The following is a 72,089-nucleotide window of genomic DNA, read 5'->3' as shown; positions in this document are numbered from 1 at the left end:
TAATCAAAATAAGACAAATACGAAAGACAAACACTGATCATCGGCCAACTCCAACTCCCAATCATAACAAGCAGCGGTGGGGGACCGTAGCCACACCCACCATGGTCCCGCTAATCAACGAGCAATATTTCATGTCCCTTAATGTGCACATCCTTTCCCGTGCTGAGTTCCACGGAGGGCGAACTAGGGTGTGAAGCCACTCCCGCAAGTGACTCCATCACAATCATCACAATTCCGAAATCAACATCATACCATCACCAACACCAACACCAACACCATCACCATCACCATCACCATCACCATCACCGTCACCAACACCAACACCAACACCAACACCACCGATTATCACAATATCAATCACACAACAATTACCACATAAGCCTTAATTCAATTAAACAGTAAAATTGAGTAGGAAACCCTACCTTAGCGCAACTACAAGAGACACAAGCAATGCAATCTAGAACGACTCCTCTATGAAGTCCTCACCTAACAACAATCACATAAACTCCAATTACCATATGTAAAACCCCTTTTCCCCAATTCACAATTCAAGCCAAACCCTAAAATATTAATCAAAGGACTAAGGAAATCAAGGACTTACCGACACCGACGATATGATTGTGTAAACCCAAGAGCTTGGGTGGACTCGACTTTAGGGACTTTCATGACTTTAATTTGGCACTTTTGGGGAAGCAGGCATGGCGCCTCCTTGTAAACCGAGATAGTCTCATGTCTCGGGTTATAGAAGGGAAGTATTTTCCGAATGGATCCTTTATGAAAGCAAGGTTGGGCAACAATCCAAGCTACACCTGGCGTGGTTTTTGGGAGGCAAAGACGGTTCTAAACTTGGGGATACGACAGAGAATAAGTAATGGGCTGAGCACTGAAGTTTGGAATGATCCTTGGATAGCTGGCACTCAATCAAGGAAGGTGATCTCACCAAGACAGACAAATGACCAACAGATGGTGGTGGCCGAATTATTTAATGCGGATGGGAGGAATTGGAATACACAAAAAGTTCATAATTTATTTCTTCCTTTTGAGCAGGATAGAATCCTACAAATGCGCATCCTGATGAATAAAGATGAAGATATGGTGTTGGGACCTCGAGAAGGATGGCTTGTACTCGGTAAAATCTGCTTATAAGGCGCTTGTAGGGGACTATGGAGAGGAGGATGGTCAGTCGGAAAGAGTAGCGGAGAAGAAATTATGGAACCGTATCTGGAGTGCAAGGGTATGGCCGAGAATTAAGACTTTCTTTTGGCAATTTAGCAATAACGCGTTGGCTACGAAAAACAATCTAGATGGACGTGTTCGCTCGATGAACTGGGACTGCCCTGTTTGTTATGGAGGAAGGGAGAATTGTCTTCATTTTGCCATAGGCTGCGGGTGGGTGGAAGAGGTCTGGGATGGGTTGGGAGTGGAGGTGAGGTCAGGGAGGGGATATGAGAGGGTGAGGGAGTGGGTGGAGGATGTGTGGGAGGACTTCGATAGGAGGGAAATGTACTGCTTCATGGTTGGATGCTGGGCCATTTGGGAGGTGCGCAACAAGTTGATTTTTGAAGGTGTTGTTGTTTGCTGCGAGAAGGTGGTGATGAGAGTGAACGGCATTTTGAGGGAGATGAAAGCAGAGGATGAGGTGGTGAGAGGAAGCAAGGGAGAGAGGGAGGGCGGGGTTCAAAACAAGGGAGAGAGAGAGAGAGAGAGAGAGAGAGAGAGAGAGAGGCACTGATGGAGGGCCACGAAGAGGGTGTCAACAGAACGGGAGTACAGTGATTAGTATAGATGTCGGGGTAAAGGAGGGGCAAGGTGTAGGACTTGGGGTGATCTGTCGAAACCGGGAAAGGGAGGTTTTGTGGGGGAATGATAGAGAGAAGGAGAGGCGTTATGACACCACGGATGGCAGAAGCAGAGGCGGCGTTGCTAGGCATCCAAGAGGCGATTAGGCGAGGACAGCTGGAGGTACTGGTTGAGAGTGATTGCAAGGAGTTGATCGAAGCACTTTAAGGCTTTAAGACGGGGAGAAGCGACTTTTATTTGATTGTTGATGATATCCGTACGAGTTGTAGCAATCTTATCTCGGTCTCTTGATCCCATGTGAGTAGGAAGGTAAACCGAATAACGCATGAACTTGCACACAAGTGTACCATCGGTTCATCGTGTCAATTCTCGAGTTCGTCAATTCCATCTTGTATCGAACATTTGGTTTCAGGCGATAATAATATAATGTAATCTCTCTCTGAGATTACCTTCAAAAAAAAAAAATTAAAATTTAATTTTTTTCGTCAAAACTTAAATTTACCTAAGGTTATATGTAACTTTTTTTAGTTTTATTGTAGTTTTTTATGCTTAATGTTTAATTGAATGAACTCAAAAACTTTATAGTAAAACTCATAATTTTTAAAACAAAACTCAAAAACTTTATTACAATGCTCAGGAACTATAGAATTGGTGGTAGTACATCGGATGTATAATCCACTTACTGTTCAGAAAAAAAGCTACTTTTGTAAAATAACTATATTTATTGCTCTAATAAATGGGTTGTCTTCTTACACAATAGGCTTATCTGACAATACTAGACCATCTCACACATAATTATTTCATTATAATAAACAGTGGGAAAATGAAGATTGGCAAAGCAAAATAAAAATAAAATCAAGAATATTTAAATGTAATGGATCGGGCATAGAATTTTGGGGCTTTATTTTTCCATGGCCCCTGTTCTAAGAACTGAATTGCACCATAATGGGCCTACAATTATTGTCCAAAATTTAAAATAAATGTTCCTGGAATTCTTGTACATACATGTACGATCAGCCTAATTTGCTTCAATTAATCTTACTTTAAACGAATGTATTCGTCTAAAATATAAACGGGTCAAATAAGTGAGAATTTGTGAATTTGCTTATATTCGATCAACTCTAGCTGTTAGGCTATCAAGAGGACGAGGCTCTGATACCAATTGTGGAGTCTATTGATCGAATACGAAAGGGGGGGGGTGAATTGAGTATTAAAAACGATGACCGCTTTTTCGAAATATATGATATAAATTAATTACTTGATTTTATTGGTTAAAATCAACTAATTAAATTACTAACAATAAATGCAAAATCGAAATAACAATAATAAAGAGAGAGAGAGAGAGAAAGAGAGACACACAGGATTTTGAAGTGGTTCAGTTTCACAAGTCGAAACCTACGTCCACTATTCTCGATTAATAATTTTTAGTACCTTTCTCCGGATTACAAAAATTATCAATCCACTCGTATAATCAACTATATGATTATAACTCAGATTGAGTATCGCTAAATACTCTAGGTTGCTCTTACGTTAATAAGAAAAATACAACGATAAATACTAATCTCACGTTATGCGAGTGAGTATAATACCCTTGTGTATTTAGTATCCTATAACGATTTTTCTTCGAGTGATTGACAAATTTGATGCGTAATTTTTGTATAAGCAAATTTGGAAAATAAGAATTAAAGCTCAAATGATTTTGCTTAAAATATTTCTCTCTTGAAATTTGTAGATGTGTGTGTCAACAATTAATGTTGAATGAATGAGAGTATTTATAGTAGAGTGAATTAGGGTTTGGAATGTTCTGGAATTAGGGCATAGGAATATTCTGGAAGAATAAATCCTAACAACTTGATGAACAAGTAAGAAGCAAAAGGAAGGACGAGTTTGACCTCCCTAGGGTTTCGGCCTCCCTAGGGTTCGGCCCACCTAGGGTTCGGCCACCTAGGGTTTGGCCGGCCTCTAGGGCTCCTTCGGTCCACTACTTGCTTCTACAACCCGCAACAAATCGAGATAGAATTTAGTTAAAGCCCTAGGTTGCATGATGATATAAATATCGTGTTACAAACCAATAGTTTATTTAACTTAAATTCTAATTAATTAATTCCAAATAAAATAAATACTCTCTTATTTTTATAAACCATTAAAAATATATTTTCCAAAAATTAACGCATCATTTTTGTCTAGCAATGAAGTTATGTCTATTAGGTCATAACTTCATTAACCTTTAAATCAAACAAAGTAAAACCATTACCGAATGACGACCTATACTAACTAATCTTCAGTAGATCTTCAGTAAATGAATCGTCTCTTCACAAGTCTCTCATCTTGAGTCTCGTGGTTGATTTCCAATCTTGATCTCGCTTGAAAACATCGATCAAGTATATTTGAAGTTGTACCTTCTTGGTCCAAACTTCAAGCTTGCGTCATTGTAATTGTTCCTTTCTAAATTAAAACTTAAGCACACAATTATACGCATATGTTTATATATTAAGTCCACATACAAATCATTACTGTCATTATCAAAACAATTAATAAGGACTAAAGGTCCAACAAACGTGTACCTTAATTTCCCATGACACCTCTTTGTTTTGTCATACTTTTTTATGATACCCCTACTTTTAAAAATTGACCCATCCCCATGATAATTTTGAGGTTCTATTTTTGTGTCCATAATATCTCTTAATGTAACGGCCGTTAAGAAGTCGTTAAGTTTTGACGACATGATAAGGATTAGTGATGAATTAACTTTTGGAGAGAAAATCAAATTAATATATACATCTTATGTTGAAAAAATTAAAATTTTGAACATATCTCATTGTACCACTGTGTTTTATACTCCCTCCTATTCTAAATAACTCTCCTTATTTCCTTTTTCGTCTATTCACAATACTCTCCCTATTTCCTTATTTGATAAACTTTTATACTTATTTTAATCACTCTACCCCACAACAATACTCCACAACAATACTATTTTAATCACCTTACCCCACAATAATACTTATTTTAATCACACAATACCTTCCCTCTCTCCAATCTCATACCCCACTACAATACTTTATCATATAATACTCCCCTCCCTTAGTTCTCGTGCCCTCCATGAAAGGGGGGGGGGGGTTATTAAGAATAGGAGGGAGTATATATTTTTCCCCAAATATCACTAAAAGTGTAACAATTTTCCAATGGTACACACCTAACTTTATACAATTCCCACTTTGGCAAAATATTTCAGGTACCTGATTTGACCAAGTAACCTGATTTGACTAATATTTCAGGTAGTTGTTTTACTTAGTGCTGTTTGGTAAAGTCATTTCAGGTACCTGAAATGAAAAGCTACTCCAGGTATCTTTTTAAAGTTCCAGGTAGCTGAAATGTTCTACTTAACATATTTACCTTTTATTTAAATTAATTTGGTATAATTATTAATGTCCTTTTATGTCATTTTACAAAAAATCAGTTACCTTTTCAGTTAGTTTTTACAAACACTTTACAATTAATCAGCTACCTTATCAGTTTCCAATTTTCAGCTAGCTTTTCAGGTACCTTTTTAATTTAAGTCACCTTATCAGGTTTCAGACACCTGTTCAGGTTTCAGGTACCTTTTCAGTCAGTTTTACCAAACAGAGCCTACACCTCCTCTGATTGGAGTAGTGCAACAATTTTTGCTTTTTTAGACCATCCCCAAGCAAAAGGTCGACGTAATCGGGTCAATCAGAATTTTTACTCTTAATCACCCCTTATTAACTTGACCCATTTCACCCTCCCAAGCAGAAGGTCACGGCCTGGGTCAATTAATCCAATTATTTTTCACTTTCATCATTTCCCACATTCTCTACCTCACTAAAACTTTTCTCTTACTTTTTCCATTATTATTTACTAACTAAATATACAACCAGTAATGAGGGTCATGACTTTTACTCCGTATTTTCTTATTCCTTTATTTCTTGGCGTTAAAATTATTTGATTGGTCACCAATATGATTAATAAAGATAGTCTAATTTAGAAATAAAACTGACTCGGCTCCACTAACCCAACCTAAATAAACTGTCCCGTCAGGACTCGACTCCCGAGCTTTACCTGAAATCCAAACTGAACAGACCTGAATATTTATTGTTGCAAAATGATTATTATTCATTAATAACTTGACAATTTTGACTTGAAAATGACATTCCGAAATAACTCAGCTCGACTTAAACCTTACCCCAAGCCCAACAAACCTGAAACGAACTCAATCCAAACTGGCCTAATCCGAACACGAACTGGTTTAGCCATTTGCTAGATCAAGCCGAGCAAGGTGAACCTAACTGGTATGTCTTTTTACTCCGTCAGCGGTACAAGCCATAGGTCTGTTCAATTCACATTATTTAAGGTGTATAATAATAAATAATGTGATAAACCGAATAATATGTACCTAAAAAAATCTCTTTTTATTCAAAGTTCAAATTATAACTTCTCAAAAGAAACCGATATTATAACTTTACAGGTCCTAAACCCTTCACCCCTTATACAACCCCGTGCAAATTGCAATACAACCCTTCACCCCTTATACTTACCACTTACAATACACATAAACAAAAAACTCAACTTCACCTTTCATCCACAATACCCAACCGTTATCTTCATTCGACAAACTAACCCAATTTTATTTCCCTAAAAATAATGAACCATCCTAAACTCCCGTTCTTTGCACTGCTGTTTAGTTTTCTAGTTCTCACATTTTCGCCGAGTCTTCCTCCACCCTATATTTGATAAGATATTATGACACATATATTAATTTATACCCCGTCTTATTCTACATAACTGTCTCATTGTCCATTTTTGTCTATTCACAATAATGTCTCATTGTCTATTTTTGGTAAACTTTTATACTTATTTTAATTACTTCAACCCACAACAATACCCCACCTCACCCCATAAAAATACTTATTTTAATCACTTCACTCACAATAATACCCCACAATACCTTCACTCTCCAATTACCTCACTACATCATAATAATTTACATTATTTAACTCATCTCCTTAATTCTCGTGTCATCTACACAATGGGGTACTTAACTACTTATCTAGAATATGAAGGAGTATATATTATATATTGATTATATATTAGGCCCAACATATTTCAATATACTCAAAGAAAACAAATGTTTTCTTTTCAACAGATGGTAAGTGGATTATACATCTGATGTACTATATCAGATTGTATAGTTTTCGAGCATTAAGATAAAGTTTTTGAGTTTTATTTTAAAAATTATGAGTTTTATTAGAAAGTTTTTGAGTTCATTCTTTTCAACATAAAATTAAAAAAAATTACAATATAACTAAGAAAAATTATATATAAGCTCAGAAAAATTGAGTTTTGACGTAAAAAAACTAACATGTAACTTTTTAACTTTATAAAACTCGAAAAATACACAAAAACTCGAATATAAATGGAGTTTAATGTAATACATCCGATGTATAATCCTTTTTCTCATGATTGGTGCACAAGATAATGACCCTAAATGGTTGATAAAACAAAGGAAGAAAGAGTTGGACATAATGACCAGATGGATCAACCCAACTAGTGGAGGTTCTATGTTGAGTGATTCGAGTTGGCTCAGTTTGTTAATAATTGGGTCTTGTTTTGCACTATCTATTCCTTTGTTGGATCATGCATATAAACCAGTTTATGTCCGTTGTAATAGTGTTTTGCTTTTTCACGTTGTCAACGAGTATGACAACGACGATAGATAATGACACCGTAATATTCATGTATTATTCCCTAAATAATGTGACAATTTTTTTTCCAAATGAAGTAATAAAGAAAAATGGCCATTAATGACCTGTGTCAAAATTTAGCAAAGTGTCTTAATGATAAAGATAGTGATAGGGCGTCAACCATTCTTAATTGAAGGGGTTTCTACTCACCCCATATGAAAGGGTGACTTTCAAAATGAGTGTCACCCGGTATTATTTAAAGTTTATTTTTGAAACGATTACAAAGAACTGTATCATAAATGTTTATTTTTGAAACGGTTTAAGTGTATAACAAAATTTAAGAACTGAACAAGTGACAAACCCACTCTAAACTTAAAATTAAAATAGACTTGTCAGTTGTCACCATTGAATATGGTAACACACTAACACATTGGGGTGGACAAACTGTTAGAAATAGGGACTTTTTATGCCATGTATATTTTTCTAATTGTCCCACATTGGTGAGGAAAAGAGTGTTTGTTGTATTTATATATGACCACACTCCTTACCATATCACTAGTGGGTTATGGGAGGCTTTTGTGGAAGCTTTGCAAGGTGCTTAATTCAACTCGCACACGCGCGCGTGCCCGGCCCGGATTCGGGATCTAGGATTTGGCAATCGCTTGCGGCGGGTTGTGCCTATCTTTTTGGGCCAGAGCTGCGTCGCTGATTAATTCTCCCTTAATTGCGATCTTTGACTGCTGCATTTCTGGAAGCGTTTTGGCTCATCAGCTGACTATTTTCGTGTATAAATAGTTCAGCTATTCTTATTCCAAAATACACATCTCACAGTTCTATGTTCTTCTCTTCTCATTCTCTCTATAATTTCTGGGTAAAGAAAATTCAGTCGTTCCAATGCTCTCAGTCTCGAGTGGACGAGTGGGCGTGCCTGAGTGCAGTAGTGTAAATCCTTGGGGAACTACCGGTCATCTGCTGATCGCCACCACGGTCTTACCGGAAATATAGTTTTCAAGGCAGTGGCTCTCTTACCACGTCACTACAAATCGGTTATCTCTATTCTTTTTCATTGTTACTGCAATTTTAGTCTAACAATTTGAAAACTATATTATTGTTGATGTAACAATGTCGATCATGTCTAAGAATGCTCCTGATTTGTCAAAAGTCGAACCCTTAGATGGACAGAATTATAAGCGTTGGTCTCAAATATTACTGATATATTTTGAGCACTTTGAAATTGATTACATTTTATTTTTTGACCCGCCTACGCCTGTAACCGAAATTGCTGCATCATCTGTTGAGACCACGCCTCCTGCAATTTCTGTTGTCAAGTCAAATGAAGAGGCTATTAAAAAACATGATAAGGATAATAAAACAGTTAGGTTTTACCTCCTTAATCTTATGACTAATACCCTATTTGACTTGTTTATGGTTCACAAATCTGCTAAAATCATATGGGAATTACTAGAGAAAAAATATGGGGCTGATGATGCGGGTAAAAAGAAATGTCGTTGGGAAATGGCTGGGGTTCCAGATGGTAGATGACAAACCTATAATGGAACAAGTTCATGTCTATGAGAATTTCTGTGCTGACGTAGTTAATGAAGGGATGAAACTAGATGAGATTTTTCTAGCAAATGTGTTACTGAAAAAATCCCCCCCTTCCTGGTCTGACTATAGAAACCATCTGAAACATAAGAAAAAAGACCTTTCCCTCCAAGAATTAGTGAGTCACATGAGGATCGAGGAGGCAAATCGTCTCAAAGACAAAACCATTAGTGTGTCTGTAAATGCTTCTGTCAAGACTAATCTGGTTGAGTCGAGTGGTCCGTCCAATGTTGAGAAATTCAAGGGTAAGGGTAAGGCCAAGGTTGGTCAGGGGAAGAACCAGGGTCCTGCTAAGAAAAATGGTCCAGGGAAGCATACCAAACCAGTTGCTAAGATTCAGAATCCAAAGGGGCCAATTGTTTGCTATGTCTGTGGAAAAGCTGGTCACAAAGCCTACCAATGCTCCGAAAAGAAATCTGCTGAAGCCAATACTGTGACTGATGACATCATTGCTGCTGTCGTTGTGGAAGCTAATGTGGTGGGTAATGTTGCTGAATGGGTCTTGAAATGGCGCTTCTAGACACCTCTGTCTTTGATAAGGGGTTATTTGCTGAGTTCGAGGAGGTAGCTGATGGGGAATGCGTTTTCATGGGTAACTCTTCATCCGCACCGATCAAAGGCAAAGGCAAGATCTTTCTCAAACTCACCTCGGGGAAAACACTTGCTCTAAATAATGTTTTGTATGTACCCTCGTTACGTCGAAACCTTGTGTCTGGTGCCTTATTAAACAAAGCTGGGTTGAAACTTGTTTTTGAGGCTGACAAGGTGGTAATGTCGCGTAATGAGGAATTTATGGGCAAGGGTTATCTTTCTGGGGGTCTTTTTGTATTGAACACTGATTCAGTTTCTAATAATATTGCATCTACTTCTACTTATATCGCTGAGTCTATTGATGTTTGGCATGATAGATTAGGTCATGTGAATGTTGACTACATTAAAAAACATAGAACTATGAGTTTAATTCCAAGTTTGTCGAGTCAAGAATTCTCTAAATGTGCTAGCTGTGTTGAAGCTAAATTCACAAAGAAACCTAGAAAGCCAGTTACCACTAGGAAAACGAGTCTTCTTGAGCTAATTCACACCGACCTAGCTGACTTCAAAAATGTTGCAAGTAGAGGTGGTAAAAATTATTATGTCACTTTTATAGACGAATGTTCAAGGTACACCCGTGTTTTTTTGCTTAAGACAAAAGATGAAGCAGAACATTCGTTTATAAGTTTTAAGAATGAGGTCGAAAACCAACTTGACAGAAAAATCAAAAGGGTAAGGTCTGACAGAGGAGGCGAGTATAAATCAAACTATTTAGCCGAGTTTTGTGACAAAAACGGTCTAATACATGAGACTAGTCCACCTTACTTACCTCAATCCAATGGAGTAGCTGAACGAAAAAATAGAACTTTAAAAGAAATGATGAATGCTATGCTTTTAAGTTCTGGCCTATCTGACGATATGTGGGGGGAAGCAATTCTATCGGCTTGTCATATTCTTAACCGTGTACCTCATAAGAAACTAGATAAGACACCCTACGAGATTTGGAAGGGCTATCCTCCTAACCTGAGCTTCCTTAGGGTATGGGGGTGTTTGGCTAAAGTGGGTTTGCCTGACTTTAGAAGACCTACAGTTGGACCTAAAACCTATGATTATGTTTTTATAGGTTATGCTCAAAATAGTTCTGCATATAGATTCATGTCTTTGAGTGATCGTTCTATATCTGAAGCTAGAGATGCTGTGTTTTTTGAGCATGTTTTTCCATTACAGAAGAATGTTGATTCATCTCCTAGTTTGTCTGTTATATCTATTAATATCTCTTCACATGCAAGTAGTAGCACTTCTATTGATCATGTTGTTGAACCTAGAAGGACTAAGAGACCTAGATGTCCTAAAAACTTTGGACCTGATTTTGTTTCAACATTGCTGTCTGAACATGGTTACTCTGTTTGTGCTAGTAATGAGTTTGTTTCAGCTTTTTTAATAGAAGATGATCCGAAAACATACAATGAGGCTATGAAATCCATTGATGCTAATTTTTGGAAAGATGCTATTAAAAGTGAGCTTGATTCTATTGTGTCTAATCAGACGTGGGAGTTGACTGATTTACTAAAGGTAGTAAACCCATTATGAGTAAATGAATTTTCAAAAAGAAAATGAAACCTGACGGTACAATAGAAAGATTTAAAGCTAGACTTGTGGTTAGAAGTTTTACACAAAAGAAAGATATTGATTATTTTGATACTTATTCACCCGTGACCAAAATATCGACTATTAGAACTCTTGTCATCTTAGCTGATATTCATAACCTTTTTATACATCAGATGGATGTCAAAACTGCTTTTTTGAATGGTGAGCTAAGGGAAGAGATTTATATGTCGCAACCTGAAGGGTTTGTGGTAGAGGGTCAAGAGAATAAGGTGTGTAAACTGAATAAATCACTATATGGTCTGAAACAAGCACCTAAACAGTGGTATGAGAAATTTAACAACACTTTGGTAAGTAATTAATGGCTTTATGGTAAACAATTCTGATTCATGTGTTTATTCAAAGTAATAGAATCTGATTGTGTGCTTATATGCCTTTATGTTGATGACATGTTAATACTTGGTAATAATTTGGAGATAATAATTAAAACCAAAGAATTTTTGTCATCACAATTTGAGATGAAGGACTTAGGAGAAGCTGATGTAATCCTAGGAGTTAAGGTTGTTCGAAACTCTAAAAGAATTTCTTTAAGTCAATCTCATTATGTGGAAAAAGTGTTGAAAAAGTTTAACTGCTTTGATGTTGTGCCTGCTAGGACACCCTACGATGCTAGTATACACTTATGTAAGATTTTGGGTAAGAGTGTATCCCAAGAAGAGTATGCTAAAATCCTAGGTAGTGTGATGTTTCTTATGAACTGTACTCGACCAGATATTGCCTATGCAGTTAGTAGACTGAGTCGTTACACACATAATCCTAGTAGTGAGCATTGGAATGTTCTTCGTCGTTTACTAAAATACCTAAAAGGAACAGTTGACCTTTGCTTGCATTATAGTAAATTTCTTGCTGTGTTAGAAGGATATTGTGATGCAAATTGGGTTTCAGGTAATGATGAGATCTGTTCTACTAGTGGTTATGTCTTCACCATGGGTGGAGGTGCTATATCGTGGAAGTCTATTAAACAAACTTGTATTGCACGCTCTACCATGGAGTCGGAGTTCATAGCTCTTGAGTTGGCAGGACAAGAGGTTGATTGGTTGAAAAACCTATTGACAGATGTACCAGTGGGGGGGGGGACAAAATATTCTGGTCTCCTTACACTGTGACTCACAAGCATCTATTGGTGCTGCTAAGAATAGTGTCTATAATGCGAAAAAAAGACACATTCGAATCAGGCACGCTGCAGTTAGACAACTCCTTGATAATGGAGTAATCGCTTTAGACTATGTGAAGTCCGAAAGTAATCTGGCTGATCCTTTTACTAAGGGATTGACTAAGAGACTAGTCGTTGAAACGTCGAGGGGAATGGGACTTAAGTCCTTAAGTCAAGAGTGACTAGGCCTAAAGTTTCTATTCCTATGACGTTATATGATTCATAGCCTTAAATGGTGGTGCTTTTGAGACGCACTTGATGAATCATACATAAGGTTGGACTTATGTCCTTAATGGCTCATGCAAGAAGTGCTATTGAGAAGCACTTGAGCCACCTACGTAGGTGTGTTGATTATAAAGACTATGAGAAGTCTTCTGAACACATCTATTAGTACCGAGGTAAACGCAATGCTCTAAAAAGAGCGCGTTGCACTTTGAAATCGCGGAACGATCACAATTCTGAAGGTATGATATGTGTTGTGGGGGGGGTATCGACTGAATCTCAGCTAGGAATTCAAATCGCAAGATATTCTCTCGCTGTAAGTAAGTTGTTTCCTCATCTCACTAAAGTGTCAATTCAAATCGAAAGATATTGATACATAAGTATCCAATCCTTCCTTTACCCAAGAATTCTGTTTTTTTGTCTCTGGCGCCCCTAGTGGGGCATTGTTGGAAATAGGGGATTTTTATGCCATGTATATTTTTCCAATTGTCCCACATTGGTGAGGAAAAGAGTGTTTGTTGTATTTATATATGACCACACTCCTTAACATATCACTAGTGGGTCATGGGAGGCTTTTGTGGAAACTTTGCGAGTTGTTTAATTCAGCTCGGACAAGCGCGCGCGCGTGCCCGAGCCCGACCCGGCCCGGATCCGGATTCGGGATTCTTTTTGGGCCAGAGCTGCGTGTTTTTGGAGTGTCCAGATGCGAGGTGCGAAATGTCCAGGTTCATAGTCAAATGCAATTAAATGGTGATTAATGCGCTGATTAATTCTCCCTTAATTGCGATCTTTGACTGCTGCATTTCTGGAAGCGTTTTGGCTCCTCAGCTGACTATTTTCGTGTATAAATAGTTCAGCTATTCTCATTCCAAAATACACATCTCACAGTTCTATGTTCTTCTCTTCTCATTCTCTCTATAATTTCTGGGTAAAGAAAATTCAGTCGTTCCAATGCTCTCAGTCTCGAGTGGGCGAGTGGGCGTGCCTGAGTGCAGCAGTGTAAATCCTTGGGGAACTACCGGTCATCTGCTGATCGCCACCACGGTCGTACCGGAAATATAGTTTTCAAGGCAGTGGCTCTCTTACCACGTCACTACAAATCGGTTATCTCTATTCTTTTTCATTGTTACTGCAATTTTAGTCTAACACAAACATAGAAGCTCACATTAATTAAGGGGTATAATAATGTATGCGGATTTTCTAACATGTGCCCTTATAGTAAATGTAAGTTTGTACATGTACTTTTCATGATTTATTCTCAACAAACTTTCTCTAATACACCGCATAATTTGTACCAAAGAACTTCTCTATTTATTTAAAGTTCACATTATGACTTCTAAAATAAACCGATGTCCTATTTGAGAAAGGAAAATGAAAAGCGTCACGGTGACATTTCAATTTAGGCGCCACCCTCTCACATGGGGTGAGTGGGGACCCCTTCAATTAAAAATAGCATATTAGAGGGTGGCACCCAATTTGAACGCCACCCGGTGACGCCCTATCACTATCCTTTGAGAAAACACTCACTCACTTTGTTGGCCCTCGCATCATTAACTTTTGTTTACCGCCAAGAAGTATAAATTTAGTAAATGGTAGTGCGTTACAACTTACAACTTATTGTATATCAATTTATTTTTACATAAAATAGTTGAAATCGCCATGAATTGCCAAAACCTAAATTCAAAAACATAACACCTAGGAAGTAGAATTTAGAATTCATCCCTAATTTCAGCTCATTTATACGTCATTAGTTTTAGTATGAGGCAGAATGCAAAAAGTTCATAGTTTTTTGTGAAAACATTCTGCAGTATCATTCCTTACGCCGCCATAATTAAGACGAAGATTATCGCATTCTTTAAATTCCATTAAGGACCTCTTATTTTAACACCGTCAACTTTTCCGTATGTGCTATAGAATGCATGGTTTTTTAAAAATTTATGTGGATCCCATCTCAATTGAAAGCAAATAGAGTAACATGTTTATTTCTCTAATCTTACGCATCTTTTAATTCTTTTTTTTTTTTTTTTGGTAGGACGCATCTTTTAATTCTGCCACCACCAACATCCTCCTCCTTGTTCATTTACAAAATTACAATCTATATTCCACAACAAAAACGGGTACTTCGAGCTCATCATTTTAAAAAGGGATCGATTTTGGATTCTCGTTTAAGCTACGATCCCAGTTGTACATGGCGAACCGGGAATGATATATTTATAGTGAATTAGTCCGCTTATTGGCTTGTAATGAGAGGACGGATGGGGTATGTTTATGGCTTTATGGGATCCAGCTCGGTGAATTATTACAAATGAGCTAATGACGTAAAATATAGAAAAAAAGTATGAATTCTATGTGTTGTGGCTTTTTTTTCATCACTGATTTCTTCTCTATCTCAAGTCTTAACCCATCCATTAGTAGTTTATTGCAGCATAACTAAACTTTTCAATTAGTCTTGGTATAATCGTTGTAAATTATAATGAATGATGTATCATCCTATCACCCAAAAAAATGGTGTTGGTTGGGATGGATTTATACCTCCGTTGTAAATTATTCTTGTTTACAACGGTTAAACAAGAATTTGTGAAAAAAAATTATTGAACTAGTTGTAAGGATAATTGAAATCAAGGCTGATAAATTTATTTTCAAAAATCAATGGTTTTAATTAAATTTCTTTATAAAACCCACTGAAATTTGGAGGACAAAATCAGTGATACAATTAGAGGAAACCAATATGAAGAAGTTTGGGGAGAGACAGTAATAGAACAACTCACGAAACAAAATTAATGGGGAAAGATGAAAATAATTTTTTAATTGTTTACTTATACTTTTACATAAATGCCAATTTGACGGCAAGAATAACGGAAAGCCTTTTAGAGGTCCTTGATGGAACAAAATGAAAGTTGATATCCTTAACGGAAAAATAATTGAAAGTTGAGGTCCTTATCTTAGAATTTTTTTCAAAAATGGTGCCTAAAACAAAAAAAAATTATCAAAATAGGGCGGAGTTGAAACTTATTACCGAAAATGGGTCCACATAGGATTGAGAGTTGGGAAAAATCATATGTTGCTGGGAGGATTCGAACCCTGATAACTCGCACAACATATTTCCCCTCCTATCCACTACACCAATTGTAATGGGTTGATAATTTGGCGCGTTAAAAGTTTAATATTAAGTACGAAAAGCTGCGCTCAGAATCTAGTTCTCAATATAACAATTTAGCGCCTCATTTGACTATTGTGTTTCACTTGGCATAGTGGTTAGGAGTACTGACAAGGTCTTCTCAAAGGTTCAATTTTTTTTATTTTTTTTGATAAAAATACTATAGTTGGGCTCAAGTCGCTGGCCCCCAGAGCGACTTAGGATGAAATTTGTAAGCACAACATTTATATTCACACGGGATGTAGTCGCTTAGAGGGGAAGCGACTTGAATACGAGCCTAGCTTCGGGTATGACGTAGACCCATTTTGGGTAATAAGTTTCAACAAAGACCCATTTTGTTAATTTCTTTAGTGTTAAACCCTATTTTAGAAAAAAAAAACTCCTTATCTTAGGGATAACTCAATTAAATTGTGAGTGTAACTTAGAAAAAAAAAAGGATAGAAGGGCACTTCCCAACTAACAGTAAAGATAGTAAAAATGAATAACTAGTGACGATTTAATGATAAATAATGTCCATTTATTTTAAAATTTGACCACTTTAAAAAGTAACCATCTTTATAGGAAATGGATTATAATATAAGGTAGTCAATTTTACTATAAAATGGTTATTTTATGAGTGGTCGTAGGTCTAAAACTATAATCCGTGTACTGGACAAAGTATGTTTGTTAATAAAAAAAACACCCCTCACTGGATTTGAACCTCGTCTCAACAATCTGCAAATCCCAATGACTCCATGAGTCATTGAATAAGCACGGTTTTGTAATTAAATATGCAGAAATTATTTTCCGGCGGTCCTGCGCACCCCGTCCGATTTTCCCACGTCGAATGCCATTTTTGGTACATAGATAAAGTATGAGACGATTTTTGACGATTTAATATTTGAATATTCACGTGGCGATTAAAAATTTTATGGCCCGTGCATGATCACATTTAAATATAATAACCTAAACTTGTTTATTTTGTCAGCATCGCTTCTATGATAAATCCATACCTTATGGATCCATAGAATTAGCAATGAATGACGTTGCGGCAAGAGATTGTTTGACGTCGACGCAAGCTTTAGCCGATTTTGCTGATGTCATGAAGAGCCTAAAGAAGAACCTATCGAGTGAAGAATCTCCCGTCATTGTTCACTAATTTCTATTTTTTTTTTTTTACCAGTGTTAGCGGCTTGGTTTAGGCTCAAGTACCCGCATATCGCGGTTGGAGCCCTCGCCTCTTCCGCCCCTATTATCAGTTTCCTTGAGCTTCCTGTTGAAAAACAGTATTGCACAATTGTGTCAAAAGATTTCAAGGTAGGGCAGAGTACGGATCGGGTATTTGATCCAAAGTGCTAGTTCGGATCGGATATCCATATTAAAAATCCTGAGCTTAGATATCCAATATCCAAACTAAATGTTTGAAAGGGGTACAAAAATTTACTTCACTCATTTATTTAATCATCAAATTCTTGAAAAAAAAAATCTAAAAAAATAATTTGAAAGGGGTAGCTCAATCGCTAATTCAACAAAAGTCTTAAGACTCCTTTGGGTCAAGTTGGGCTTCGTCATTAAACTCTAATGTAAGACTTGACGGGCCCACTAGGCCCTGGACTACAAATTATTCGTCCATCACCAACAGATCTGACGTAAATGTGTACAACCTGTTCAATGGAATAGGCCTTTTAAAGTTTTGGGCCCAAAATTCTGATTGTGCGGCCCAAATAAACCGTGTTACCTGGGCTGTAAGCAGGGGTGGACAACAGTGCGGGATAACCCGGACCACAGTGGCCTGGCCTGGTCAACCGGGCCAATTGCCTCCGGCTTGCTGGCCGCTACCCCAGCACGCCCAACCTGCTTTCCCAACCAGGACGGGGCCGGGCTCACAGCCTACTCCTCCTAGGCAGCATTACTCAAGTCAACTGTTGCATGGCTGCCCCCATTTTTGCCCAACTGGGTCGGCAGAGAGCCATCACACCCCCAGCCTGGCCCAACACTAGCCCGCACACACCCAGCCCGTCGTGTGGGGTCGGACGCCGCCAACCCAGTATGGCCCCGGCCAGCACCAACCCGTCTAATTTTATAATTTGGGAATCGTTTTAACTTAAATCTGATTCTTGGGTAGGGAAACTAAAGGGATGTCAATTGTTGATTGTCAAGTTAATATATTTTTTTTAAAATTCTTGCATGTAAATTCCAATGCATTACGGAAACAAAAATATTTTTGTAAATTGGTTTTACCCAAATTTATCGTAAAAAAAGATTCTTTATTAACCACTTTACTTATTAATAGTGCTATATTTGAATCCGTTTTACAATTATACTAGTGTAAAGGTGCAACACCTTCTCACACTGGTCAGGACTTACTCTATGAAAGTTTTTAAGATCAAGCATGTTAGTTAAACGAAAACTAAAATGCTTGCTACAGAAATTGACTTAAAAAACCGAACTCAAAAAGATTTATCTTAGTTTTATTAGACCAATTTCCATTACTTCATCTAATTAGTGGGTATCGATTTGTAGGAAACAAATCAGAGATGCTTTGATCACATATCAAAGTCGCGGGCTTTGATCGATCATATAGCTAGCCAACCAGGCGGTCTCAAAATTCTCGATCGGACATTTAAGACTTGCAGGTAATACGGATAATTAAATTTCTTATTTCCAAAATGAATAAATTTTATTTTAAATATCAGAATTTCAAATTTTTTTTGTTTTGGATTTCTCTGAAGTATCAGAATTAATCTTTTAAAGGCATCATTCTTAAGCTAGCTATACAATCATCTTTAAAATTTCATATCGAGGTACTGACCTCTTGGTTTTAAATCATACCACCAAATGAATTGGCGCCTAAAAACCTATTAACAGACTATACAAATATACAATCGATGTACTAGGCAAGTTTAATTAAAAAAGTGTCATTGTAATGACAAAATTGCCCTTACCAAAGTAGTAAACCTGAAAAAAAAAATTAATTCGAGACTCAGCGTTAGTAACTTTTTTGATAAAATAGAGCGGCTTTGTCATCTTTGCTAAATTACTTCAATCTTCTTTTCTCCCTATAGCCTCGTAAAATCACAGAATAATACCGAGTAATATATTAAGAAGTCAAATTTATCCCAACTAATATAAAGTTGATTTTTTAATGAATCCGTGGCGGAATTAGTGTTTGTAGTTACGAAGTCTACCGTTTTTGACATACTGTTAAGTCGCTTAAGTGTTAATGGATTCAAACTTCTTTTCACCTTAAATTATTCCTTTCAATTATGTTATTTTTCACGGTAGTAACTAACATTTTTTTTTTTTTAGCCCTTTGGTTGCAGTTGATCAGATCAAGAATTATCTTGTAGAGACGTTTCTACTTGTTGCACAATATAATGGTAGGTTAGATCGCATGAGCCAAGTATGCGATATCATTGCAAGTGCCTCAGATGATAATATTCTGGAAGGGATTTCACAAGCAGCATTCGTATCCAACAACCAACAAGCCTGCAACAACGTTATTTGGAATGCTCCGGATGCGATTTTGGATGTTGATTTTCAAATAGCTTGGAATTGGCGGGTATTATTAAGTTAATTAATTATTTTAATTATTTTAATAAAAATAACCCAACATTTAATTTAACTTGTTTTCTAAAAAATCCCAACCTGGCCTCTCTATATCAACAAGAATTTTGCTTTTGGCGATTGTTTTGTTACTTAAGAGCAAGTCATATGCATGTTTAAAATGCGGGTCAACCCCATATCTCGCCGGACACTGCTCCGTGTACTCAGATAACTTGAAGGGATGCGGTTCGAACATGAAATTATTGCTACAAGTATATGGAGCAGCTACGATTTCACTGCACATCTGACGATTTTAAAATGAACTTAGAAAAATACAAATATAATGAAAAGTTGTGATATTTGATAAGATATTGTGACACATATATTAATTTATACTCCCTCTTATTCTACATAACTGTCCCATTTTCCATTTTCGTCTATTCATAATAATGTCCCATTGTCTATTTTTGGTAAACTTTTATACTTATTTTAATCACTTTAACCCACAACAATATAACCTCACCCCACAACAATATTTATTTTAATCACTCCACTCACAATAATACTCCACAATACCTTTAGTTTCTCCAATTACCTCACTACATCATAATACTTTACATTATTTAACTCCTCTCCTTAATTCTTGTGCCATCCACACAATGGGACACTTATCTAGAATAGAAGAGAGTATACACTATATATTGATTATATATTAGGCCCAATATATTTCAATATACTTAAAGAAAACAAATGTTTTCTTTTCAACAGATGGTAAGTGGATTATACATTTGATGTACTATATCAGATTGTATAGTTTTTTAGCATTAAAATAAAGTTTTTGAGTTTTATTTTAAAAATTATGAGTCTTATTAAAAAGTTTTTGAGTTCATCTTTTCAACATAAAATTAAAAAAATTACAATATAACTCAAAAAAAATTACATATAAGCTCAGAAAAATTTGAGTTTTGACGTAAAAAAAACTAACATGTAACTTTTAATCTTTATAAAGCTCGAAAAAAATACACAAAAACTCAAATATATATAGAGTTTGATGTAATACATCTGATGTATAATCTTTTTTCTCATTATTGGTGCACAAGATGATAACCCTAAATGGTTGATAAAACAAAGAAGAAAGAGTTGGACATAATGACTAGATGGATCAACCCAACTAGTGGAGGTTCTATGTTGAGTGATTCGAGTTGGCTCAGTTTGTTAACAATTAGTATTGTTTTGCATTGTCTATTCCTTTGTTAGACTTGTCTGTAGTATTAGATAATTAAGACGATTTCGACAAATTGTAAATTATTTGTAGGAAGTATATTAGATTGTAGACGTCTTATTTTTAAAGAATGGTAGAATATCGTCAAGGTCTCGAACATCCAAATTGGTTGTCTAAATTTTTATTACCGATGTATATACATATGAAAGAAAAATCAGTCGGTTTTTTAAAAATAAATTTGCAAGTGTTATATTCAGTCTTTTATTTGTAGCTACTAGCCTACTAGAAGGGTGGTAGTCTATACTTTTCTCTTGACAATCTTGAACGTGTGTGATGTCAATTGACACAAATGTGAAAAGTAGAAGTAGGTTTGATCATTTGTACTTTGATTGATTGATTGTTTTAAACTAATTAGACCAAATGACAACCTACTTTGAAATGAGTCAAATGACCCACCCAAAGCAAGGTAAAATGATTTGATCCACTCAACCATCCAGCCCAAAACAACTCAGGTTTGAATCAACCCAAGCCCATTTCAGTTGGTAATAATGTACTAAAATTATGAGAGGGCCATTATCAATGTAATAACCTAAACGAAGCATTAAGACTTAAGAATGATACTCCAGGATTACCAGGTTAGCAACATAGGGTATTTTTGATATTCTTATGAAACAAATATTCATTCTAAAAATTCATTAGGTACATGATTGTAGAATCCATTTTTGAAATAATGGTCAAAAATAAAATATTTGTCGTTTTGGGTCGGTTTTGAAAATATTTGTCAAAATGGTGTCCACGTAGGCTCGGGATTTCTTGACCTAAAACACGCCACTACAAATGGCGTGTTTATAATGAGTAGGGAAAGAAACTTCTTTAAAAAATGGACTAAAACAAACACGCCATTGGGAATGGCGGGTTTCGGAGGGGAAACACGCCATCCCCTATGGTGTGTCTTGTGTAAATTTTTTTTTTTTTTTTTTTTTTTTTTTTTTTTTTTAAAGTTTAGTCAGTGGGGTACAAAAATTGTTGTAAAGACACGCCACTACTAATGGCGTGTTTCCTTCACAAAACACGCCATTAGTAGTGGCGTGTTTCAGGTCTAGAAATCCCGAGCCTACGTGGACACCATTTTGACAAATATTTTCAAAACCGACCCAAAACGACAAATATTTTATTTTTGACCATTATTTCAAAAATGGACTCATGATTGTACAACATCATCTAAATAATACTTATTGATCAATATATTAGGTATCTGAATGCATATATATATATATATATATCCGAAAAAATCAATATTCTATTCTACCCTTAAACTAAAGTCTTAAATTTTCAATAATATACGTGTATATGAAAACTTGAAAAGGAAATAGTAATGATCAAAATGATTGCATTATTGATAAGAAAATAAAATTGTAAAATTACATTTATTGGAGTAACGTCTGTATCTCGGCAAAAAAAAAAACACAATATATATATATTTGAAGAAATCTGAGACAAAGACGCTAAATGAGATAATGACTTTATCATCCAAAAAAACTGGATCCATTAATTATTTATTAATTGAAATCCCTAATTTCTGAATTATATACACACACTTATTAAATTTCCTAACAAATTATCTTATGAGTAATTTGTTCTTTCGGGCTTAATTTTAACTCAATTTAGTTCAATTCAATTTTACCCAATTTAATTCAGTTTAGTCAAACTTCAATCAATTTATTCCAATTTCATTCAACTCATTTCAATCGAAAAGAACCGGGCCATACATAACCTACAACATCACTATCTTACCCTATGCAATATACCCTGAGAATTAAAAACACCAAAATCTACAAATCTAACTTTCCTTTATTAGCATTAACTCAAAAAAAAAAAAAAAACTTTCCTTTATTAGCAAATTATATGTAACAGAAGCAAAGTGACACATAAACTCTCTTTCATTCAATTCCATGCCCAATTTCCCCTTCTTCCTTCTTTCCTGGGAAATCACAAATCAATCATCAATCTATTACCCCTCACATTATTTTATTATCCGATTCCAATTCCAATTCCGATTCCAATTCCGTCACACCGCTATTTTTCTCCACATTTGTTACAATCCCCACATTATATTCTTCGTGTCACTTTGCACCACCCCCCACGTTTCCCACACTTTCCGTACAAAACCCATCTCACCAAAAAAATACCCATCTCAAATTAATCACAATTAAACTATATACTATACAATTTACCGTTACTAAGTTACAATTAATTGAATTTCATATACTTTTATTATGAGATTATATGTGTATGTATTAGAAGCTAAAGAATTAGCTATAAAAAGTGGTAGTAGTAGTTATGTAAAGCTCCAAGTTGGTAAATTTAAGTCGAAAACCCGGGTTGTGAAAAACGGGTCTGACCCGGTTTGGAATGAGGAGTTTGTGTTTCGGGTTCATGATATGGAGGATGAACTTCTTGTGTCTATTTATCATCATGATGATGTTGATGTTGGTGATGATAGTACTAAAGGGGGTAGTAATGCTAGATTGTTTAATGTTTCCGGGTATTTGGTTGGTCGGGTTCGGGTTTCGGTTTGGACTGTTATGGGTGAGGAGAATCAGTGTTTGCCTCCTACTTGGTTTTACCTTGAGAATTCTAAAGTTGGGAAACACACCAAAAGAAGTTGTGGTTTGTGTTCTTTTTTCCCTAATTTCATTTTGTTTTGAGTTGTTTATGTTTTGTGTACGATTTATTACTCCCTCCGTCCCAGTCATTTGTTTACATTTGATTAAAATACCCCTTGTTGTGAATTAAAAAGGTAAACAAGTGAATGAGACGGAGGTAGTAATGTCTTGATTAGAATATAGTAATAGTAATGTTGCTTAAATTTGTTTAGGATGTTGATCTTAGCTGAAAACCGGAGTAGTGAGTTGTTAGGTGTAATGTAGGTTTATAGGAGGGAAAAATCTGTAGTAAATTTAGGTTGGTAATCTTAGCTGAAAACCGGAGTAGTGAGTTGTTAGGTGTAATATAGGTTTGTAGGAGGGAAAAATCTGTAGTAGTTTTAGGTTGGTAATCTTAGCTGAAAACCGGAGTAGTGAGTTGTTGTTAGGTGTAATGTAGGTTTGTAGGAGGGAAAAATCTGTAGTAATGTCATGAATGATGAATGGCAATGTGAGTTTCAAATATGAGATTTTGAGTTTTGTATTTGATGAGGGAGTTGGCTTTTGTTTGGATCGGGGGATTTAGAGGAAAGTGAGAGTTAAGGACGGGAAGCGAGAGGATTGATGGGAAATGAAGCGGGAGGGATGTAGAGGGATCCATTAATACTTCGAACTTAAAAAAGGTCTTTGTAGAAAAATGACATTAGCTTCATTCCCGTCCCTCCCCTCCACCCCCTCTCCCCTCTTGCGCTCATTGTATCATAATTCATAACAGATGGTCTTGGCCTTCTGTGGGGAATACATTGTTGGGATTGCACCTTCGTTGGTTAAGCATTGTGTTATTCTATTTGGAACATTGTTGGTTGAATGATTACTCTAATTTAGTTATGGAAAATGTTCTCTATATCTGCAAAATGTGTTGTGAAGTTTAAAATGCCGGGTGTTGTGAAGGCGAGGTTTGTATTTGACCTGCTTGATTGAGGCGATAAAATCTCGTGGCGAATAAATTTGTATTGTAGAATTTTTTTTTTTTTTTGCAGTAAAACCTTTTTGGTTGAATTAAGGCAAACATGTAAAGGGGGGGTAAAGCTAGGGATAATGTGACAAGGAGAATGGTAGAATAAAAGAATTAGAAGAAGAAAAAAGGAAATTTCACATCACGCTAGCTGCGCCATGTGTACAAGGCACACTTTAGGCGCTGTAAGGCGTTTTGGGCCTTGGGATTAAGTGTGACCAAGCCGTGATTTTTTAAGCCAAGGTTGATTGACAAGTGTATCTTCGCTAATTTTGGCGTAGTTGTTTGTGACAGCAATGAGTCTTATTTCAATGTTAGGGTGACTTGTATGAGTTACGACTTACGGCTAGGTGATTGATGAATCATGGATCATTTCTTGATCATTGCTTTAGGTTCAAGCTATAGAGCTTTCAGCGTCACTACTTTCCAGTTATCTGGCATCTGTATATATATGTGCATTGAGTGGTTAACCCTTGTGTGATTCACAAATCATCTGCGCGTTCTAATTTTCCAGCCCATGATCACTGCAGAGATCATGCACTTCCTGTTACTTTGTTTTGCAGTGTTTTGCAATATATGTATTGAACATAATTTCGCCAAACAGCGACTAAAGAAGCTTATGCTATGGACCAAAGTTCAATTGGCTTTCATTACTGTTTACAGTTGAGACATTTACGATTGTACCTGATATTGAAGTATTTCAATCTCTCTTTTTTGCACAGGATATATAACCCTTGTGTAATGACTCTCATAAGAGGTTCATGTCTGTATTTTTTGTGCTCCAAAATGTGATGAACTTCAATACAGGGTACTTGATATGGTTGAATTAAAATTTCCTTGGGGTACAACGAGCTCTGTGTTTTATGTTTTGGGGTTTAGTCAAGCAAGTATGGTAGACTGGTTGGTGGAGCACTAGAACCTTGTTTTCTTATTGCCTTTCACTAGGTTATATAGATGTACCTATCTGTTTTCTAATGGATATACTTCACACATACAGGAAAAGTTCTTCTAACTCTTTCACTACATGGAAGAGGTGAGGATTCTACTACAGACCATCTACTATCAGAGCATAAAGATATTGGTACTACAGACGAGAAACAAAATGAAAGCCAAGATAATACATCTGCTATTATTTCTTCTCCTGCTCCTTCCGCAAAGGCCCCACAAGGGAAAAAATTGATGAAGGCGGTTGTTAAACGTTTGGAGAAGCTTTTACATAAGAATGGAGAAGCCATTAAAAGTGATGCATCTTCAGACTTGAGCTTTTCTCCTGCTGAATATGAAGATTGTATACAGGAAGACTCACCTCCATCTTGTAGCTTCGAAGAAGCTATGGATACTCTGCAATCTAGGGAAGAGGAAGTAGAAATGCCTGATAATCTACAAGGGGGAGTTCTTGTTGATCAGACATATGTGATTGCTTCAAAAGATCTAAATTCCTATCTTTTCGCTCCAAATTCCCAATTCAGGAGAGAGCTTGCAGAAATGCAAGGAATAAATGACGTGGAAGAAAGTCCTTGGACTTGGAAATCCGGAAATTCATCATCTTTGGCAAGGGCCGTCACATATACAAAGCCTGCATCTAAGTTAGTTAAAGCTTGTAAAGCTACAGAGGAGCAGGTTTATGTTAAAGCTGATGGCATGGAGTTTGCTGTATTTGTCAGTGTGGCTACACCAGATGTGCCTTTCGGAAATATGTTTAAAGTCGAGTTATTGTATAAGATATTGCCAGGGCCTGAATTGTCTTCAGGTGAAGAATCCTCCCGCCTTCTACTTTCTTGGGGTTTAAACTTTTCTCAGAATACCTTAATGAGAGGTATGATTGAAAGTGGAGCTCGACAAGGTCTGACTGAGAGCTTTAACCAATTTAGTGATTTTTTGGCTCAGAAGCTCAAAGTTTTGGATAATTCAGAATCACTCGGAAAGGATCATATAGTAGCAGGTCTTCAAAGAGAACACCAGTCAGACTGGAAGTTGGCTGTTGAGTATTTTGGAAACCTCACTGTAGTTTCTGCCACCTTTCTTACAATTTATGTTGTAGTTCATATTCTACTTTGCGAGCCTCACAAGCCTCAGGGGTTAGAAATTATTGGTATTGATTTGCCGGACAGTTTTGGGCAGCTTATTACTTGTGGGGTATTTGTACTTCTGCTAGAGCGTGTTTATAAAATGGTTTCACTTTTTGTACACGCGAGACTACACATGGGTAATCATCCAGTCCATACTGTTATTTTACTTTGGAGCGAGTCTTGTATGAGGCAGTCTCATGTGTGAGCCCAACCTAAATCCTTAAGTGTTCCTCGTTCAAATATATAGTTAATGGGGTTGGTCTCACATTTAAGACCGTCTCACACAGTTTTTATGATTCATATTAACTGTTTTGGACGTTGATCTCCATTTATCTGCAGGAAGTGATCACGGGATTAAATCACAAGGTGATGGATGGGTAGTTACTGCCGCTTTGGTAGAAGCTGTCAACTTGCCATCTCCGGAGTCGAAAAAGTTCTCTGATCCCTTTGTGGTCTTAACCTGCAATGGTAAAACAAGAACTAGCTCAGTCCAGCTTCAAACACGTGATCCACAATGGAATGGTACCCTTCATTTAGAAATCGAACTTGCTTCATGCTTTCTGGCTCTTTATCTCAGTCTTTTTTAACTTAAAATGAAAAATTGTGCAGAGATACTTGAGTTTGACGCCTCTGACGAGTTACCTTCGGTCCTCGATGTAGAAGTTTTTGATTTCGATGGCCCGTTTGATCAGGCTATATCACTTGGGGATGCAGAGGTTAATTTTGTAAAGCACACTGCCGCAGAGTTGGCTGACATGTGGATCCCTCTTCAAGGGAAACTGGCAGTTTCCTCTCAGTCGAAACTGCATGTAAGGATCTTTGTCGAAAACAAAAAGGGAGTAGAGGGAATCAAAGATTACCTCACAAAAATGGAAAAGGAAGTTGGCAAGAAGGTAAGATGATTTGACTATTGAAATGTTTAATTATCTATCAGCAAGTATTGTCAGTTACATCAGCTAGTACAAGTTCCGTCCTGTAGCGCAGTCAGTAATTGTCTGAACTGTTGGTTGATTGAATCTGTATTCTGTGTATTTTTATGAAAGATTTTGTGTAATTTGGCAGTTGAATCTTCGGTCTCCCCAAAAGAACTCTGCCTTCCAGAAGCTGTTTGCTTTACCGCCAGAAGAATTCCTGATCAAAGATTACTCGTGTTCTTTAAGAAGAAAGATGCATTTACAGGTACTTTTAAATTTACTTTTGTTTCACCAATTATGTGCATCTACTTGTTGCATAAGCTGATTTTTGATTTCTTCGCTACCACTTAATTGGCATTTTAGCTTATCAGGCATTATCTATTTTGTTGTGGATATGCACTTCACTAGTGCTTACATTTGGTCTCTCGTGGAAATTCCTTTACGTCTACAACCTTGATTCCCACTCAGTTGTAACACAAACTAGAAATCGTGAACTCATGAGCTACATGCAAGAACTCTTAAGACAAATAAGTTAATAAGCTACATAAGTGAAAAAAATACTACTACATTACCCTAATGTTCTAACTTCTAATGGCTCCCATGTGTGATGGGGGGTATGTGGATCAGATGTATGTAGCGTTACCCCTTTGTTAAAATCGCAGAAGCTGCTCTCGATGATCTAGAATGAAAAATGTGCCGATACTTTACTTCACAATACAAGTAAAGATTACAATTTAAATCAAGAAAGATGTTATTCTGTTTATTTGCTTCTCAAGTAGAGAGGACTGGCGAACATAGAAACCTGTGTTTGTGTTATACTAGTATCATTAATAAATCTTCAAGAGAATGATGGCGAAATTATGTGCAAAAATAAATGTGTTGGCTGTTGCTGCTGCTTTATCTAAATCATGATTTTTCCATATTATTTTCATGCAGGGCCGTCTATTTCTATCAGCAAGAATAGTCGGATTCTATGCTAATTTATTCGGTCACAAAACCAAATTTTACTTTTTGTGGGAAGATATTGATAATATTGAAGTCCAAGCACCATGCCTAGCTTCATTGGGTAGTCCTACTCTTGTCGTAATATTAAAGAAAGGAAGAGGTCTTGACGCGAGTCATGGTGCCAAAAGTCAAGATGAAGAGGGCAGACTCAAGTTCTATTTTCAGTCATTCATACCATTTGAGGTCGCTAGCAGGTAAAAGTGAAAACTCCTGTGGGTATCTGAAAGTTGGTTCAAAAGGAGTGTGTCCAATCATAGTATTTTGTTGATGACAGGACTATTATTGCTTTGTGGAGAGCAAGGACTATCAGCCCAGAGAAGAAGGCGCTGATAGCAGAAGAGCTGATGGATCAAGAAACTCCGTTAGTCCCGAATGATAACAGCACTTCTCCTTTAGATGATGAAGATTCTAATATATTGAAGATATACTCTGCTGGTCTTCCAGTTGATGTAAGTGGTCTACTTTACTTTCTCTATTTTATATGGCGTCTCTGTTAGTTATCCTTCGCGAGAATGCTGTCTTTTTCTGGAGCTACATATGCTGCTGCTTGAAGCTGTCAGGGATTTTCAATCTGTAAAATTGTTTGGGCAGTAAGAATGTAACTTCGACTAATTAAAGACTAGGTTGGCACTTGGCACCCAATAGAAAACGGTTTGAGACCGCATAGTACTCGAGTGCCCTTCTTCCCAGACTCCTAAGCATTATTATCATCTAATCGTCAACAACAATCTGTTACTTGGAGACCATGGCATTAAATCTGGGTTGTAACAATGATTAAGTCATTAAGGTTATTGAGACCGTGTTTTAATGTGGAGTCGGTCGCAATTAGTGCACAACGACCAAATAGAGAAAGTCATGATGACCTATACAAAAACTTTTGTTCAAAAAGCGTGCTGCGAGCGCAGTTAAGCCCAAGGCTTAGTAAATGACTAGCCAAAGCACCACTATTTGTGAGAGCCCGTGAGGCTCTCGATCAATGTTGTTTATTAACGGCTCTTAGCTTGACTCAGATAATAATTATTTGGGATATTCTACATGATACCCCTCAATTTGTCGACTTTGTACATGGTACCCCTACACTTTTTAAAACATACATGGTACCCCTAATTGTTTTCATTATCACTAAGTGTACCCCTAAACTTTAGTTTTCGTCAATTAAACTCAACTTTAGGCGTTAAGTGATTATTTGGACGCGTTACCAAGCTTGTCATTTATCATCCCGTGACATGAGGGATATATTAGGCTTAATATCCATCTTTGGACGTGATAATTTGGCAGGGGATCACTAAATATTCCGTCAAATTTTTTTTAGCTCATATATATCAATAAATATTAGGATCGAGATGGATATTGAGCCTAATAGAGTCTTTATGTCATGAGATAATAAATGACAAGCTTGGTTACCCGTCCAAGCACTTAACGCCTAAAACTGAATTTAATTTACGAAAAATAAGTTTAGGGGTACACTTAGTGGTAATGACAACAATTAGGGGTACCGTGTATGTTTTAAAAAGTGTAGGGGTACCATGTAGAATGTTGAAAAATTGAGGGGTACCATGTAGAATATCCCTAATTATTTTCTTGTATTTTACAAGAGTACTTCTTTTACTGTGTTTTTTCTCTAATTTGCCCACAGTATAATGACTACAAACTTTGTAGTATGCCCCGTCTTACCCTAGTGCAATATGGACATCTGTCTTACAAGTTACAAATATAAATTGTATTGTAATTATGTTAGGTTTTTGTTGGCAATGTAATTTTATACGAGTACCAATCTTAAACGGGTCTCTGCTGAACAAACTGTCAGATCAAGTCAGTGATGAAAATGTTTGAAGGTGGAAACTTGGAGCGTAAACTGATGGCAAAATGCGGCTGTCTTAATTATGTAACGACACAGTGGCAGGCAGTGAAGCCTGATATTTACGAGAGGCAGCTTTCGTACAAATATAATCACGCTGTGTCCTTTTTTGGAGGGGAAGTGCAGTGCACACAGAGAAAATGTGCTCTAGAAGATGGATGGATAGTCAACGAGGTCATGGCTCTTCATGATATTCCTTTTGGTGACCACTTTCGGGTATGTCACGTCCTACCTTTTATGTTAGCGCTGCTAGCCCTGTTTTTTTCTATTTTTTGCATAGAAAGTTTAAAAAGAGTAGTATTGATACCGACGGATCTAAAATCCATGTCATTAGTTCGACATGTCAGCAACTTTACTACCTATGCTAGAAACTAAAGCAACAAGCACGACACGACCTTAGTTAGAGCCCATTGTGGAGAACTCCAGTCTAAGACGCACCATTTTATTTTATTTTAGTGTGAAGGGAGCCATAGAGCTAATTTTGATGCTCGGAAGTTTCTGACTTAAGAAGTCACGAGTAATGACTTCACAGATACGCTAGTTTAACATTTGTGCTTCCAGCCATGTTACCCTCTCAATGCAAAGCAAGTTAAATGAACAATTTTATGTTGACGAGCTGTAAGCCCCGTTCATGTGTGTAGCTAATCGATATCTGCTCTTTGAGCCATGTTATGTCAAATCTTTCGTAACAATGCTGTATATGACCACAGGTACATTTGCGATACCATCTTCGAAGCGTGTCATCAGTCGGTGATGCATGTAAATGTGATGTTTACTTGGAGATATTGTGGCTAAAAGAATGTAAATTTCAGCAAAGAATTGTTAGCAACATAAACCAGAAGTTTGCAATTCGATTGAAGAACATGTTCGAACTTGTAAAGAAAGAAGTCTTGTCGCAATAGCATTCGATTTCTTAAGTGTCTTTTTTGGTGCACTTTAGGGTACATAACATTAAGTTATAAAGGGTTTTAGTCCTAGAGCTTCCAGCAACCGGGTGAAGCTTATCAAAGTTGCGGATTTTTTTTTTCTTGAAATAGACGCGTAATTTTGCTTTCACTGATGTACATGATAGAATAAGAAATACTGTAGATAAATGTGTAATTGTATGTTTTATTAATTATCGTCGATCAGATTGTGTTAGATGTTCTCTCGTCTTTCATCTTTGAAGTGGCTCACGAGTCCTGACCTAGGAAGCCTTCACGGGTTCATCGTTAAATTTGGATGAACTGGAGAAAGGCACAGTTTGCACGAAGACGATGGCTATGTTAAGTATACAAGTATGAAGCTAGGAGAAATTTGGGTTTAATTAACTCATCATTTGACGAAATAATGTAACGAAATACGATCATAATTAGTGTTGACTAGGAGTATTTCCTATCCGCAGTGAGATGATCTCCTCCAGGATATTCCCTTTCGACAGTAAGATGATCTCCTCCGGGAGGATGCTGAAGATAATTTAATGATAAACTCCTCCCGAATTTGATAACTAAAAAAGTCAATAACCTAGAAAATCCCCATAAAAATAGTCCAAAAATAAATAAATCTGAGGAAATAAGATCGCAATTGGTGCTGAGACTGCTGACTAGGAGTATTCTTTAACACTCAGATAATCTCCCTTGAAATACCGAAGATAACTTAATGATAAGCTCCACCCAAATTTGATAACTGAAAAAGTCAGATAACCTTGAAATTCGTATATATCTTCTCCAAAATAAATACTCCCTCTATTTTTCTTTATATGACTTTCTCACATTTCGAGACACACTTCTCTCTTCAATATCTCTCAAATTATATGCTTAAATATAGTGATATGTATACTCATATGAAAGAGTTTTTCATAAGTAATCTAATGATATAATTTTTATAATTTTTTACCAAATATTTTGTTGTAAATATTAAAGTCAAAGACTCGCCTCGAAAAAGCAAAACGTCATATATTAAAAAGTGGGGGGAGTAAATAAATTTGACTAAATAAGATCACGATTAGTGTTGATTAACAGTATCCCTATCGACACTCAAATAATCTCTAATGGAAAATTTCACCCAAATTTGATAACTGAAAAAGTCAGATAACCTTGAAATCCGTATAAATTTTCTCCAAAAAATAAATAAATGAGTGCTTTAAAAAAGCATAAATAAGCTAAGAGAAGGGAAGATGAAATCTGAATCATAATTCTCAAAACTTGATCGTGCTACCATACACTCTCCCCTACACTTCTCCCTCAACCCGAAAATGGATCCGAACCCGAAAAACTTCCCAATCCTATCCTACATCATGACCCGTCTCCCTTCAATCGGACCACTCCGTCAACCCACTTCCCCAACCTCCGACATCGAAGCACCACCCGCAACCATCCGAACCACCCCTCCCGAACCTACCTTCCACGACACCCTCATTTCCCGTATGCCCCACTTAACCGACCCGAAAGTCATATCCGAAATGTCCGCCGCCGTCTCGGAAATCGCACAAACCCGGTCTGTCCTCCAAGCCCTCGGTCCCCGGCCCGATCACGAAACCATCGACCTCGCCCGGTCTAAATTAACCGATATCGATTCGGTTTTATCGTCGCAGCTCGACGAAATCGAGCTCTCTCCGTCTCCGCAAGGCGGAACCGGAGAGAGTGAGAAGGAGAAATTGGAGAGGGAGAAGGCGATGTATAAGGCGATTGTTCAGGTTGATGAGATGCATGATGCGTATGAGAAATTGTTGCGCGCTAATGAAGAGAAATTGCAGCGGATTTACGATTCCGCTGCTGCGGCGAAAGGTAAGGGGAAAGAGGTGGTGGAGGAGGAGGAGGAGGAAGAGGAGGTGGTTGATGAAGATGTTATTAGGGTTTTGAAAGAAGAAGGTGGAGGTGTTCAGAAGGTTGACTTGTCTGGTAAGAAATTGAGGATTTTGCCTGATGCTTTTGGGAGATTGAAGAATGTTGTTGTTCTTAATCTTTCTACTAATCAATTGCAGGTTTGATTATCGTTTTTCGATTATTTTTCGTAATTTAGGTTAATGATTTGGTGTTGATGATTTGATTTGATTTCTGTTGTTGAGGTTTGCGTGATTTTTTTAAGAATTTACAATGATATGATGATGATGATGATGATTAGTAATTACTCGTTCCGTCTCGATTATTTGTTTACGTTTGCGAAGAACAATAAAGGTAAAGAAATGATTGGACAGAGGGAGTGGAGTATGTTGTGCTGAATCTTTCTAGTAGTCAGTTGCAGGTTTGATGATCGTTTTGATTATCTTTCGTAATTAGTTTAATGATTGCGTGTTAGTTAATAATTTGATTTGAATTCTGTTGTTGAGGTATGCGTGATTTGTAAGAATTTACAATGATTTGATAATGATTCGTAATTACTCTTTTCGTCTTGATTATTTGTTTACTTTTGATTAAAATACTGCTTACGAGGAACGATAAAGGTAAAGAAATGATTGGAACGGAGGGATTGGAATATGTTGTGATTAATCTTTGTAGTAATTAATTGCAGGTTTGATTGTGTTTTTGTTGACTAGTTTAATGATGGAAGTGTTGTATGTAGTGATTTAGGGAATTAATTGTTTGACTTTTGACTGCTGTTGTTGTTGACTTGTTGTGGCTTGAATAATTCTTAAGAAATTTACAATGATATATGATATGATATGATATGATTTAATCTAACGTGGATCAGATAATAATTAGTACTCACTCCGTTCCGATCATTTGTTCGACTTTAATTAAAATAGCCCCCACAAATAATAAAAAAAGTAAACAAATGAATGGGACAGGAGTTGGGACGAATGGAGTAACTATGTTGCACTGTTATAAGTCCTGTTAACAACGACAAAATGCCTAATCCCATTCTATTCTATAATCTATGTATGATGAGGTAGAGAGGTCGGAGCTACATGCTGGTCTCATTATTCTCGTATGTAGTGTAATGAAAATTGGTTAGAAAACCGCGTGAATCTGTGATTACGATCTCAATGTAAGAAGTGAAGATGTTTCAGTTAGCCAACCTGCTTTGTTTTGTTGTACTCTACTAGCAAATCTGTATCCAATGGGTTATTATGGTATAAAATTTTAGTGATCGTATGTAGTCGGTAGTTTGAAGCGTCTTCTGTGTTGATATTTATGGCGGTTGTTTTTGGACGTGAGCTATTTATAGTATTTAAAGTTGGACACGTAAGCTTGTCATCCTTTGCCAAAAAAAATTCATGCTTGTTGATAGGGAGGGTGTTTATGGTGCGGTCTACGTATTTTGTGTTTGAACTTTGCTTTTAGAGATTTTAATGAAATATGTTTAGTTACTATTAGTCTTGTGTAAGACCGTTATTCAACTTCAATGTTATTAACTCTTTCATTCAATGGGATGTATAGCATCATAGAAGTCTGGTGTACGCATACAAAGGTCTTATAGATTTTGTGTCGTTGAGTATAATTGACATTACTATTGATTTAAATATTGACACGAGGATCTCTATTATGGGCTGTAAGGCAATGCTAATCGTGATATTAAATCTCTTTGTGATACTTATGTCATAATTGGTTATTGCGCCTGCAATGCGGCTGACACCGCCTCAAAATGTGGTTGCGGTTATTTTTTAAAAACTCGTTAACTCCGGGCATGATATGGTGTCTTAGTGAGTATTTCAGTATTTCCTACCAGGTTTCCAATGTGATTTACATTTCTCAACCTATCCACCCTCCAAATGCGACTCATTGGAGATGGCAATTTTTGTTTTCATACGATGTTGATTGGTCATATTGTACTCAAATAAGGTTTTAAATGTGTCAATCTGTAGCTGAGTTGAAGCAGAACCCAGTAGAGTAGTACACCATCAGGTAACTAGCTAGATTGACATCAAAAGAAATGCATCCAGTCTTTGTGGCTCAAAACCGAAATCAAGTACACTGGTAAAATTTCCTTGGTTCGAGGAGTAATGCATGTACTTTAGTAGTAGCTTATACCACTTTTTGGATTATTTATTTGTTGTTAGGTTGTCCATTTTTTTGATGTGAAAATATATACTGTAGAAATTTTTGCTGCGCTATTTTATCCAAGATTTACAACACCTGCATAGTGGAATACCTTTTTTTTTGGCTAGATGCTTCGCAAAAACTATTAGCTATTAGGTTTCCCTATAAGCTGAATAATATTCAGAGGAATTAGGGTGATCAATACTGTTTATTATGTTTCCGTATGTATGAAGCACTGAATTATGGATTATTATATGGGAATTTATGGCCCACTCTGGCCTATGGACGTGTTGATGACTAGTCAAGAAATAGGGCTGCTGCCTACCGGCTGCTTAATGATTGTGGGTTTTAAGAATTTTTCAGGCTAATTCTTGTGCCTTTCGTTACTATACCCATGTGAATTTCAGTCTTCGTAATACTTGGTGTCTATGATGCTCGGACTCGGATACGAGGATCCGACACGGATACGGATCCGAGTGTCCGATCCTTGAAATCTAAAAATCAAGGACTCGGGTACGAGGATCCAAAGATTAATTTGGACTCGCCAATTTTTTTTAAAATAGAAATAAATTTAAATTGTACATGAAATATCTGTATTTTCATACGTGAAGTAGACTAGTAGGAGTAAATAGTCCTAAAAAACTGTAGAGTCCCCACCTAGTTTAAATGTATATGAATGAATATTTAATATTTTATGGAAAACAGTCTGAGAAAAGTCAAAGATGCATATGACTGGTGTAAAAAAAAAGAGAGTTTTTCCAATGCACCTAGAAACTAAAGTATTAAACAAATAATATACAAAAGGACATTAAGAGGCACGACAAATAACACCACAGTGCTCCACCACGAAGACCTAACTATGCCGCTCAACTGCGCCTCTCATGCACAGAGTCCCTTTGCACCGAGCAGGATCCGACAAGGGATCTGCGTCCGAGTCGGGTCCGCTGGATCTGGGGGGTGGATAGGAGAGTCCGAGCATCAGAGCTTGGTGTAATGTTATCGTCTCTTCTCAGGGCAAAGTATCTCATAGTGTGCTCATGTCATATTTTCTTTGAAAATTTGAATTTAGAACTATCTTGTGTTTGTGGGTTCAGAATCTTTCTGTGTAAGCTTTATATTTTTCTGTGTACTTCTAAGTTCAGAATCTAACTGAATCCTAAATCTCCAAAAGGCTGCCGTGCCCAAATGCCTGAGACCTGTGGCTTTTGAGTGAATGGAAGTATGGTGAGATATAGAGAGAGCTTCAAGAATATTATACAGAAGTCTTTGTGTATTCCAATTTTTTAGGTGATCGATCGCATTTTCGCATGTGGGACTGTGAGAGTGCCAAATGTCAACATGCATGAGAAAAATAAGTGTCATTGCGTCTTTTTTTTAGCAATTTTCTTTTTAGGGTCATTTGTCATCTTTTATCACCCTGTCACAAGACTCAGAACGTAGTCTGCTGTTTCAGTATTCATGTAAGGTTGATTAAAACCTTGTTTTAGTCTTCTAATATCGCAATTCCTTTGCTTGCAGGGAATTCCTGACTCTATATCTGGAATGGAAAATCTTGAAGACTTAAATCTGTCCTCTAATACTCTGCAATCTCTCCCGGATTCCATTGGCCTGTTACTAAAATTGAGGATCCTCAATGTTGCAGGAAACAAGCTAACTGCACTTCCTGACAGCATCGCCCACTGCAAGTAAGTTTCCTTCACTTCGATCCTATCAGCATGGTTTTCAGGAACATCAAGGGAAATCCATTCTTATTGTTAGAGTAATTCTAGGTTGATACTTGATACTTACTCCCCCGTGAGACCTCATTAATTCTCTAACCCTAACACGTATATGTCCTACCACACTCTATATCCTCTTTCCCAAGGGATAATGTGTTTGTACCACCATACTCAGTTACTCACTACTCCCTCCTTTTTGTATTATTAGCCGTTTTAGTTATTTGCACAGAATTAAGAATTAAGAAGAGACTGAGTCACTGAGAGTACACCTTTAAAAATAGGAAAAGTTACTTATAACCCAATAGCATGAAAAAGGGACACTCTTAATATATAGAAGAATGCACAGGAGAGAGTAATGATGGGACATGGGTCTTTCAAGTGCTGTAGATTTTTTTTTTTTTTTGGGGAAATGCGCATTAGAAAGCATGAAACACGAGGAAGGCTAAAACAACATCTAAAATGGAAAAAAAAAAAAAGAGCTCTTCCCCTAAAACGTCTAATAAAAAACGAAGGACGGGGTATCAATATACGAGTAAATCTAAGGAGTATTATTTAAAACTCTCTTATTTCAATATTACTTTGTAAGCATTGTATGTTCGTGTGGTGGTACTGAAACTCATCACCACTTGGTCGGTCGAACTCTTCACAATTCCTTTTCCAAATCATATTTGTTCGTCTCTCTCCGACCACCCCTTTCCCAAGTTCCTGAACCACTTATAAATTGTCTGATCTTTATTTTTTACAGGTCATTGGAGGAGTTGGATGCAAGTTTTAACAACCTTGGATATTTACCCACCAACATAGGCTTTGAGTTGGTGAACTTGAGAAAACTCCTAGTCCACTACAACAAGATTCGATCTCTTCCAAGTTCAGTCGGTGAGATGAAATCTCTCCAACATCTTGACGCTCATTTCAACGAGCTTCACGGCCTTCCCCTCTCCATCGGCAAGCTGACAACTCTTGTCACCTTAAACCTCAGTGGCAACTTCAGTGACTTCAAGGAACTACCCGAGACATTTGGTGATCTAATAAGTCTCGAAGAAGTAGATCTCAGCAACAATCAAATCCACTCTCTTCCAAACTCATTTTGCAGGCTAGAGAAGTTGAGAAAACTCAACTTAGACCTAAACCCTATTGTTATTCCCCCCATGGAGGTTGTGAATGCCGGAGCTGAAGCTGTTAAGATGTTCATGGCTAAGAGGTGGGCCGATCTCCTGAGGGAGGAGGAAGAAAGGAACAGGCAAATGACACAAGACCTAGGTGAAACAGGTTGGTTAAAGCGAAGCGTGTCTAAGCTCAACAACGTTGTTTCCAGTGTTTCTGAGTATCTGGGATCTCCAAGGTCTCCACATGATCCTTGCCTCGACGAGGTACGTTAATCAGAAAGCCAATGACGTTCTTACCCTCACCAGGCCTCGAATTTGGATAAGTTCCCAAGACATTGCTGGTTATTGTAACTCCTGAAGTTTTGCAGATAAAAAACAACTTAGTTACTTGCTCTTTAAGCGAATAATCCTTTTCTGACTTGTACAGTCAGTGTCTATACATACTTGTGCTTACTATTCTCTGCGATTTTGTCTTGTTTTTCGCTTGACAGTTTAAGTTTTGTTCTGGAAACCTATACAAATTGATTGCAAAATGTTTGGTTTATTCTATCTTTGTTTCCGGTAGGTATTACTTTGAGGCCTTGGAATGTTCTCATTGATGTTTTCTTTAAATGGGCTAGTTTTATTTTCAAAATCTTTTTGGCCTCGGCCTAGGATGCCGAAAATCATCCTGTTTTTGTGTTGAATTGAGTATACAAGCATTGATCATGATTGGGAATAGATGTTGAATGTTTCGGAGCTTGAACATGGTGCTATGGAGAAGTATAGATAATATTGTAATGAAGAGAGTAGTAAAATTGATCAGATTAAAAAGATCGAAGCTGGAAGATGGTTGCAAAGAAGGTTGCTATAGGAGGAAGATGAATGTTGTTGATAATTATGAAGAGAGACGATCTTTAACTTCTGAATTAATTTTGCTATTGATTCTTGGTGTTGTGTTTCGTTTGGTGAATTTTTTGGCAAATTGGAGTTCATTAGCAAAATAATTAGGAAATTGAGGTTCATTCGAAACTATTTTGCCCCAATGGTGTCCACGTCATCACTTTCATTTTTTTTCCAATTTTTAGGCAAAGCCGCTAAGTTTCTTAGCGGCTTTGTCTCCTTGTCACTGTTCAGGTAATAAATGTCATAAGCTTATGAAAAATAGAGAAATAGGGAAGCCGCTAACTTTCTTAGCGGCTTTAGTGATTATTCATTTATAGAATAGGCTGTCATCAGTGTTTGAAGGTGACAGTTTTTGAAAAAAAAAAAAATCAATAGTAAAGCCGCTAGGTTTCTTAGCGGCTTTACTATTCACTTTTTTTTTCAAAAAAAATAAGAATTTTTAAAAAAAAAATAATATTAAGCCGCTAAGAACTGATGACGTGGACACCATTTGTCAAAATAGTTTCAAACCAACCCCAACTCTCTAATTATTTTGCTAATAAACACTAATTTGCCAAAAAAAATCTCGTTTGGTTGTAAACTTGTAACGAGCCTCATTTGTTTGTTAGCATTGTTTGATCGCAAATTCTTGTTTCAGACAGCCACTTTTCGTTCAGACAGTGCGACAATTTTATGGTTAAGTGGTTAAATGTAACCACAATGGTATAATCGATGTTACGAACATGCTAAACTTGTTTTTCAATAGCGGTCGCATTTAGCTGAAAAATGGTTACAAAATCTCGTCTTATTACTTCAGACCAAAATGAACCGTCTGAAACAAGACCAACAGTTGTTTGATATTATATTTTTTTTATCGGTTTTTCTAACCTATGCTCTTGGGTACATGATAAAGCATCTTAAATGAAAAGTGTCAAATAAATATCATGAAAAGTTGGAATACAAAATACTTTTTTAATTTCCAATGGTATTTTATGTCAAACATTTGTTTCTAAGTTACTTTAATACGGAGTAGTTGATAGAAAAACACATGTTAGAAAAGCTATTCTTTATTGAGAAAAAGGATTGTACCTCAGATATAATACATAATGCTAAATTAGCATGATAACACATACATTCGGATACCACATCACTTTAACTGAAAAACATGCATGTTGTCACGAAAGGAGTGACAACAATAACAAACACGAGTTTCAAAAATTCCACTTTTGCATATATCTACCAGTATGCGCCTACTTAAAAAATAAATATACCTTGTAGTGGTTGTTACCACTTCCTAAACAAAGTTATACTAATTCACCCAATTTAACCTTCAAGAACAAGATTTATTGCAAATAAATGGCACACATCAATAACAGTTTATAAAAGAGCGAGATCAAGGGAAAAGAGGCGATGGTTTACGATGTAAAACTTAAGTAAAATTTACCTGATAATGGTGGCGGCGAGAAGGAGGGTTGCGAGAAAGAGGGTTTGTGTGGGTTATTAGAAATAGTTGAGTTGAAGGAGTTTTAATAAGCGTATATATATAGGAGAGTGAAATATTACAACGGTTCCTCTAATCGTTGTCGTTTGTCACACTTTTTACAACGGTTCTTGAATAAGCGTTGTCTTTTATCATTTACAACGGTTCTTAAATTAACTATTGTCTTTTGTCACATGTTTTACAACGGTTCTTGCATAACCATTGTCTTTTTTCACACTTTTAACAACGGTTATGTAAGAACCGAGGTCATTTGTCACACTTTAACAACGGTTCTTGCATAACCAAAAACAACGGTTATGCTAACAACAGTTGTCTTTTGTCATTTACAACGGTTCTTCTAATAACTGTCGTCGTTTGTCATACTTTTTATAACGGTTCTTCTAACAACCGTTGTAAAAGTTTCGCGCCTAGATTTCCGCCAAAGTTTGACAACGGTACTCTTATACAATAAACCGTTGTGTTTTGTTCGTTGTTAATGCATATAGTTGGGGTAGTGCTACCTCTATTTTAGGTCTTACAAAACTTCTGTTTAAACCATATTTGGCACCGAAAGCAAGAAAGCCGCCAAAGGATAAGCAGCCGGATATACTCCTCTCAATCATTCGATTAATCATCTTCGATTATGTCAACAACATTGGACTCAGGTGTTATGAGATACAAAGGGAAGAAATGCCGACAACTGAAAAAGTTGTATGCAACATTAGAGGATTACAGGAACGTACATGAATTCTTTAAGCTAACAATAATTATCCATGGAATGATCAGCATCCATTTCAAGGATACACACTGCCTATTGTAGTGGTAGCGCCATTATTTCAATTGAAGACTTTTCGTGGGCTATCTTTCGTGACTACTGTTTATGCTACCATATTAGGGTAGTTATTGTTCAAGAAATCGTTTCCCATAACTAGTTGTTAATATCTTTGTATTCTTTGTATATTTTTTATGTCTTCCTCATATCTTTTGTATGGCTATAGTTTCCTAATTGTTGGTATCTCTAGCTTGTCCTCCAAGTTTTTATATTATAAATACGTCTTGTAATCGTTACTGTTAAACAAGTCAATAATAATATAAATCTTAAATGGTATCGAGCCTTGTTCTCTAATTGTTTCTCCTCAAATGGTCCAAATCTTTTCCCGTCTCTCTTTAATGGCCAGTTATGTCTTTCCCCAACCCTAATGACCCAAATCCTCCATTCATTCTCATAAACTTCTCGAGTTGGCACTCAAGTTATCCCCTAAACCTTTCAACCTTGGAAAACCCACACCACTATAAATGAGTACTTGCGTCATTATATAAATAAATAACTTCTGTGACCAAAAGTTTATTCCCGTGGCAAAAAAAATTATTTTCGTGGCAAACGAGATATATAAATAAATAAAACGTAATAATATTATATTATTTCATAACAAAAATGTTACCCCGTATAAAATCGTGTCATGCGCATCCGATAGGCTTCCCAAAAGGTCACCCATCCTAGATGGATCTTACCTTAGCACGCTTAACTTTTGAGTTCTTGCAATGAGCTGCCGAAATTTCAAGTGAACTTTGTTAATATAATTAACACTTTGAATCATTTTAAATGATTTCTATTTTCAAATACTACATTTATTATTACTTAATATCCGAAATAGTACATGATTTCCATACATTTGTGAGAAAAACATTATTTTCACAAAATAATCTCGTTTTCCCTACATTTTATTTACTTATTTAATTTTTCGATTTTCTTATTCTATTTTCTCATATTTTTTCGTAAAGTTATATATCTTTATTTTTGTTCATCGTTTCTTTCCTTAAACTTTTCACTTTATTTACATAATTACATATGTGAGTTTCAATGATTTTGTCTATTTTATTTTTCTTTGCGATGTGATCATTTTAAAATAAAAAAATCTTTCATATTGATCTTTATTTTGATAATTTTTTTATATGGTTTTTATTTTCTTTATTGATTAAATTACATCATTTGTTTTACTTTCAACTTTTTGTTAGGAGTTAATAAATCCGTAAATCCGCTACGGTTTCGACAAACTATATTTAATATGCATTTTTAAAATCTCTTTTTTAATAGTCTTACCTAATACGGATTTTTTTATATACAGTTATATCCGGTTTTTCCGTATAGAAAGTCGTATATACGTTATCCGGTTTTCAATGTCACTTCTGTAATTTTATACTTCATTTGTGGTTTTTTCGTGATTTTATATTTTTGTAAATAATTGAAAGAGTATTCATAAATATGAAATATAAAATTAAGAGGGTGCACACATTTCTAGAATTAGGTATTGAGTTTAGAATTTTTCAAAACCAAACTTTGTTTTGTGTTTTTTTTGCCTAATTTAATACCCATAACTCAAATCCGTGAGGTATGGGTACCCAACGTGGGAGGTGGGTATGAGTAGACCAGACAAACAGATCGGGTCGTGTCGTGTTCGTGTCCGCCCTAACCTCACCCAATTACATAAACGGGTCATTTGTCTCAACCCTAACCCAACCCATTTAATTTTTCTATAACCCAACCCGATCTGTGTAACCTATTTATCTTGTAGCAAGTCATTTGTAACCCATTTAACTAATTAATAATCTAAGTTTATAACCCTATTATCCCAAAAATAATGAATGAGAATGCTTATTTTTAAGTTGTTTTGTTGGATTAATGATTCAACCAAGATATATTATGACATTTTAAAATAAATGGGTTGTTCGTGTCAAAAGAGCTCAATCCTAACCCGACCCATTTAATTTTCGCGTCGTGTCCGTGTCAACCCAATTACTTAAATGGATCACAACCTCTCAACCCTAACCCGCTAACTTCGTATCGGATTTATATCGTATTTTCGGATCGTATCAATAATTACCACCTCTATTAAATGAAAATGACCAGATCTCAACCCAACCCGATCCATGACCAGGAGGTATACGGAGTTGTAGTAAAACCCGCGAAAATAGTCACAAACCCACAGACGTACGCCTCTTGGTTGTAAATCGTGATTTTGTTAGGATTTAGGAACCAGTAAAAGACTAAGGGCCTTTTCAAATTCTATATATATATAGACTTCATCACATTATTTCATCTTGATCCTATAATATTTTTCCCCAATTTCTAGGGTTTACAATTTCTACGCCTTTTACTATTCCTCCGCTTCTTATCCATGGCGTCACTTGTGATCAAGGTTCGACCTTTCTCTCTTTTTATTCCGATATTTGTTTTAATCTAGGGTTTTTTAATTTATTCTGTTTTTCTTACAAAAGTATTGTTTTTGATGATTTTTTGTATTTAGTGGAATATGTTATACAGTGAAATTTGTTCGTTGATCGTAAAGTTCGCATCTTTAATACGCAAAAGTGTCAATTTCGGCTGTATTTTGAGTGATTATTAAGTATTTCTTCGCTTTGATGTTCAATTTCGGCTGTTTATATACATAATGTATTTGATTTATACTCCCTCCGTCTCGATTATTTGTTTACCTTTTATATTCATTCTGATGAGTATTAATTAAAGGTAAACTAATGATTAGTATATCTTTGTTAATTTCTTGTATCATGTTGAGCCAACCAATTTGCATGTGGCATTAAACTAGTTTGATCCTAATCAACTTTTCTAAGTTCCCCTCTTTAAATTGTTGGCTTTGGGTGCGTATAACCGACACCCCTTACCTCGCAATTTGCAGGAGCCCTTGAGGCACCGGAGTAGTGTTGTTGTTGTTTAGAATGTTGCAATAAATCCACTGCCCCCACACACTTTTAGACACGGGCTTCTATTTGGAGCATGCAATACACAAGCATAAGTCACGAAACGAGTTTGTATTGCTCGCACCAGAGAAAGAGGCATATGGTGTGTTGGAGACTGGAGAGTATGTGGAGGCCTATTTGTTTAAACTAGTTTTAGAAGGGATTACACGTTATAAGTTTGCGTAAAGTTTGGGTTTTGTATCGTTCTCATGTCTGACTATTTAATTGGATTTTTATGATGTTTGGTATTCTTGTAGTTTAAATATGAGGAAACGCTTAGGGTCTCAATGTTGCTATAAATGGAGACCAATCCGATTTTTATGATGTTTGGTATTCTTGTAGGTTAAATATGAGGAAACGCTTAGGCGTCTCAATGTTGCTATAAATGGAGACCAGAAACTAGATCTTAGCATGGAGGGTCTGCGGCTGAAAATTCGTTCTCTTTTCAACTTGCCAACAGATGCTTCTATTCGTCTTACGTACAAAGATGAAGATGGTGACCTGGTTACCCTTGGGGATGATGATGATCTTAATGATATAGTTAGGCAAGGTCTGAATCCTGTGAGGATTTCTGTTCATGTTAGCTCAGACCAGAGTGCTCAATCGTCTTCTACTCCTTCTAGTGGAAGTGCAATCCCAAGCACGGCTTCCTCACAAAATGTGCAACCAAAATTTAATGTTGACGAGGCACTGAAGTCTCTACAAGAGCCTCTAAATCGTGTTTTGCTGAATCTCAGATCACTAACTCCAAATCCACAACAAAATGCTATTGCTGCTGATGCTCGCAAAATATTGAAATCTGTTCAAGCACATTTGGCTCAGGTGTTGACCAAGCTCCAATCAGACATTTCATCCGCCCCTACTTCTCCAATTCTTGCTGATCTTTTTGACGGGTTGCATAAATTGAGACAGTTGTGCTTGAATGCTGCTCTTTCTATATCTGGTAATTTTAGTGGCAGTAGTCACAACAAAGATGGCAATGAAGTTACGAAAAATGATGGTATTGATACACCTGTCCCAATTCAACCAGCTCCGAAGAGTACTCAGGCTACTGGACTAAATGTATCTGTTGAAGACAAGAGTGCAAGCTGTGAATCTTCTGCTAAAAAGATGTCTAGCAGTGGTAGTACTAAGAGCAGGGATGTTGCCTTTTCAGGAGCAAGAGTGATGCCTGCATCACAAAAGGAATCTAGTTTCGGATCCATAATCCACAAAAATGTCGGGTGTGATGGCTGTGGGGTTCTTCCCATCACTGGACCAAGGTTCAAATCGAAAGTGTAAGATTGATATTAATGATTGGCTTCCTAGACCGTGTTTAAAATACTTTCGTAATTGGGGTCGGGCTTAGTTAAGGCTAATCGTTTGACTTTATTCTCTCTCGCAGGAAGTATGATTACGATTTATGCAGTCTTTGTTTCTCACGGATGGGAAATGACTTACATTATACTAGGATTGATATCCCCTTGCCATATATATATACTTCGTCTTTCAACGCCGCAGATGCGGTACTTGTGATCTTCCTTTTCTTTTCTTTTTTTCTTTTTTTTTTTCAAATTCCTTATTAGACTTTTCTCTTACTTTAATAATATACGTTTGTAGATGAGTCCCAACCGGTCTATGGCGAGGCCCTATGTACCAAAACATCTTCGTATGGGATTTGATAGTCGCTTTGTTATGGATGTCAATGTCATTGATGGGACAACTATGGCTCCGTCAACACCTTTTACAAAAACATGGCGGATGCAGAACACTGGTTCAGTCCCTTGGACGCGTGGACTGCGATGTCAATGGATATGTGGAGACCGATTTAGCCCTTCTGATTCAGTTGAGATTCAGGTATAGAATTTCATTCTTTTTCCAGTAACATTACCCAATACTTCCGGATGATACTTATTTGACAGTATTCGTATTTTATTCGGTCATAGGTTCCTTTGACTGGTGTGAATGTTGCTTCTGAAATTAACATCTCTGTTTATTTCATTTCCCCTGACTTCCCTGGTCGGATGATACTTATTTGACATTATTCATATTTTATTCGGTCATAGGTTCCTTTGACTGGTGTGAATGTTGCTTCTGAAATTAACATATCTGTTGATTTCATTGCCCCTGACTTGCCTGGTCGATACGTTTCTTATTGGAGAATGGCAGACCCATCCGGCCACCAGTTTGGACAGCGTGTGTGGGTTCACATTCAGGTTTGTTTCCATGGTGATAGTTTGTCTATCTGTAATTCTCTCGTAAGGTGGATCTAACTGCTGTAATTCCAACTTGTTCGTACCATTTCTCACTTAGGTGGATCAATCCTTGGACTTGACTCGTGAAAGGTGCCCAATGTTAGACCTAAATCTTCCTCCTGAAAGTAACGAGACTGCTCTTCCCCATGTTGCTAATGTTAAGGCCGAACCTGAATCTGATGTCGAAGTTGGTGATTCTAGTGCTCCATCCATTCTCGAGAATAACACTGTGATGCTAGGGCCGAATTTCCCTATCAATGATGACCTACTAGTTGCTGCAGGTTCATCGCATGTTCCACCTGCTACTGGTTCTGACACGCCTGTATCTCCTGTAGCACCCTCACCCGTCTCTTCTCCTACACCAGCTGCTTCTGCCTCGGAAGTATCATATCCCGCCATTGATGGTGTCAGCAACGTTCACGAGCAAGTAACTGAGGAGCTTTCACATCATGATGAGGCGAGAATGCTGAAGGAACTTGAGCAGATGGGTTTCAAGCAAACTGACTTGAACAGAGAGGTTCTTCGAATGAACACATATGATTTGGAGCGCTCTGTGGACGATCTCTGTGACGTGTCTGAGTGGGGCCCACTCCTTGAGGAGCTGCGGCAGATGGTAAGAAACATTTCGTCACTCTTGTGACACAAACTTTCAAAAGTCTCTCATGATTTTTTTTACTGGAGCTTCTCAGTTGACCTAGTAGTTACCCATTAATAATTGAATCTCGCGCTTGTAAATTTTGCCCCTCAGTCTGTATGCATGGATGAGTCTGACGGGTGAATAAATAACTGCTATTTGAGACGATTTTAAGTTTTGACAGAACTGTTTTTTTTTTTTTTTTTTTTTTGCTGCAGGGTTTCGAAGATAAAGTGACGAACAAGAAGCTGTTAGTGAAGAACAATGGGAGCATCACTCGGGTCGTCATGGAACTCATTGCTGATGAATAATAACACGAATAGTGTAGTCGGTATATATTATAACTACTTAATGCTTAGAATCTGCGTGAATAATCAATCGGTTTCAGGCTTGTTTTGAACTCGTCACTGAATTTTCGGAGGTAGTACGTGTGACTTGATTTGGAAGGTTTTGTGAATTTTCCTGACTTAACTGTGATTTTAGAATATATGCAGTTTTGCAACTATGGCGAAGTGGTATTAAAGGATTTTTTTGTACTTTCGGAATATGGTAGTCGTTTTAGATAGATTTAGTCGATATATAGCAAATATAAATGTTGTTAATCTTAAACGTCATAATTTGTAGCCAAACAGAGTGAAAAAGTTCTTGAATAGTAAATGATATAAACATGTACCCCGTATAAAGTTTCAATAGGCTTGCTTAAAACCGTCTTAACTTAAGATTTCTTACATATCCCTTAAACCCTTTCATTTCCACCTCTATCAGTTTTAGGTTAAGACTTGAGACGTTCTTAAACAAGAATTGGTGATAAAAGTTTTGGCTACATGAATCACTGGCAATACTATGATAATTATAAGACAAAATTGTTGATGTAGCCTTATAAAAACCAGTTTTTAAAAATTAAAGCCTTATAAACCCTTGACCTTCAAGAAAACAAGAGATAACTATGGTAAAGGGATCTTTGGATATTATTTCATAAAAAATCAATAATATCAATAATATACTCTTTATTGTTGGGTCTTCCTAGGGTTCTATGGGAGTTTCGTCCTAGTTCATCTACGCTTCTTCCTTCTTGCTCAAGGGCCCTATCTACATCGTGTGTGTAGTTTTGGCTTATAGGTACGTTCTTTTCTGTTATTTTTCTCGCGGTTTGTCGTTTAAGGAAAGTTAGGGTTTCTGTTTTGCGCGGGTTTTTGTCTGGGGTTTTTTCGCATATTAGGGTTGCTTTGGTTTCATTACGTGCTATAGCTGGAGTTCTCTTAACTATGGCGTGTGGGAGAAGTAAGGGTAAAGGTGTGCTGGGAGAGTGCTCAAACGGAGGACGGGAGGTTTTTGTTTGGGAGGCTGACGAGGAGGAGGGCTGTGAAGGGCATGCGGAGAAGATACTTGTTGGGAAGATTTGGGCTACAAAGACGATTAATAGTAAAGCAGCCATTGATACGATGCTTCGCTTATGGAATCCAACGGGGAAGGTGATGGGTAATGTGCTCGATGTAAAAGAGAGAACTTTTCTATTCAGATTCGAGGACGATAGGGATAAAACTAGGGTTATTGAGGGCCAACCTTGGCACTTTGACAAGTTTGTGTGGTGCTTCAATGAACCTAGTGGGGAGGGGAAGCTGTCTGACACGATTCTTGATAAGTTACCGATTTGGGCTCGTATTTATGATCTCCCAATTAAAGGTCGTACCAATGAAGCTAATTTGAAGAGATTGGGGGAGCAGCTGGGGACTTTCGTAATGCGTGACGTTCTTCCATATCCGGAGCTGGAGAAGGCGGTTCGAATTCAGATACTTCATAATATTCGAAAACCGCTTCAACCATTAGTGGAGGTCAGATTGGCAGGTGGTAAGGTTAACACGTTCGATGTAAAATACGAGAGGCTACCGCTTTTTTGCTATGGGTGTGGTGTTCTGGGTCATGGTCTCAAAGATTGTGATAGGGGGCCGCATGATGAGGATAACCTGATTTATGGAGAGAAACTTCGTGCTTCACCGAGGAAGGGTGGTAAGGCGGGTGTGGCGGAGGGGCGTAAGACTTGTAGAGATTTGAGACCGGAGTTTGATGAGGAGTATCGGCGGTGTGAAGAGGAGATGATTGCGAAGTTAAAACGTATTGCCTTGACAAGTAAGGTCAAGTTTCAGAAGGGAGAGGAAGGTATGGAGCTCCGGAGTGTATTGGAGGGGAGTGCGCAAGAAGGGCAGGGGAATGATGGTGTAGGTAGCACGGGGTCTCTGCAATGGGAGGGTGGTAGACGTGTTGAAGGGAAGAGTGTGGATATTATGATGACTGGGGATAAGGGTGCTGATATGGTGGAAATTGTAGAGAATAACACGATGGCTATTGGGCAGGCTGGTGAGGATGTGGCCGAGAAGGTTGATGGGGAGTCTGGTAGGGTGGAGCCGATAGTGGTGGGGATTTCTTGTGGGAGGAAATGGCAGCGGTTTGGGCGTGCGGATCAAGGAGGGGTTTTGGTTTCGACTGATTTAGCTGCTGAGGGGTTTTTAAACGAAAATCATAAGCGGTTGAGGGATAATGATGATGAGGAGGTTGATATTGGTTCGAGAAAGTTTGCTTGTCACAGGGATGTGTATATATCTGAGGCAGAGGTTGACCCGAGTCAACCCCGCCGGGCCCAATGAATCTCTTGAGTCTTAACTGCAGGGGGTTGGGCAATCCCTCTGCGGTTGGTGGGCTCCGGAATCTTGTCCGGAGGGAGGCCCCAGCTTTGGTCTTTCTGTGTGAGACGAAGCTGAGTAGTGAGGAGATGAAGTCAGTTTTTTCACGTTTTGAGGATTATGGTGGGATGGCGGTGGATAGTGTGGGGAGGTCTGGGGGTCTGGCCTTTATGTGGAGGAAAGATGTTCATGTTGTGTTTGGGTCTGCCTCTGTTCATTTTATGGACTTTGATGTCCGGATAGATGGTCTTGATTGGAGATGTACGGGGTTCTATGGGTGGCCGGCAGTTCATGAGCGCTACTTATCTTGGGAATTACTCCGGTCTCTAGCTGCTGAATCACGGATCCCGTGGTTGTGTGTGGGGGATTTTAATGAAATTCTTTATGCTCATGAGATGAAAGGGGGCAATAGGGCACAGCGACAAATGAACAATTTTAGAGAAGCTGTGGATGTGTGTGAGCTAAGCGACTTGGGTTTTGAGGGGTATGAATTCACTTTTGATAATGGGCAAGCTGGTATGGATAATAGGCAATGTCGGTTGGATCGTGCTTTCAGTACTGAGGGATGGCGGGATTTTTACCCATATGCGAAGGTGATTAATATGACTCGTGAGTGGTCGGATCACTCGCCTGTTAAGGTGGTGCTCGATGGCCGAGAGAGGATTGACGGGCCACGTATGCGTAATTTCCGTTTTGAACAAATTTGGGTGGGGGAAGAGGGGTGTGAGGATGCTATTAAAAAGACGTGGGAGGAAGAGGATTGGAATGTTGTGGACACTATTGATAGGTGTGCGCGAGAACTGCAGAAGTGGAAGGGGGTGAGTATAGGCAAGATAATGAGAGACTTGGGTCGGAAGAGGAGACGGCTGGAATGGTTGAATAGCAATGAGAGGACCGTGGAGAACGTAAGGGGGAGGAAGGCTGTCATTAAGGACATTAATTGTCTTTTGCAGCAGGAGGAGGTCTTTTGGAGGCAGAGATCGAGGGCTTTGTGGCTGAAGGAGGGTGATAGAAATACTAAGTATTTTCATAGGAAGGCGGGACAGCGGAAAAAGAAGAATCGAATTGGAAGGATTATTGTCGAAGGGGAGCGGGTTGTGACGGGGGATGCGGGGATAAAGGGGGCGGCTGTCGACTTCTTTAGTTCTCTGTTTACATCTTCGCGGCCGGGTGCTTTCGATGGGCTGCTAGGCGGTGTCAAGGATAGGGTAACGCCGGAAATGAATGAAAGTTTAAGGGCTGAGTATAAGAGTGAAGAGGTGTTTGGGGCCTTACAGCAAATGAATCCTCTAAAGGCACCTGGACCTGATGGTATGAATGCTCTTTTTTATCAAACTTATTGGCATATTGTGGGTCCGTCTGTCACGCGGTTGGTTCTTCGTATTTTGAACGGTGGGGAGAGCCCTGTAATTATAAATAATACTCATATCGTGTTAATCCCCAAAAAAAAGGCGCCGGATAAATTCACTGACTATCGACCGATAAGCTTATGCAATGTGTTATACAAGTTAGTGGCTAAAGTGTTAGCAAACAGATTGAAGCAGTTCCTGGGATGTCTAGTTTCGGAGAACCAGAGTGCTTTTACTCCCGGGAGGTTAATTTCTGATAATATTTTAGTTGCCTTTGAACTGTTTCATTACATGAAGAATGCTCGGAGTGGGGGTGGTCATTTGGCGCTGAAGTTGGATATGGCGAAGGCGTATGATAGAGTTGAATGGGTTTTTCTGGAGAGGGTGCTGCTGGCTATGGGGTTTGATGGGCATTGGGTTGGTAATGTAATGAGGTGCGTTCGAACTGTGTCATATGGAGTGCTTATTAATGGGTCTCCGTCTGCGGCGTTCGTACCAGAGAGGGGTCTGCGTCAAGGGGATCCGTTATCTCCTTATCTGTTTATTCTATGTGCAGAAGTGCTGTCAAGTATGATTAGGCGTAAGGTGGAGGAGGGGGTGCTTCATAGTATCCGGGTGGCACCGCTTTCGCCGGTTGTCTCACATCTTTTTTTCGCGGACGATAGTTTGATCTTTGTTAAGGCTAGCGAGACTCAGGCCCGGGTTGTCATGGACTTGTTGGGTCAATATGAGAGTGCTTCTGGGCAGCTGGTTAGTAAGGAGAAGACTACAGTGTCTTTTAGTAAGGGTACAACAGCTTGGAGGCGGGCTAAGGTGGCTTCGGTCTTGGGAGTTCAGGTGGTGCAGGAACAAGGGAAGTATCTAGGATTACCAACGGTCATCGGTCACTCAAAACAAGTTCTTAATAAAGTTATCCGTGATAAGTTGAATGGTAAGATGCAGGGTTGGCGTGGTAAGTTATTTAGCCGAGCGGGTAGGGAGACTTTGATAAAGGCGGTTGCCCAATCTATTCCTACTTATGCGATGAGTGTTTTTAAGTTACCAGCCAATTTTTGTGATGAGCTTCGTTCTATTGTCTCGAGATTTTGGTGGGGTTCGGAGAATGGGAGAAGGAAGATATCATGGGTGGCGTGGGAGTCAATGTGCCGCGAAAAGGCTAAGGGGGGAATGGGTTTTCGAGATTTTGGTAAGTTTAATTTAGCTCTTTTAGCTAAGCAAGCCTGGCGTTTGACTTGCAATGAGGAAAGTTTGATGGTCCGAGTTCTGAAGGGTAAGTATTTTCCGAGTTGTTCTTTTATGGATGCTGAAGTAGGAAATAATTCTAGTTATACTTGGAGGAGTATCTGTGATGCAAAGCATGTGATGGGATTGGGTGTTCGGAGGCGGGTGGGTGACGGGAAAGGAACGAGGGTGTGGCTGGACCCGTGGATACCTGGAACGTCTTCTAGGTGTGTGATCTCACCGCGGGGTGCTTTCGATTTAGAGATGAAGGTTGATGAGTTGATGGTCGAAGGGGAGGCGAGGTGGGATAGGAATAAGATCGAGGCTATGTTTTTACCTTTTGAAGCGGAGAGGATTATGAGTATAAGGTTGAGTGCGTTAGCCCAGGAGGACAGTTGGTGCTGGGATGGAGCGCGTGACGGGGAGTACTCGGTTCGGGAGGGATATCGTTTGTTAAATAAGGAGGGCGGTGATGATGGGGAGCAGTCCGATGCTTCGTTGGGGGGTTGGCTTTGGAAGACGATTTGGAGCACACCGGTATTACCAAGAATTAAAGTATTCATGTGGCAGCTGTGTTGTGATGCGTTACCAGTCAAAAGCAATATTGCGGCCCGGGTCCGGGACTTCGACTGTTCTTGTCCAAAGTGTCATGGTGATGAGAAGTCTTGTATCCATATGGTTCGGGATTGTGGATGGAATGAAGAGGTATGGGAGACGGTGGGGCTGGCGGTTTTTAGGAGTCATAGAAGCTTGAGTATAAGGGAGTGGGTAGAGCAAGAACTGCGTGATATGGGGGTGGAGGAACGGATTCTCTTTATGACTTCGTGTTGGGTGCTGTGGGAACAGAGGAATAAATTGTTATTTGGCAATGGGGTGTGGAGGGGCGAGCGAATTGTAAGGAGGGTGACGGATATGGTTTGGGAAATGAAATGCTTGTCGGAGGATAGTTCTGATGAGCAACGGAGGCGGGATGTATCTTTGGAGGAGGGATGCTGGAATAGGCCGAGTGGTGGTGCTTGGAAGATTAATGTCGATGCAGGCGTCAAGGAGGGTATGGGCGTAGGGTTGGGAGCAGTTTGTAGGGATGGTGATGGACGGGTGGCTTGGGCAGTGTCGGTTCAGGATGAGAGTGTTTGGTCCGTGCAAATGGCTGAGGCGGAGGCTGTTCTACTTGGAATGAAGGAGGCTCAGCGTGTAGGGATGCGGAATGTTATTGTCGAGAGCGATTGTCTTAATGTGATTGCTGATCTAAAGGGAGGAAAGATGGGCCGTAGCGATATTTTTCTCATTTACAAAGAAATTCTAAGTTTAATTCCGTCTTTTGAATCTGTTATTTTTAATTATACTCGTAGGGCGAATAATAAGCTAGCTCACTTAGTAGCTCATGCTTCGCCATGGTTCATAGGTAGGAGATTTTGGTTGGATGTTTTGCCTTTATCTTTTGTGAGTGCTGCGGAACAGGATTTAATTAATATATGTTAAACCGTTTTGGTTTAATTCAAAAAAAAAAAAAAAAAAAAAAAAAAAAAAAAATTAAAGCCTTATAGGAGTATAATTTTTTTGAAAATTGCAAGCATAATATTATCACTTTTCTTTGAAAAATGCACCACGATGACGTTTGCGGTGAATTTTGTTAAAATGTGACCGAAATGCCTTAGCCTTTGAGAGATCAGTCTTCCGTACCCTTTTATTTGTATTTTGTGGCCCTTTTGTTGTTGATCGTGACATAGTAATTTCGTACCTATTTACATAATAAATGTACCTATATTATCTTTAATCATGATGTGTACCTATAGTCTCTTAATAATCTCATTGAGAGACCGTCTTTCAGGAGACCTACTCTTACGAGTAATAGAGTAATAAATCAGCAATGTACGGCTGATGGCATCATATAAATTTTGTATTCCATACTTAACGAACTAAGAAGAACTCTTGTTAAAGGTAAAACGCCGAACAATATCATTCGTGCTGCAGGCTGTAAGTATCTCAGGAAGTGGAGGAGCTGTAAGTCTCTCGGAAAGTGGCGGAGCTGTTAGATCTCGATGCACACTCAAGCATGAAGTCGAGGAAGTTAGAAGAGGTTGACACGGTTTGGGCTGTAATGAAGGTTGGCTATGGCACCGGAGAAGTTTGTAGATTAGAATCCCCATCATCCAACTGAGATTTTCCGAAATTCATTTGTTTCAGGACATAGTTGTCGTCGTATAATTCAAAAGGGGTGCTGCATTGAGAACATAAAAACCAAGGATTATTTTCAAAAACAGACAGTATAAAGCAGTCGATAAATAAACCAAACTCAACACAAGAAGAAAGATCCTGCAAATTTAGGCGTAACTGACCTATTGAAATCAAAATGCACAAGCTGCATATCTTCTGATATTTCCACCTCAACAGTCGCATTTGGTCTAGTCTGTCGTTTTAATCACGGTTAATATAAAATGAGATCACGATAAAATTTAACCAACAATTGTATCAAGGTTCTTTAATATACGAGGCAGGCGAACAAGACACTAACTGCTAATACATACATACCTGGATCAGAATAAAAGGCAAAGCAACACCACCACAAGGAGGATTTCCGTTCTTATACTGTTGTTGATTACGCTGTATAACGTTTTGATATCCTGTGAACTTTAGAAAGACGGGAACGTGCAAAGAGAAAGTTATTGTTGTTCATGCAGGAAAAAAAATTGAAAACAGCAGAAGGGATATAAAATCAACAAATGCAGTGAATAGGAATCACTACTTGCTCTTCCAATTCTTGCAAGTAAGCCCTTTTCTTTTCTATCCTCTTTCTCAGTCCTATGCGCTCGGTCTGCAATTTTCAGAAATGTATCAAGTTGGCAATAAAACACATGCACAAATACTCATTTCAGACAGTTGTGACCGGCGTAATAAACTTATAATTCAATAAGTAGTACTAATTCATAAGAATTTGCCCTAGTCTCGCATGTGATACTGTCTCGTGAACTCAATCAAATACCATGACGTAGATTAGCAGATGCCGCACCTTTAGTTTTTCAATATCATTCAAGCTAGTGCAAGGCAGACCTTTCCATTGTATTTCCTTTTTGTCCTTGGAAATAATGTCCATTGCTGTTAGAACATTCAAGGCATCATACACTCTCCGTCGAATATTTTTTTCGTCATCTCCCTGTTATAACAGAAGGTACAATAGTTTTTCCTTAAAAATTACAAGGCGTCTTGTGAGTAAAATACCTTTGGTCTGATTAGAAAATACTTGTACATACCTGTTCATTTGTTTCAAGATCAATGCTTGCATCTGCATACTCAGCCACTAGTTCATCTGCAACCTGGTAGTGATGCAACAGTCAAAACTAAAGCCTTGAGCAGTGAGAGGTCTATGAGTCTATCACAACATTGACTGCGGATACTAACACAGCCAAGAAAACTTCTAGCACCAACTCGTAAAATACAAACGCGAAAAACAGACAACATTTTAGAGCTGAAAATTTGTACATGGAGAACAAGGCATTCTAACTATAAAGTGCAGTGTAGGTCAAGACATGTCATGCAATGCCTGAAACATAAATCGTTCAAGTCGTCCAGCAAAAATGATCTTTACAGGACACGAATTCCTTCTTTATAACAGTACCCCCAGTCCATATCAATAGCAACAAATCAACGCTTCACCTGTAGTACATAACTAGTCCGATTCCAAAAGAAGGCCATCCTACTTCTTGTAAGAGCGTTACCATCCGAAAGCAATCATTACGGATAAATGAACAGAATGGTGTAATGCAGTTCTTGCAGAGTTTTAACCGGAAGGAAAAGAAATACGTAATATTCAAGTATTCAATAATGACTTTGAGCATGTAACCGCATAAGACACATGCTGCTTCAAAAAATTTCTAAATCTGTTCACCCCATAGTAATTAAAACATGTACTCTAGATCCTCATCAGGTCCAATATAATTTTATGAAATACCCTGTATAAGAGTTGCGACCTCCATCCCTGCAAGTGTTGGTAAGGTGGAAAACATTGTCGAGAAATCTCCCCTTTTCAAATTAAATGCCTATAATCTCTACTAAGTGAACATGTAAACAATTTATTCATGCTCACAATGACATCCACTAGCCTAATTTTCTGTAACCTGCCCGTTTGGATAAAACCTTCATATCCAAATCAATTAGTAGATACATCCATCCTTATGAGTCTATGACACGACTTACAGGGAGGCAACCACTTTTAATGGTACAGTGCATGGTAAGAGTAATTAGGACTCTAGGACCAGGTCATTTGCAGATGCAAAAGGCGGAAGTATTAATTCAGAACAATGTCACTAGTTACAGGACTTATACGTGTAAGAGTTTCATTAACTATGATCGCATCCTCATTATCAGAAGTTTGAAGCCCACACATATATGCATCAATGTGTGTTTCTAGTATAATGATGAAACATTAGGAAAACTAAAGCGAGAAAATTCCAAGTAACATCTGACCTCGTTGTATGTTGTCGTCCCCTTGCTTTCCACTTTCTCGCACACTAGTTATGTAAGAAAAAAAAAGCAAGTCATATAGCCAAGCCAAACATGTAGAGGTGGCAATCGGGTGGGTCGATTCGGTTTCGAGTCGGGTTGTTTCGGGTTCGGGTCATCGTAGTTTCGGATTTTTTCGGCTCGAGTGCATTGGTGGGTCGAACCGGGTTCGGTTGGATCATTTCGGGTCATGATATAGTCCGGGTATCGGGTTAGAATGGGTCCACCTGGCAATCGGGTGGGTCGAGTCGGGTTTGAGTCGGATTGTTTCCGGCCGGGTTACTCAACTAACATGTCGTGTAATAGTTCATATCGGGTCAACAATATTCTCAACCAGTTCATATCGGGTCAATAATATTCTCGCCCGGTTAATATCGGGTTACATCTTTCAATTAATTCTTCTTTTAAAATCATTACCGTTATAACAAATTAATTTAACTAACACGAAATTATACTTAGATTATAGTGTAAGCGATAAAAAATGGTAAGATCCAAAACCTCGACATGGACAAAAACTCAATATACGTTAGGGACTTAAGGATAACATCTACGATACTCTTACGAGATTACATAAGTACATGACAAATTTACTTGGATTTAAGGTTTTTTATCACTCAACACGAATATAACTATATAAGTATACAACACGGAGTATATAACTCATTTATTTAAGTGAGTTTGGAATAGAGTTGCATTAGCGTGATAACCCCTTAACTCTCAAGCCCTAAAATATCACATGTAACTATGTAATTAGTACGTCATAATACATGATTTATATAACTTTTATGAAATAATTAATCAAAAATAATAATATAATTATTATTTTGATTCATTTAACTTGGCTTTGTTCACTACGATTAAGTGTAATGCACTCAATTTAGTTCTATTCAAATGATTTAACTCAAATCACTAAACTTCATTCAACATTCACTTCATTCGATTCAATTCACTTTAATTTAGTTTGATTTTAGTTTAATTTAGTTTATTCAATTAAGCAGCATTCAGGGCTGAGCTTAACTCAGTAAAAGAAAAAGAATAAGGCGAAGTATATGGAGTGATAATGACTAAGTCACACGCGATATTAACTTTGCCAAACTAGTGCGAAGTATATGGAGTGATAATGACTAAGTCACACGCGATCTTAACTTTGCCAAAACTCTGAGTTTGGTCGAATCTCAAACTAATTGCAAGCTGTCTCGACTCAATATTACCTCTAACAAAAACTAAGAAACTTAGCTTGTATTTGATCGGTTTTAAACTGAGCTTGACAAAATCGACACAATATTTAACACTAAAGTGTGAAAGTCTTTAAACATAGGTCATGGGAAAAAAAATAGTTAAGCTTAATTGTAGATATTCACATGAAAGCGATTTAGGCCCTGTTTTTTTGTACTTAATTTCAGCTCAATTCAGTTTAGTTCAGCTAAATTCAGTTTAGTTTAGTTTAGTTTAGCTTTTCTTTTAACAAATTAACTCTTTCTTGATTCGATTCACTCCATTAAGTTCGGTTCGATTCAGTTTAGCTCCATTAAGTTAAGCTCGATTCACGCATTTTCAGTCCAAAGTGTTTAATATGATACGTTTGACTTAATAATGAAATAATTAAATTAAATAATGGTCGTAAGACTAATTTTAATACTTAATAGTTGAAATAATTAATAATGCGGTAAAATATTTAGACCGACCCGACCCGAACCGACCCGACCCGACCCGACCCGCAATTACCCGAACCCGATATAAGCGCAATAACTCAAACTCGATATGAGCTGACCCGCATTAACCCGAGCTGACTGACCCGATACTGTCTCACAGAATAAAATTGTGCACGTGCACCTAACTATATCATAAATTGTCATAGTGGGCTAGTATTCTTCCCCACATATGACACGTCTAATATTAGTGGGAAAAATATAGGCAATAGTGGGACAAGTCCAACAAAACAATTGATCACCCAACAAAGCAATAGTGGGACACGTGCACCCGATACTTATCAGTGAAGTACTTCAGTACTTAACTGCTCTCATTTTTCCCATCAGAAAGCAATTGATCACCCATTAAACTTCTCAATTAATTTCATTTGTATTTGTCAGATCGACCTTTCCGAAACACAAATCCAACAAAACAAAATCAACAAATCTCAATTTCTTGCTAACTTTTTATATTCATCGTTTGATTCACAAGACTACAAGAGCACTAATTGTAAGTTAGAAATTATCTACTTCTTCCTTTTGAATATTTTTACGGTTTCCTATTTGATTGATTATAGTCTTTTGTTGTATGAACAGTGAGATTATGTCTGTGGAAGGGAGTAATACAGTTGTTACTGGTAAGTAATTTAAATACGACAGCTTTGTAATTGCACTTTTTATTGAAAGTTTATTGATTCTTAATTAATTCTAGTTGTTACATTGTTTGTGCATATAGAGTTTGAGGAAGAAACTGAAGTTAATGAGAACCCCAACAGAAATGATGAGGCAGAGGATCCTTCGGAGAAACAATTGGGGAAGCGAAGAAAAAGAAAATCTTGGGTATGGGACCATTTCACAATTACGGAGAAGAAGGCATCAAATGGGGTCAAGACTACTACTGGTACCTGTAAGTATTGTAAAGATGTGACTTATAATGCTGATTCTCGTTGTGGAACTTCCAACTTTAAGCGACACTTGTTGGACTCTTGTAGTGAGTATAAGAAAATCAACTCAAGTGAGTCAGTCTCAGGGAAAGAAATTGACCAAAAATTATATAGGGAATTGTTAGCTGAGGCAATCATGAAACACGGGTATAGTTTTTCATGGGTTGAACATGACAGAAATAGGAAAATTCACAAATATCTTAACGACAATGTTCAACATATATCGAGAAATACAGCTAAACAAGTGTGTTTGAATATGTATGATAGATTCAAACTTAAGATAAAACAAGTTTTCAAGGAGTTGCCAGGTAGAATATGCTTGACATCAGATTTATGGTCAGCTCCCAATAAGCGAGGTTTTTTGTGCATAACTGCTCATTACATTGATAAAGATTGGATTTTGCAAAGTAAGTTGTTGTGTTTTCGACGTTCTCCTCCCCCACATGGTGGATTTGAGTTATCTCAACAGGTTACTGATGTGATTTTGGATTGGGAAATTAAAGACAAGGTATTTTCACTAACAGTTGACAATGCAAGTAATATGGATAAAATGGTTGATTACTTGAAACAAGGCACATTTAAAGATATGATTTGTTTGGGTCAGCACTTTCATATTCGTTGTTCTGCTCATATATTAAATTTGATAGTGAAAAATGGTCTGGAGCTCATCAAAGACTCTATACATAAGGTTAGAGAAGCTGTTAGGTATATCGATGGATCTGATGGAAGAATAGAAAAGTTTTATGATTGTGCAAAGAAGCTTAATATGTCTGTTTCTTTTAAACTATGGATGGATGTGCCTACTCGGTGGAACTCGACTTATCTTATGCTTGATAGAGCACTTAAATATAAGGATGCACTTGACAATTATTTTGGTTCTGTCGATGGTACAAGTATGTATGTGCTTGATATTAATGAGTGGGAAAAGGTTAAGAAAGTGTGTCATCTCCTAGAGCCTTTTTACGAAGTAACAAATTTATTCTCTGGAAGTGATTACCCTACTGCGAGTTTGTATTTTCCATTTGTATGGCAAATCCAAACTCGTCTGAAGAAGGCAGCTAGTTGCAATGACATTGATATTAGTGATGCGTCAAAGGAAATGCTAATAAAGTTTGAGAAGTATTGGCATGACTATGTTAAGGTGCTTGCATTTGGGGTTATTTTTGATCCACGATATAAGTTAGAGTTTGTTAAGTATGCTTTAAAAAAGCTACATGGCGTGAACGAAGGATTAAGGAAGGTAGAAGAATTGAAAACAGACTTTGAGAGATTGTATGAAGCTTATGAAGCACAAGCTGGTGTTTTTAGACCTTCTGATTCTCACGATATGGCAAGAAGTCTAAACCCTGCTGATGATTTTGCGGTACGAAACACTTCATTCTTGTCTTTTTTTTTCTTTTACATTTATACGTCATATTGTTATCTGATATTCTGCTTGTTTTAATGCAGGAGTTTGCAGCATATGATCAACTTAATGCAGCGACAACGGAAATTGATGTGTATTTGAATGAGAAAAAAATGGCAGTAGAAACTCGATTAGATGTGCTTGTGTATTGGAAAGAGAACTCTGATCGTTTTCCAATTCTTTCTTCTATGGCTCGGGATATACTTGCTATCCCCATTACAACGGTTGCTTCTGAATCCACTTTTAGCATGGGTGGGAGAATCATAAGCAAATGGAGAAGCTCTCTTTCATCAAAAAGTGTGGAAGCAATAGTGACTTGTAAACATTGGTTAACAGGTTATGATGGTAAATTCCGAAACTTGCTAGATCAAAAAAATCATATTTATTTAATATTCATTTTATATTTCACACGTTTAATTTTTATTGCTAGATTTTAATGTTGACGGCAACACTTTGTTTTGGTTGATTACGACGAGAGTCGGATTAGTATGAGTAAGTTATTAATTCTTAGGCTTTTCCATACTATCGGGGATTATACTTGATCATGCCAAACTTTTTATATTTCGCATTTGTAGTTTCGATACGAAGTTTAATGTTTCATAATTCAAGTTAGTTGAACTTGTCAAACTCATACATGTTTTGTATAATTTGTTGGAAGGTTTCCAAGCATTCGGAGGTAGAGGTGTTAGTATTAGGACTTCTTAATTTATTGTCAAGCAACGGAACTTGAGTCGACCAGAAAATGCTAATGAGTAAAGATGGACATGAAGACATTTTCAAGGATCTCCGAGAAGATTTTTTATTTTTTTATTTTTTTTTTTCGCTTTTAGCTCTTTTTAGTTATTATTTTCCCTTAACTTTATTTTGTTAATCTTAGGCTAACATATATAGAAGCAATTTTTTTTTGTGGAATTTGTATTCTATTATGGTTATAACTTTTGAATCATGACCGGTGCATTTTATTTATCAAGTCTATTGCCGACCAACTTTTAACTATTGATACTTGTATATCTATATTGATTGCTATTGGTTGACTCAATGAGCTTAATCCACGCATACTTACCCTGCTTGTATATCAAACTTGTTTTAAAAGAAATTTAAATAGTGGGATTTAGTGTTATTGATCTCCTAATACAAAAGTGGATAAAAATGAATTGTGATCAGCTATGAAAAAAGTTTGCATTATTTGTAACTAACTAAATTGTTAAAGAACACTTTATATAATTTACCTAAAACATTGAAGTTTTAAACACACAATAATATTAAAGTATAAATAAACTCAGATTTATATATAGACAAATGGTTCAAACAAAACTTGAGAAGTACTAAACAGTCGTTTACATTCGCGTATATACCAATTATCCGTCTTTTTATCGGGCCGCGTTTAGTCAATTGGAGTGTTATAGTGTTCGAGTAATATGTGTTATATATGATATTTAGGTAATTATCGGTTATTTAATACTCATTCGAGTCGGATATGTTACTTGTCAGGTTTTAATCGGTTTGGGTGTTGTCGGGTTCGGATTATGCCGGTTATCGGATAAGATTATGTATCGGGTTCGGGTCGGATATTTTTCTTGTCGGGTTTTAATCGGTTTGGGTGTTGTCGGGTTCGGATTATGCCGGTTATCGGATAAGATTACGTATCAGGTTATGTTGGGTCGGAGTGGGTCGATTTCGGGTACCATGATTTTATAATATTATCGATTATAGACGGGTCCGATATCGGGCGGGTCGGTTCGGTTTTGTCGAGTCGGGTCGGGTTTTGCCAGGTCTACAAACATGGATGCAAATTGGAAAGAAAAAGTGTTGAAAAATGAGTTTATTATTTACAGTTTTGCTGGCAACTTAAGTAAATGAAGAGAGCTATTAACCTTTCATGCTGAATTGCCGAAGTCCAAGGCCACTTTTATCCGTTCCAGTTGCACGCCGTCCCCTCTTTTTTTTCTTGCTCCTGTATAGATGGTATGATTATATCACAAATATAAATAATAAAAAATGGAAAGACAGAATAGCGAGGATAAGACGGAAGTTAACAGGAAGTCAGTTCAGCATTCAATACAAGCACAATAAATTTCAGGGCACTTGAGCTCAAAAAAACTGAACATTCAGAAGAAATGCATACAGTAAGAAAACAGACCTAAGCATCAAATTCTTCGAAAAACAATACTCTATCCATTCAACTTTTATCTTCCCATTTCTCCAATATAGGTGAGGAGTATTTTATTGAAGGGGGAAGATAAAAGTTGAATGGAGGGAGTATAACAGAAGCTGAGAAGGGCACAAGACTTACGCAACAGCACTCTGAGGATCAGAATTATCGCCCTGAATCTCAAGATGGTTTAATCTAAGAACAATACTATCAGAAACTGGTGTTGCCATACCAGCTGTGCTTCTGCTGGATTGTGAACCGACACTGCCATTGATCGATACAGACTGAGGTGAAGCAGTTGTGCCCCATGAACGAGTTGCCCCTTTTGGATTATTGTCTCCGTTTTCTTGGGAATTGCAGGTTACCATATTGCTCTCTAAAAGAAGCAATAAAAATATGTATGTTATTCCAACCAGTTTACTTGATCTTAAGGTATTCAAAGTACGGGGAGCCAACAGAATATGACCTCGGATAGATAAGTCAATATCATGTACTCCCTCCGTTCTAATCATTTGTTTACCTTTGATTAAAATACTTCTCACAAAGAATATAAAAGGTCAACAACTGATTGAGACGAAGGGAGTTCATAGAATTCCTAAGATAGTCCCAAAATAAATCAAATATAACGGAAACTTATTTCCGCGTCGACGAGCAAATGTTTCAAGTTCCGAAACACTTCCCGGCATTAACGCCATCATAGCATCACAATCCTATACAACAGTATATCATTCCTTGAACAAATTAGCAATGCACACAAAATTAAACTTCATGAACTCGAGCAATTACATATCACAACAATTCAAACACAAATTTTCAAACGTAATTGTACAAATCCATAGAAAAATTATAAATTCGCGATTGTTAAAAACTAAACAATCTCAACAAAAAAAATGAGCTGTAAATTAAAGTAAGAGGGACAAAAAAATTACCGAATTAGGTTAAATTGAGCTTTGAAAAGCTAATTATCCAGCAATTAGAATAGATTTGATGAATAATTAGTTCTGATCATGCGAAAATTAGGGTTTTGTTCGAGCGTTTCTCGATAAATTTGGGAGATAATAATTGGTTGACTGATGAAGGGTTTGTAACTGAAAATTCCCGCCCATTTAAACTGACTTTTTTGGCCCGCGAAATAGGTGAGGCTGGTTTGTAATTTGGGTCTATTAATCTGTTTCAAACCCGCTAATCTATGTGTTCGTAAATCGTGTCATGGAATTTGCCTTTGACCCAATTCGTGTCACAAAATTTATGTTGGACAGAAATCGTGTTCGGTCTAAGCCTGCTTTTAGCTTGAGGTATTATTGATGTTTATTTTTGAAAAGATTAATTGTCTTTGATTGATCATTTTATCAAAAGTAATACTACGAAGCATATTAAAAACTAAATATCTTTTATTAACCTCGAGGATTACAAATCTATAAATGATTAAAAGTTACCGCTAGAGTTCTTGGTAGATCCGTGTGGTCGGAGGCTTTACCGCCGATTGCAAACAATGTTGTTTTGTTAATTTATAGTTAAATCGTTAATGCAGTAAAGCCTGCGGGTTCTCTTAAAAAAAAAGTTACGGCATAGAGAGTTTAATATCTCAAACAAAAGTTCATAAGCTACAACTTTGAGAGTTTAAACAGTGCCCCTTTTGTTCATCTGATTTTAGATTTGTGGACAAAACAAACTTCGACCTAACAAGGCCTACATGCAGGATTAACCGGAAGGATACAAACCGATTCAAGGCATAATCTAACACAATTCTTCCATCATAAGAAAATGGGAAATTTCTCTTTTGAATTACTCAGATATATCCTATGAATTTGATTTCGCACTGGCGATTCCAACTTCATGTTCTCGAGTTGCAGAGAACAATCCGAACTGAGGCAATCTTTCCGGATTCGCTCCGCCTTACAGCCTTGCTACAACTCTACACTCTGATTTTGATGATCATATCAAATATCTAGCAGAACAAATCTTTGGAGGATATTATCAAACACTTGCCTTTTTCTATTAAACATGGTCCATAGACTCCATACTTCAGATAGATGGAATATAATCCGTCAAAAGAAAAAGAAAAAGGAAAAGGAAAATGGAATATATTAAGTGATCATTCACTAGAAGAACATATGTGAATTCTCAACTTGCCCACCAAAAAGGTCACTCGTCGCTATAAATCTTTGTCGATTCTATTTTGATTGATATCGATCCCTCTCATCTAGTAAATAGCATGGGTTAGAAAAAGCGTTAATTCAGATAAAGCGGTCTGTTTACTCCTAAGAAATATGGAAAAATAATTATCAATGTAATATCCTAAAAATGTACCGTAAATAAACCTTAATCGATTCTCCCTCGTCTTTTATCATGTCGCGCAAAGATGGGCTATATAATATAAGCCTAGTGTTGTAGTGCACCACATCAACAAAATGGAATTAGATGCAAAACATGACTTACGTGACTTACGTCGCATCATCGAATATGTCACAGTGCTACTTTCTGAGCTTATAAAACATTGCTTCTTCTCTATGCAAATATGCAACATTGAGGTTTAAAAAAAAATGGGATTCCAATACATAGAAAACCCGCTTAATTTAACACCCTACAGCGGTCCTGGTAGTGGTGGTGGTTATCAGTGTCATGCTCGTGCACCCAAGCACTATATACCAGAACGGAGTGATCGCAGTGGCTACCAGACTGTTTCGTTCTGTGTAGAACCATACGTTGGCGGTCTTGGGGGTCGTCAGAGTTATCCTCGTTTTCCTGAACATAATGAACCAGATCACAGCAGGCATGGATACCAGACTGCCCATATAGAATCGGGGGTTGGACGAAGCAGGGCGATCAAGGTGGAGAAAAACGTTGATGATGAAGCTGATAACTACATCAAGGGCATCCATAAGGGCTTTGAGCGCCGTCAGTGGACAATTAGCGAGTGATCTTGATTCTACTTCAATAAGCTTTAATTTCATGCAATTTGGTGATTATCAGCTTAAAATAAATGTAACTTTATTCTGTTTTCTTTGCTTAAATATGACAATATTTGCTTCAAAACAAATAACAAGTGTTCTACAGCAGTCGGTATAACAACAACAACATCAGAGCCTTAATCCCAAAATGATTTGGGGTACAGCAGTCGGTATGCTATGGAAAAATGCAATAACCCGAAATAAACAAAATTTTGTAATTGTATAAAACGGGGTTTTAAAATCAATCAGTTTCGGAAAAACTTCCACTATCATGATATTCTCCTAAGGGCACGCAGAAGACGGTACAATCATCAAGCTCCTAAGCTTCTAACCTGATTCACTATTTCTTAGTTTTGCAAGTAAAATGAGATTAAATTAAATGACTCGCTAAATTTTTCGAGCTGCATACAGTGAAGTATGATCTGGTCTATGCATATTTCAACAGTGTAGAAAAAGTATGTACATTCCTTACCTCACAATAAGCATTTGGTTTAATGGACCTCATCTATCAAAGAAAAGTTGGTTTCATCAGGCAGTTGTTTAGGAAACATCTCGCGAATCGCCTTTTGACGGCGAACACGATAGGGACTGCTATGAATCAGTTCCATGGCCTCAGATTCTCTACCTTTTTCAAAAAAAGATTTAATCACCCAAACAAAGGTTGCAGAAGATGGAGGAAAATCGTCGTCACGTAGTTCCCAAAGGAGCTTCTTAGCATTCTCTACTGTTCCTGATTTGGAAACATATTGTAGTATTGGATCAGGAAAAGGTGGATAATCCTGCTTCTTCATTAATCTAAGCAAGTCGAGTGCTTCTTCGAATTTTCCAACTTCTGCTAATTTCCCGATCATAAGCTTATATGTCGACTTCCAAGGTTTAATCCGACCCTCTTTTACCATCTCGACAAGGAATCTGTAACCACCAAACAACTTATTCTCGGCAAGGAATCCATAAAGCAAGGTTTCCAACATTTCAGGGTCGGGATTAACATTTTTCTCTAGCATCCTGTAGAAACAGGATAATGCTTGATCTACTTGGGTAGCTGCACAATACCCTTGAAGTAATATGGTCCAAGTCTTGATGTCGGGAACGCAACCTTCAGCCTCCATTTGGTCAAGCAAGTTACTTGCTTCTTCAAATCGACGTTGACTACAAAGGCCAAACACCTCTTGGCTATAAGTGATGTTATCAGGCTTGTAACCTGCAATACTCATTTCCTGCACAATCTTTTTGGCTTCGTCTAACCTCCCCGTGTTGCACAAAATTCTATGTATACCGTCATAAACCATTTTCGTTAGAGTGTTACCCGAGGCCACAAACTTGTTAACAACCCTATTCACCAAATCCATATCGGGATTAGAGTCGTGCGATAACCTCTTCAGCAGTGAAGTACATTCAGGTAGTGAAAGCTTATAAGGTCCATCCATCATAAATTCAAAAAACTTAACCGCGTCTATAATTGGTAAACGCCTAAGCTTTGAAATCTTTTGGTATGAATCAAGATCAACCTCAAATCCCTCGATTTTCATCCATCCAATCAACGCCCAAAACTCGTCCATGAATTCAGGCTGAGCTAAAACCTTAACCATTCCATTGTATGTTACACTATTATGTTCATACCCACCAAACTTAGCAACCCATTCGAAAAACTTTATCGCTTTCAACGGTTGTTTCCACAATTCCCTTAAAACCCGTATCACAAAATCTTCTTCCACCGGAAAACTAACCATTTTCTTCAACTTTTCCTCCACCTCCTCATTCCAATCAAATTCCAATATCAAATCCACCACATACTTACAAACATTACTTCTACCATCAACTTTACACAACAATTTACGGAATTTACTCCAATGCAACGCATCATCGACCAAATTATCTCGTTTCAGATTCGTAGTAACATGAAGAAAAACCTGATTATCAATATAAAACCCTTTCTCCTTCATTTCCAAAGCAACAACCCAGAAATTATCTACAAATCCTTTACAAGCTAGAGACTTTAGCAATATACTATAATGCACGTAACTTACATCAAACCCTTTTCTAACACATACCCATTTGAAGAAATCCAAACATTTTTTAGGGTTTTTATTCAATTTCAACAAAGCATATACAATTGATTCATGGGTCAAATTAGGGTTTACTTCTTCCACTTTAATTTCAATTTCTTCATACCAATCATTGGATGATATTAAATCAATAAAAGATTCAACCTTTGATGAAAAGAAGAAATTATGATGCAAATTGAAGGACTTGTTACAAATGTAAGGATTTGTAGGGGAAGGAAAAGGGGGAAATTGAGTGAGTTGAGAGAAGCGATTCACCTGAGTCAAGGGTTTCCGAGTTGAGGTGAGTGAATTGACGAGTCTAGTGGACAAACGGAGTAACTTTGCTCTGTTCATGGCTGTTGGAGAAAATGGATTGAGGGTTTTTCAAGGGGTTTATAGTCTTCTATGATGAAAATTTGGGGATGTTTTTTTGTCCGGTTCGCCGGTTAAACCGTTACTTGAAGTAATAAATTTAGGGGGCGTTTGGTTCGCATGGAGGTATCGGTATGGAATCAGGAATCATACCAGAGTAGTATGGGTTTGGATTTTGGAACTCCATACTTGATACCTTGTGTTTGGTTCAGTTCAGTAATGAGGAATCAAAACGTTTTGTGTTCTATTTTATTGACTTTGATCTATTTACTTATGTACTCCGTATTAATTCTCTCATTTAAATTTTCATATATTAATTATTTAAAAATTGTATATAATTTTTTATATATATAATTTTTTTAGTATTTTGATAGTTTTATTCTTAAATGTATTGAAAATGTAGAAGAAAAATGATTATTTGTATTTTTTATGGGAAAAAAGAGCTTAGAAGAATAATTAATTCTATGGATATTACGATTTTTGTGAGAATTATTTTTACCTCTCATGATAGTTTTTTTTCCAATTCTCTTTTTATTTTGATAAAAAGGTATCAATCTCATACCCACCCCCCCCCCCCCAATGGGTATGAGAAACCCCTACGGCCATACCTCATGGGTTTGAAGTATGGGTATCAAAATGCAAAAAAGTTGAAACAAATACAAGGTATGGGTTTAGCTCGTTCCAAACTCATACCTTATACCAATAATGGGTGAACCAAACACTCCCTAAACCGTCTTCCCTAGGCCCTAATACAAAAAGAAAAAACATGTTATTTCGCGCGATGTGTATTTTAGCTAAAATACCTTTTAGAATCACACTATATGAAATTATGAATTAATGTATTTCTTCTACAAGCATTTTTTCACTAAATAAGTTTCATGATCCCATTTTAATCGACTTTATAAGCGAATAACAATGGATATTTTTGTACGTTAAAAGTTGGATAATAGAACTAGAATCTGCTGAAATTTGAATATTAATATGAGAGTTGAAAAGTATTTCTCATCTATATAATCATTTTTCGTACTATCGACTAGTAAAATGTATAAAGGACGTTTCTAAAAATCAAGGTTTATGGGTAAGATATATGCTAGCGTAAATTAACACAAATACTATTATAGAACCGATTGTATAAGTGTATTGTACAACCATAACGAATTTAATTGAGTTTATGCGTATTTTTCTTGAGCTTTTATAATTTTTTATTTATATGTTAATTTTTAATGTCAAAAATTAAAATTTAATTGAGCTTATATATTATTTTTGAGTTTCATTATAATTTTTTAAGTTCAGTATTTTTTTTATAATGGAGCTCGTATTCTTTCAAATAAAGCTCGTGATCTGTAGGTCTAAGTTCAAGTAAACACATTATAAAGCTTGGATTCTATTCTATACAACCAGTAATCAGTACAACTGGTTGTATAATCTACTTACTGGTAAATTAATAATGATTGGTAATTAGAATAATGCTTGTACGTGTGAAATTAATAATATTTATTTAATTACAATAGAGACAACCTAAATTCATTAATTGGGAAGAACAAGTGAAATGTTGTGCATAAAAATTGTGTATTAAATTTCAATGATAATGGTTTATTGGTTTATTAAGACAAATGATAGGTAAGATCAACCTAAGGTAATGTAGAATTTACGGTGTCTAGGGTCATGACTTTCAAAACCTACAATCCCCACTTTGAATACAGTGGTTGTGCGTATGATATCGAGCTTGGGTCCGAGGTGAAGTTTGGGGATGGATTGAATCAAGCCGTCGCCAATTCTTTCATATTAGCTCCCCGTACCGTGTGTTGGGTTTCCACTTCGAGAGTTTTTGAGGGGTTTTGAAGTTGTCAGGATTCGAACCCGTGACCTTCGGTCACACTGGCTCTGATACCATGATAGATGAACCATCTCAACCAAAACCTTAAGGTGATGGTTGAGGCCCAACTACTATAAATATTCCTATTATTTTTTTATAATGTAAAACCAAATATATTTACGATCCAAATTGTAGAACTTTTTTTCTCATTTATTTAAATGGTTACACATTTCATTATAAAAAAAATGACATAGTTAGTTTTTCGTTAATTGTTTTTTCATATAATGAAATTTATTACTCCTATTATTATTATTATTATTGTTATTATTATTATTATTATTATTATTATTATTATTATTATTATTATTATTAAAAGGATGCGCGCAGCTTTCATTAAAAACAAAATAAAAATTTACATGAAATTGGTGGGGTCAAAAACCTATATTGAAATACAAAAAGAATGTAATAATCATGATAATTGCGGTTGAGATAATAATAATAATAATTATTATTATTATTATTATTATTATTATAGGTGATGTACAAGGGCCAAAAACCTATATTGAAATACAAAAAGAATGTAATAATCATGATAATTGCGGTTGAGATAATCTTTGATAATCCCGGGGTGAGATGGGAGTTTGGCAAGATTGATGGAGTAACTGTCGTGATTCTTAATAAGATAAAACTACACAAGGAAAATTTACGGAGTTGTTTCTAAATTTTAGAAATTCAATCTATTTACTAAATTTGTAAAATAAATATTACACGTATCTAAATTCTAATTATAATCAACATATACGTATACATATATGTTTATTCCTCGACCTCGCTCCGCGTACTTATGTTTACCTTTTAAACATTATTTTGTATTGGGTAGAATTGCATTAACTTATCTAATTCAAACATTTACCATTGAGGATACATGTTTTAAATTATAATAAAAATAAAAATTATATCCACCTGATTATAAGACACATTCACTTCTCTCGTTAATTTTGCGACTCTCACTACTACTTCAATTAATATTGTACACTAAACTAGCAAGTGGTCGGAGGTGAAGTTTGACTTACCCAAGGCCAAATCTAACTCAGTGCAGAAAGTGCGGTCGTACACTGAACCCAATAATAAATATGCCTCGAACGAAAAAAAAAAAAAGTTACATTATATGTACGTATATTGGCATAATATATATTTATGTTATGTAGCCACAATTTACTAAAATTTTGCCACGATATAATTATTTTATCATAACTATTTGTACGTTTATTACCGTTACGCAACGACATATGAAAGAGTCGGTATTGAGCTCATAAAATAAATCAAATAGAAACGGTGTATCGGACTCATATAATAAATAAATCAATTCATGGACTATACAACCAGTTGTATATGTTGTACGGTGTAGAATCTGAGCTTTGTGATTAAATATCCGAGCTTTATGTTAAAGAATATGAGCTTTATTAGAAAGTATTGAACTCATCCATTTACACATTAAAAACATGAACTTTGAATTAGCTCAGAAAGAATACATATAAGCTCGGATTCTTATACCTTGGTTGTACAATGCTTATGGTACAACTGGATGTATAATCCTATTTGTGTAAATAAAGTAGAGACGGACTATTGGGCTCATAAAAACATATCAGTTAGAGACGCAGTGTCGGGTATTGCCTTCGACGCTCACTCACCAGCTACACTAAACACACTTCACCCGACAACTCGAATGACCCAAGCAAGGGTATTAATTTGAAAAATTCTGATTTTAATGGAAATAGGTTGATGTCTAACAACCAAAATACTAAAATATTGAAAGACTAATAGCTAAATAGACGCTACAATGAGTTGGTCGTGGTTGAATACATTCAGGATTTATACCATTTCTACAAGTTAGACGAGAAATAAATTATCACAAACGTTGGTGTTGCACACTTGCAGCAAGTGTTGCATGATATTGAACATTATGTTTTTTGTTTAATAAACTTAATTGAATAAATGTCAGCCTTATGAGTCATGACTACATAATCTCAACCTGAGGTCAATGGAAAGATGAAGGCTATACCGGTGGATTGGCTGATAGAACTGCATGACATAATTGATCTAGTTTATGTTTTGTTACGTTATAAAACAAGA

The 72,089-nt window shown here is 37.0% G+C and overlaps 5 protein-coding genes across 5 annotated transcripts; 3 read left to right on the top strand and 2 right to left on the bottom strand.

Moving 5' to 3' along the window:
- The first annotated feature begins 22,375 nt into the window (after positions 1-22,375).
- On the top strand, positions 22,376-31,223 carry LOC141652599 (C2 and GRAM domain-containing protein At5g50170). Its single transcript, XM_074460135.1, has 9 exons — positions 22,376-23,249; positions 25,237-26,445; positions 26,648-26,830; positions 26,918-27,201; positions 27,371-27,487; positions 28,159-28,421; positions 28,502-28,676; positions 30,035-30,301; positions 30,796-31,223. The coding sequence occupies exons 1-9, from the start codon at positions 22,856-22,858 to the stop codon at positions 30,985-30,987; spliced, it is 3,084 nt and encodes a 1,027-aa protein (XP_074316236.1). The 5' UTR covers positions 22,376-22,855; the 3' UTR covers positions 30,988-31,223.
- Positions 31,224-32,113: 890 nt separating this feature from the next.
- LOC141652598 (plant intracellular Ras-group-related LRR protein 1-like) lies at positions 32,114-38,400 on the top strand. Its single transcript, XM_074460134.1, has 3 exons — positions 32,114-33,047; positions 36,562-36,728; positions 37,507-38,400. The coding sequence occupies exons 1-3, from the start codon at positions 32,319-32,321 to the stop codon at positions 38,138-38,140; spliced, it is 1,530 nt and encodes a 509-aa protein (XP_074316235.1). The 5' UTR covers positions 32,114-32,318; the 3' UTR covers positions 38,141-38,400.
- A 4,739-nt stretch (positions 38,401-43,139) lies between these two features.
- LOC141652597 (protein NBR1 homolog) lies at positions 43,140-47,361 on the top strand. Its single transcript, XM_074460133.1, has 7 exons — positions 43,140-43,408; positions 44,310-45,244; positions 45,352-45,472; positions 45,567-45,803; positions 46,013-46,162; positions 46,260-46,814; positions 47,054-47,361. The coding sequence occupies exons 1-7, from the start codon at positions 43,388-43,390 to the stop codon at positions 47,144-47,146; spliced, it is 2,112 nt and encodes a 703-aa protein (XP_074316234.1). The 5' UTR covers positions 43,140-43,387; the 3' UTR covers positions 47,147-47,361.
- A 6,564-nt stretch (positions 47,362-53,925) lies between these two features.
- On the bottom strand, positions 53,926-63,862 carry LOC141651983 (transcription factor-like protein DPB). The gene is made up of 10 exons (XM_074459662.1): positions 63,702-63,862; positions 62,914-63,148; positions 62,495-62,574; positions 56,548-56,591; positions 55,335-55,397; positions 55,094-55,237; positions 54,830-54,898; positions 54,616-54,714; positions 54,423-54,493; positions 53,926-54,304 (listed from the first exon to the last, which is right to left on the bottom strand). The coding sequence occupies exons 2-10, from the start codon at positions 63,138-63,140 to the stop codon at positions 54,196-54,198; spliced, it is 906 nt and encodes a 301-aa protein (XP_074315763.1). The 5' UTR covers positions 63,141-63,148; positions 63,702-63,862; the 3' UTR covers positions 53,926-54,195.
- A 1,146-nt stretch (positions 63,863-65,008) lies between these two features.
- Positions 65,009-68,216, bottom strand: LOC141652596 (pentatricopeptide repeat-containing protein At3g48250, chloroplastic-like). The gene is made up of 2 exons (XM_074460132.1): positions 66,196-68,216; positions 65,009-65,714 (listed from the first exon to the last, which is right to left on the bottom strand). The coding sequence occupies exon 1, from the start codon at positions 68,120-68,122 to the stop codon at positions 66,215-66,217; it is 1,908 nt and encodes a 635-aa protein (XP_074316233.1). The 5' UTR covers positions 68,123-68,216; the 3' UTR covers positions 65,009-65,714; positions 66,196-66,214.
- Between the last annotated feature and the right edge of the window lie 3,873 nt (positions 68,217-72,089).

Source organism: Silene latifolia, chromosome 4 (genome assembly GCF_048544455.1).
Source record: "Silene latifolia isolate original U9 population chromosome 4, ASM4854445v1, whole genome shotgun sequence".
In the NCBI taxonomy this organism is placed as follows: Eukaryota; Viridiplantae; Streptophyta; class Magnoliopsida; order Caryophyllales; family Caryophyllaceae; genus Silene; species Silene latifolia.
This window is presented reverse-complemented; position numbering and strand designations above follow the sequence as displayed.

Coding starts and splice junctions, on each gene's coding strand:
- LOC141651983 (XM_074459662.1), bottom strand. CDS start 63,140: ATGGTAACCTGCAATTCCCAAGAAAACGGAGACAATAATCCAAAAGGG. Junction 55,398..56,547: donor GGACGACAACATACAACGAG/GTCAGATGTTAC, acceptor CATCACTACCAG/GTTGCAGATGAACTAGTGGC. Junction 54,305..54,422: donor GTGCATTTTGATTTCAATAG/GTCAGTTACGCC, acceptor TTCTCAATGCAG/CACCCCTTTTGAATTATACG.
- LOC141652598 (XM_074460134.1), top strand. CDS start 32,319: ATGGATCCGAACCCGAAAAACTTCCCAATCCTATCCTACATCATGACC. Junction 33,048..36,561: donor TTTCTACTAATCAATTGCAG/GTTTGATTATCG, acceptor CTTTGCTTGCAG/GGAATTCCTGACTCTATATC. Junction 36,729..37,506: donor GACAGCATCGCCCACTGCAA/GTAAGTTTCCTT, acceptor TATTTTTTACAG/GTCATTGGAGGAGTTGGATG.
- LOC141652597 (XM_074460133.1), top strand. CDS start 43,388: ATGGCGTCACTTGTGATCAAG. Junction 43,409..44,309: donor TGGCGTCACTTGTGATCAAG/GTTCGACCTTTC, acceptor GTATTCTTGTAG/GTTAAATATGAGGAAACGCT. Junction 46,815..47,053: donor TTGAGGAGCTGCGGCAGATG/GTAAGAAACATT, acceptor TTTTTGCTGCAG/GGTTTCGAAGATAAAGTGAC.
- LOC141652596 (XM_074460132.1), bottom strand. CDS start 68,122: ATGAACAGAGCAAAGTTACTCCGTTTGTCCACTAGACTCGTCAATTCA.
- LOC141652599 (XM_074460135.1), top strand. CDS start 22,856: ATGAGATTATATGTGTATGTATTAGAAGCTAAAGAATTAGCTATAAAA. Junction 28,422..28,501: donor CCATTTGAGGTCGCTAGCAG/GTAAAAGTGAAA, acceptor TGTTGATGACAG/GACTATTATTGCTTTGTGGA. Junction 28,677..30,034: donor CTGCTGGTCTTCCAGTTGAT/GTAAGTGGTCTA, acceptor ACAAACTGTCAG/ATCAAGTCAGTGATGAAAAT.